Genomic DNA, 72,089 nt, shown 5'->3' with positions numbered 1-72,089 from the left:
CTGGAAAAAATAATAATTCATATAATTACAGTGCTTACTGTGGTTTAACCACTTAATGTCCATTTTCTCCAAATTCCCCACAATTTCCTAGATCAAAACAACAAAATAGCTCATCTACAAGCTCACAACGCATTGAAACATGATGCGTTGTGAGCTTGTAGATCGACTATTTTGGTTATTTTTCCCATTTCACAATAAATGTAAGGCCGTACCTTAGTGGTTAGAGAGAGAGATCTGTCCGGATGTCCTATTTGCAGCGTAATCCCAGTGAATGTGTTTTTACAGTGTTGTGTTGTTTTGCTAGCTCTTAATAAATGATGCAATAGTAAACATAAATAAAGATGCTTTATTGTGATTTATCTTTATTTAATTAAATCTATTAATCATCTCCCACTAACTAGATCATCTTCTTCCAAACAGATTTAAATACAACTACTGAATACTGGAACATCTATAATGATTACTATAATGATTATGTAAGAACATATATGTTTATAATGACTGTATAGGTTTATAATGAATAACATAAAGTGTTTATAATGATTACGGTAGGTTATATATTTAGATATAATTGTCTATAAGTCATCTTCTCCTGAATGGCTGCTTCACGTTGACACACACACACACACACACACACACACACACACACACACACACACACACACACACACACACACACACAGCTGTATCACAACTCCACCTGAGTACAGACATAAAGTTGAAGAAAAGTAAGCTTATACATTTCAACATGGCTCTTCTTTAAAAATCCTGAAAGTCGACCCAAAGTGTATTTTTAACCCATCAGACTGTTGAACAAGGCCTGAACACCACCTGTCACCAGGCTGGTCCAACACGCTGTGACACTTTGCCCTTTGACTGACGGTTGTTCCTATGAGGGATATGAGAACTACAATCTACCATGTGGATTGTTGCCTGTGAATCTTGTTCTTTTTATATACATGCTGTATACATATACATATACATATACAAATACATCTTCTTATGTGGACCTACTACCACTGTGAAAACAGACACAAAACAGTTGATTGGCTCAATGCACAACAGGTGTGTGTGGTAAAGCTCATCATCTTGACTTTTACTTCATAACACTACATGCTGCACTGATGCCACCTGCTGGCTGGAAGTGGAGCCACAGGCCCAGATAGACTGACAGCTGTTCCTGCCTACATTGATTGATTGATTGAAATTTTTATTAGGCAAAAGAATGTAAAACAACACAGTTACATTTATAATGCTTTTGTCTAAAAGGTCCGGCCAAAAAAGTCCTTGCGGACTTGTTTCCGTTGGGGTCCTTGAGTTAATTTCATAGTCATATATAGTAGCAACCAAACAGTTCAAAAATCAACATGAAAATACAGATAATACAGAAAAAATACCACTATGTACAAAAAAAGCATTTAAAAAATATATGTACAAAAAAAGGGGGGGGGGGAAGCATGGAAAAATAAAAATTATATACAAAAAAAGCATGAGGAAATACAAAATATGTACAAAAAGAGGAGGGGGGGGGGGTCGTCTGTCTACAGGGAAACTGGTACTAGCTCCTCTTTCGGCCTCCAGAAAGATGGGTTTTTAGGGCTGTTTTGAATGAGCCCAGGGAACTGCATTTTTTGAGGGATGGGGTTAGACTATTCCATTCCTTGGTGGCTGTGCTATAGAAGGAGAATTTGCCCATGTTTGTTTTATGGGAGGGTGGTACCAGATTGTTGTTTACGCTCCCTCTAGTTTCGTGGCTGTGGGTGTCACTAACTTTTTCGAGGTATTTATACAGATATGCGGGTATAGGGGGCATATCGGGCAAATCTGCATTTACAATTTTGAAGACCAGACCCATTTTTAGTTGTTTAACCCTGTCTTCCACCCTGAGCCAGCCTAGGCTGGCAAAGTGAGTGGGAGAGAGGTGGGTCATGGGCCCCAGTCCGAGAAGTAGTCGGATCAGTTTGTTTTGGGAGGTTTGAAGCTTAGTCTGCAGTGACACTGAGGTGTTGGAGTACCAAGAGGAGCTAGCATAGTCAAAAAGGGGCTGTATCAGGGCCCCTGAGAGGGTCCTGAGGGCCTGAGGGTTGACAAAAGAGGAAACTCTGCCCATAAATCTGGTTCTCTGGTTTACTCCTTTGACCACCTTTGTTGCCATGCTTTCACCTGTCAGGTATTTGTCAAGAATACATCCCAAATAGGTAATCTCTTCTTTGCTAGTGATGATTGTGTCATCGACTTTGACCTTGAAGTCATTTACCTTCATTTTACTGAGGGAATGTCTGGTCCCAAATAGGATGGATTCAGTTTTCCCAAGGTGTAGAGACAGTTTGTTATCGGTCAGCCAGGTACGGATTTTTGAGAGTTCAGAGCTGAGAGCTTCCTCAACTTGCAACTTGTCCTCACCCGAGATCAGGAGTGCCGAGTCATCAGCGAACAGGAACAGTTTGCAGTTACAGGCAGCATTCATGTCGTTAATGTATAGAAGGAACAGTAACGGCCCTAGAATGCTGCCTTGAGGAACCCCGCAGCTCACCGGGAGGGATGAGGACATGGTTCCGTTGATGTCAACCACTTGTTCTCTACCCTCCAGGTAAGATCTCATCCAATTTAGTGATGTGCAATCAAAACCAATCGCCCTCAGCTTATCAAGTAGAATTGCGTGGTTTACAGTGTCAAACGCCTTTTGGAGGTCCAGCATGACCATGCCACAGTATTTGCCCGAGTCTACCTCACGTTTGATGTAGTCGGTCAAATATAGTAGGCATGTGTCAGTGGAGTGGGATGTTCTGAAGCCTGATTGGAATTCAAACAACAGTTTACGCTCGCTGAGGTAGCTGTTGATTTGTTCTTGGATTGATCGCTCTATAACCTTTGAGATGGAACAAAGGATGGAAACAGGCCTATAGTTGCCAGGGTCTAGTTTGCTTCCTTTTTTAAATAGAGGGATTACTCTTGCCAACTTGAATTCTTGTGGGACGTGACACTGACTGATGGATACGTTTGTAATGTGGGCTACTATGGGAGCAATGGAGACCGCTGCGTCTCTGAGGAATCTGGTGGGGATGTTGTCAAGGCCGGTGGCCTTGTTTGGCTGTAGGGCGAGGAGTTTGTTTTGCACATCCTCAGTCAATACAGGTTTGAAAAAAAAGGAATCTTTTTTAGCCCCTAGTTTCTCATAGTGAGCTTGAATGTGGTCGGGGCCGTACAGACCTGAATGCTGAGGGAGTTTGCTTACCAACTGGGTTGCAACTGTGGTGAAGAAACTGTTAAAACAGTCCGCTACCAATTGCTTGTCGGTAGTGAGTGAGCCACTTGAAATAATGCAAATGTTTGTAGATTTAGTCTGAATTTTCCCGTTGCAGCCTAATTGTTTTAGTGCCTCCCACAGTTTTTGTGGGTGGCTTTTGTTTGCCTCTATGTTCTCATTTAAGAAATTCTTTTTGGCATTTCTGATCAATTTAGTAACTACATTTCGTAGATTTCTGCACTTTTCAAGTAGCTACTCACTTTTGTTTTTCCTGAGCTCAGAGTAGCTTTTGTTCCTGAGTTTGATGGCATTCAAAATGTCACCCTTCATCCAAGGTGAGTGTAGGCAGTTGGCACATGTGTGGGAAAGTCTTTCTACAAAAAATGTAATAAAATAGGATTTAATGAAATACAAATGGCCCGTCTTTCTCATCTGGAGAATTAAACACAAATAACAAGCAGTCAGGAATCCTTACAAATTCTACTGAGAAACAGCATGTCTGTCCAGGTTAATTTTAAAACACAATAAAAAAAATACAATAAAAAATATATATAAAATAAATGAAAAAAAGTAATAAAAAAAACACGGCCCCTCGCGTATTAGGAGGGCAGGGTGAGTCACCAGAACTAAGGACGGGTGAGAGAACAAACATGTGTACTATCACCTGTACTCTTAACAGCATATTGTAATGCTTCTCATAGTGGGGTCCGGACCGTCCGGGGACCCCCAGGGGTCCTTGAGGGGATTCCAGGGGGTCTCCAGCTAAATTAGTAAAAATAAAATATCCTCACAATGTATTCTACCACTTTAACCCTATATGCTTCGGCTATGGCATCATGACACATTGTGAGCTTGTAGATCTGCTATTTTCGACAAAATCTTGAAAAATGTGTCAGTTTAACAACATACATCTTGTATGGGGGTCCCTGGCACAACATATTTTCAGATGGGCTCTGTGGGAGTCTATTGGGAGTCCACATGAAAACGTTTGAGAATGTTTGAGAACCACTGAACTAATTAGTACAGGAAAGTACATCCACAAATGTTACACAATCAACACAGACCACAGTGAGATGGACACCTAGCCGCTAGCAACTTAGATGCTATAATTGCTATCTGCATCTAAGTTACAATACTCTCCATTGACAGACCATTCATGAGCCAGAAAAGTCCTTTTATATCTGATTGTATTAAATGATGATAAACTCATCAATATTGTAGCTGTACGGATAGCTTGGGGTTTCCTCTTCGTCTCTGTCAAGTCTTTGTTTCATAAAGATCCACTGTTGTTATGAGCAACTTTCTGTCATAATATAAATTGTGTCCAGTGATTAATTTCACAGTAAAAAAAGTGATATTTTTTTACTGATTTAAAAAAAATAGTATCTGTCTGTTGTGAGCTTGTAGATCTGCTACTTTCAATGACCCGACAGCGCACACATCAGGCTTTAACAGCCAGAGAAGTTTCATCAGACCGCATTCCAATTGAATACTGGAATAGCTCATTTATACAAGTCAATACAAAATGTATTAACTACAGCTGCTCATCCTTCATCCATTTTAACAGGACAAGTAGCAGAATAACTTCCTGACACACACTTCCTGAATCACAACTCGTAATGTCATGACATGTTGTGAGCTTGTAGATCTACTACTTTCTGTGCCCGCCGCTCGGCGACATGGACATGCACAACTTGCTGATGCATGAATGGCCAAAAAGATCAAATCTACAAACTAACAACCTTATAGATCTGTTCCCACATGTATGTCTTAAATGCATCTTTAATGATGCAAAATATGATGATCAAATATTCACCCTATTTAGATCATTGGCCTATTTTAATGGGGGCTTCTTGACCAGGGGGTTCATTTGGGTTCATGAAACAAAGCTCAGTTATTATGTATGATTTTATTGTGTGACTTTATAATCTTGTGATGTGATGTCACCTTAAATGAGTCACTAAACGCAATTGGATGAATTATATACATTAACTCAATTGTTTGTGTAGATTAGTGTTGCTGTTGACAGTCACTGTGTTTCCACACGCAGTTCTTTTGACACGTGATCATGTACTGTAGTGGAGTTAGTGATGGTCTTTGATTTGGAAGGAAACAGAAAGCTAGTTTGCCATCTGATTGCAGTCATTCAGTTTTATATATATATATATATATTCAGCACTTATCATGCTATAGTTATTTATAGCTATGTACAGTATTTGATTGTGCTTAAAACCTTGAAAGATCATGAGCTTTACCACACACACCTGTTGTGCATTGAGCCAATCAACTGTTTTGTGTCTGTTTTCACAGTGGTAATGGTAGGGCAAAGTGTCACAGCGTGTTGGACCAGCCTGGTGACAGGTGGTGTTCAGGCCTCGTTCAACAGTCTGATGGGTTAAAAATACACTTTGGGTCGACTTTCAGGATTTTTTAAGAGCCATGTTGAAATGTATAAGCTTACTTTTCTTCAACTTTATGTCTGTACTCAGTACAGGTGGAGTTGTGATACAGCTGAGTGTGTGTGTGTGTGTGTGTGTGTGTGTGCACACACGTGTGTGTGCATGCGTGCGTGTGATAGAAAGCGAGAAGTGACCTGACCTGACCTGAGTGGAGTTTGACCAGCAGGTGAGTCCAGTCAGAAATGAACTCAAAACCTCCACCGCTGATGTCTTGTTATAGGCTGCTAATCACTAGAATAATGCATTCAACTGAATAAGTCATTTAAATTAAATCATACTTCATTTGTAAAAAAAAGTTATTTAGCTACTAGCTTTATTACAAGTTATGCACATCAAACAATAATGCAAAAAAATATATATATTTTTTAAATACATTAAAATAAATTGATAAACAGAAACCTTTAGTTCAAAACACCTACTGTAGTTCAGATCAGTTGGCAATCTCTATCTCTGGTCCCTGTAGTAGTCTGACAGCAAGAGCAGAAAGACATGAATCTCATGTCATTTTCTATTCTGGCTACAACCTACCAGCAGGGGTGATGCAACTGTGACGATGTAGAGGACCACTATATGTACATTCACTCACTCCAGAGGAACACATTACATATACTGTCTGTTTAATGATGTAGAGGACCACTATATTTACACACTCACTACAGAGGAACACATTATATATACTGTCTGTTTAATGATGTAGAGGACCACTATATTTACACACTCACTCCAGAGGAACACATTATATATACTGTCTGTTTAATGATGTAGAGGACCACTATATGTACATTCACTCACTCCAGAGGAACACATTACATATACTGTCAGGCAGAAACCTCTTATCTCTGTATTTTAGCTTTTTTTTGTAAATTAATGCCGTACTTCGAAATTCTATATCACACAAAAGTAGCAAAAATAGAAGATCTACAAGCTCCAAACGCGTCACACAGCAACGCGTTTTCAGCTTGTAGATCGGCTACCTTTGCTATTTTTTTATTGGAATCCTGAAAAGTATTTTTTTTAATTTCATTTCAAATGCATTTAGTTATACTTATGTTAACTTTATGAACTTAAATATAAATACATTGGACATAAAAAAAGACAATAGAATGTTAATACTAGTCATTAAGCTACTAAAATAGACTGAAGTCATTAAAGTGGGTCATGTTTGCATGTTTGGAATCATAACAGCTGAAATCAATAATATATCAGTGTTCTGATATTAACCTGCTTATTCTTCCGGCTTGTCCTATAGATTCCTTTGTTGTGCTGGGGTAACTTTCTATCTCCAAATAATAAAAAAAAAAGCATGAACTTACACAAATAAATATTTTCTGTGGAAATCCAAGTGTAATTTTGAGAGCTTGAAGCACACGCCTCCTCTAATTACCTCTGATAATGAAAATGATCATGACAGGAAAAAAAAGGAAAAAATAATATTAGGAATCGGGAACCGGAATCGTTAAGAGGGAATCAGTAAGGAATCGGAACCGTTAACATCCTAACGAGTCCCAACCCTAATCAGGATGGAATATCCTGATTGGTCTTTGGCTGTCCGGCGTGCTCTCAAGCTCTTTTTGTTTAACAACTAATCATAATTTTGACCAATTAAGCATTTGCAGTTTAAATAGTATCTAAACATTAGACATTAGATATAACAAACATATTCATAGGAAGAATTACTACAGTATTACCTATAATCCCCTAAATATCATAGCTGATTACACTATAAACTGCAAGTCATTAAAATCAGCCACACCTTTACCAGCTGCAACATTAAAGTGAGGAACACATTACTAATTATCTGCATAATTACAGAGGACGAGGGGAAGACACCAATGAAACGATGCAGTAGCTATGAGATGCTTCCTCCTGACAGTAAGTGAAGCTGAACTGATGTTTCATCTGTAAAGATTTGACATTTTTGTAATCCTTAAAGAATTAGGGATTGAATTAGGCGTTAAACCTGTAGTGTTTTCATTTATTTCAGTGTCTGAGCTGAGGGTGGTTCTGTTGGGGAATAACCTGTCAGAGAGGAATGCAGTTGGGAACCTCCTACTGGGACGACCTGTGTTCAGTGGATATAAAGATCTTAATGGCTGTATGAGAGGGAGTAGTCAGGTGGGGAACTGTGTCATGATGGTCATCAACACTCCAGACCTGCTACATCCCAACATCTCACACACAGACCTGACAGAGAAGATCCAAAGCTGTGTGAGATATTCTGCTCCTGGACCTCATGTGTTTCTGCTGGTTCTTCAGCCTGAGGACTTCAATGAAGAACAAAAACTCAAGTTACAGAAGGGACTTGAAGAGTTCAGCGGTCGCTCATTGATCACTCACTTGTATTAGTGTCAGCACCCAGAAAGCAGAGTACAGGTCACTATATGCAGCTTCCTCCACTTAAGGAAATGATCAGAAAGTGTAAGGGCAGAAACTTACAGATGGACAGTGAACTGCCAGAGCTGTTGACACGACTGGGTCAGGTTGTTAAGGAGAACAATGGACAACATGCCGAACAACGCCAGATCTCGGAGAACAGAGAGTTCGACTTGGAGAGGGCCATAATAGAAGAAGAAAGACAGAGAGAGAAGGACAAGGAGAAGGACAGAGAGGAAGAAAGAGAGAAAGCAAGAAACCGAAAGTGCATCATTGCCCGACAGCATTATCATTATGCAAGCATTTAAAAAGCAGTTTGTGATTAACTGCACACATTACTGTACTGTTATTCTGCTGTCTGCGTTTGCATGGATTTTGTGGTAGATGCTTTGGTCAATACTGAAGTGAATAGCAGGGTTTCTACAAACAAACAGCCCTCAGATCACAACTCTGATCACAAACCAGGCCAGATAAATGACTTTTGAGACAAGAACACAAGATTGACCTGATTAATATTAAATGACCTTAACAATAATTATTAAGGGAATGGGTTGATAGCTTTTGAGCATATTGAGCATATTAACTGGTTAACTAATAAAGCTGTGTTTTTGTAAACACCAGGTAACCAATAAAGCTTTGTATTGATGGTGTTAAACATTAGGTAATTAAAGCTTTGTATTGATCCTGTTAAACCATGGGCGTACAAAGCATTAAAAAAAGGTGGAGAGGACAACCTAACCGGGGGTCTAGGCGGGGTTCCAGAAACCTTTTAACAGAATAAATGTAATTTATTGTATTTGGTGACTTTGATACTTTTACTAGTAAGGGAACATTGTGGGTACATTTTGTAATTTCAACCATTAAAGAGCTTAACATTAAAGAAATTGATTTGATGAAGTGCAATCTTTAATAATAACTGTTTATTTAAATGTGAATCTCTTTATGCTTGCATGCAATTGATCCCATAATGGAGTGCATGTATACTGTATGTGGGACATATATTCACAGTCACATAAAGTGATACCTGTGCCTGGATAGACAATAGACAATGTACAGTCACCACTATGGTGACTGTACATTGGTCATTGACTGAAATGATTCCTATTCCATTTTCACATAGATTTCCATAAAACTCTGATACGATCATCTGACTGCTTCTCAAATATATATATATATATATATATATATATATATATATATATATATATATATATACATATATACATATATATATACATATATACATATACATATATATATATATATATATATATAATAGTATTTAATCACTCACCTCAGTAATGGAACTCTCTCCGCTGTCCCTGCATTCCACCTCTCACTCACTATCAAGTTAGATTTGTCAAAAGAGATGGTGGAATGATCATTATCATTTATTGAGCAGTATTAGACTACTTAAAATATTAAGCCTACTTCATTGATTCAGCAACGATCCGACAATGAGTGAGACTGAGTAGCTATAGGCTTACTGTATGTTTAGACTGACTACAGGAACACAGGGCACAGTACAAAAGAGACAATATTCAGGGGAAAACATACTAAGGATAAATAATGGACTTTTATGACTATTGCAAGTTCAACTGAACAGTAAGGACAGGCGGAGGGTTTGTCCAGCAGGGGGCAACCTTAGGCACAGGGGAGGGTGATCACTGGCACACTGGCATGAGTGTGAGAGAGGATTTTATTCCCAACTAAATGAATGATTAATGAACTCAATTAAGTTCCTCTGTATGTAAATCACATCCTGCACATCAAACTGCATTTATTCACACTCTGAACTCTGTCTGGGGAGAGAGTCTGGGAGATATGAGTCAAAAGATCATCATTACATCCTGATTACATTACATTACATTTCATTACAGTAATTTAGCAGACGCTTTTATCCAAAGCGACTTACAATAAGTGCATTCAACATAGGTAGGGAACGAAAACTACTAATCACCAGAAGTATTAAGTGCATTTTATGCAAAAACAAGCAACCAAGAGTATACCTAGCGCTAAGGTAAAAGTGCAATATATCAGCTACCTATTTTCCTTAAACAGATGAGACAACAATAGCAAAATCAAAATATAGCTGCAAGCAGCAATAATACGGGGCCAGTGAATGCAGAAATAAAAAAGAAAGGAGCAATGATAAGTAATATGCACAATAAGCCATAGAAACATAGAAGACTGAACTTGAGAGAAAGAAAACCATGCAATTAACACAAGCATGTTAAACCCTCACTAACCCTAACCTCAGTAAAACTATGGCTACCCCTAACCTCAAGAAATACTATGCGTAAGCCTACGAATGCCACATCATGATCACCTCAACACATCGTCGGGGACAGGGATCGAACCAGTGACCTCAGGACTCATAGGCTGCCTTTCTTCTCATTGAGCTAGAGATATGATAGCCCTGGTAGTGTCTGTTGATATATATAAGTCTTTCCGTCCATTATGAACCAAACCTCTGTGTCCCGAACTACTCTAGATCACTGGTTCACAAACCATTTACCAATTACTAATAAAGACCTTTTTTGTCTCCTCGGAACGAAAACGAGTGAAAGTAGCCGATCTACAACGTCACAAAACGTTGCTATCTGAAAAGTTGTGAGATTGTAGATCGGCTATTTTCAGAATGAAGTATGTCACATTGAAAAAACATACTCTCAAATAAGCATTTCTGGTTATCTTTAACAATTGCATATGCATTAATTGACACAATCATGTTGTGTGCAATGCAACTTAAATGAAGTCTGCATCAAGTAACCGGCGACTTTGAGGTTGTAAGACGCGCTTAACACCTTTACCGCCGGGCCCGTAGTTCTACGGGCCGTTAAATCCAACGGTTAAGCGCCGAGCCCGTAGTCCTACGGGCTGCGGTCTTTTCGCGCATGCGCAGTCCGGGTGCACTTTCGGAATTTTTTTGATCCACTTCCGTTTCCGGTTTGATGACAGGAAATAGAATTATTTGGGATCCGGTTTCGACGATCACGCCCGCTCCCATTCTACAGACGAAACTGAAACTCAATTCTCTTCCTGTAGTTTTTTCTCCTCGCATTTCACTGTTTAACGTAATCCGCTCTAACTCAAACATGGATGCCCCGTTTGACACGCGATCTTCACTGGGAGATACAGGGAGATCTCGCGGATGTAAACAGACCGTTCACGGCTCAATCTTAAGGATTTTAACAAGATCTATGGCGACATGAAAAAAACAAAAAAACAACAAAAACACCTTGGCACTGGTGAGTACATTATGAGATTAACCTCTGGCGGTGGATTTAAGCGAGAAGCCATTGGACCAACAGACAGAAACTGTGAAAAAAGAGATCACACACATGATACAGTTTCACGCAAATAGCTGAAAAATCCTGTGTTTAAGTGTTTTTCAAACTGCTCAAGATTGCGGACAATCTAAGGGTGGTGCTTACTGGTCAACGTGATAGATGTGTTCCTCATGAGTCAAGGCACATGTGTAAGCAGGTCTAATGGCTGTCGGCCAAACGAGGCATGACTTTTGCCTGTTTAAAGTTTGCATTTAAAAAAAATTGCTATAGCGCACCCGTTTGACCAATTGGAGTAAGATTGGTTTCAGTGATATTTGGAATGACCCTCTACATTACTGCAAATTTTCAAACAAATGTGAGTCTGCATGTATGTGTTAGGGGCAGATGAATAATTGTCATAAAACTGCAATATTCATTGGCTCATTTAAGCTTATTTTTTTCACTTAGAAAAAATCCGCTCCCTACGTTTTGTCGGCATAGGTCCAAAGTTCATGTATAAAACGTTTCGTGCAGATTACTCAAAAATCCCAGGAGTCCATAGGTTTGAACTGTTTTTCATATAATTCAAAATGGTGGGAGATCTAAAGGTCAGAGGTCAAAAGTCAGAGTGTGAAAGTTGTTCAGCATGAGGAGACGCATATGTGTATTGAAGTTTCATGGCTGTAGGTCAAACAGGGCATGAGTTGTACCTGTTCAAAGTTGGCATTTTCAATTGAATGCTATAGCGCCACCTTTTGACGAAAGATTGTGAGATTTATTTCTTGATCGTTTTCCATGACCATCTATCATATGGCCGAGTTTCGTAAAAAGCGTATGCACGGTTCAGCCAGAACTGCGAAAAGTGGCAGAAGAAGAAACAGAATAATGCCAATATCAAAACGGAGCCATGCTGGCAGCCTGGCCCCGTAATGAGCAGGAGCAGGAGCCTGATGACATTCTGTTGGTAATATTACATGTTGATGTGGAGTCATAATTAAACTTAATGTTGATTATATCAACACTAAGTTTAATTATGACTCCACATCAACATGTAATATTATGTTATATGGCTATATATATGAAACTTAATGTTGATAAGGCACACTGACTATCAAGACAATAAAAACATGGCTCTTCATGGTGTAATGAACAGGCATTCACACACACACACACACACACACACACACACACACACACACACACACACACACACACACACACACACACACACACACACACACACACACACACACACACACACACACACACACACACACACACACACACACACACACACGAATGAACAGGCATTGTTTCACAGTAACACTTAAAGTGCAGTTTATTCAGGTTTGAGGAGATCAGTGATAAAAACATTTGGAACTGATCTAGTGGTTTAAAAAACACTTTCTTCACATTATTATTATTATGTTATTATAAACATGAAACCAGGACGCTAATGTAACCTTTAACCTGGAACAACAACCACAACTTAACCCTTAAAGGACTAGATCACCCAAAAAACATCAGTTACACCCCATGGAGCCTTGAATTCATGGAGATTTCTTTAGTTTTTGTGTCATTCCTGTGATGACCGGGTTAAAGATGCTAAAGTCTCCTACTGGACACTCTGCCGGTCATCACATTTTTGGGAGAATTACTCCTTTAACCCAGTGGTTTTCAACCTGTGGGTCGGGACCCCCCACAGGTTGAGAATCGCTGAATTAAACCTCGTTCAAAAGTCTGCTTAAAGCACGACCAATGAAAGGGTCTGTAGGGGGCGGGACTTCCTCTGTACTTCCCCCAATCACAACAAGGCTTTCATGCCCCGGGAAATGAAAACAGATCATGTACAGCGTCAACGTTAAAGAGCTTTATGTCACTTTAAAACACTTCTGTCATTAAAGAGCTTTATGTCACTTTAAAACACTTCTGTCATTAAAGAGCTTTATGTCACTTTAAAACACTTCTGTCAACGTTAAAGAGCTTTATGTCACTTTAAAACACTTCTGTCATTAAAGAGCTTTATGTCACTTTAAAACACTTCTGAGGTCGTTTTAACGTCTAGTCAGGCTTTGGAGTTTCACCACAGACAAGTTTTTAAGATGCTTGATTGAATTTTCAAAATTAAAACTAGAAATTAAAAAATGAACGGCGCTTCACGTTTTCACCGACCTCCAATGCTATCAATGCATTGAATGGGTCATTATCACGTTTTATCAGACCATTGAATGGGCGAGTAGGCGACATACTGACCTACCCGCCATTCATCAGACCATTCATTGGGTGTAATCAGGAGGTACTGACCTACCCAGAGGCAGAGCAGACCCCACAACATCATTTACCATTCTGTGTCTATCGGTTCAAGCGAACGTCGCAACGTTCGGCACGGCAACTCGCTCGCTTTAGCTCGCTCGGGGGTGCTTCACGTGGTTCCAGTTCGCTTGAGACTGTGCTCCTCCGTCATGGTCCAAAACTAGACGTTATATAAGTCATCTCTGTCGGTAGGTCAGTATGTCTTGATCACACCCAATGAATGGTCTGATAAATGACGGGTAGGTCAGTATGTCGTAAAATAGACCATTCAATGGTCTGATAAAACGTGATAATGACCCATTCAATGGTCTGATAAAACGTGATAATGACCCATTCAATGCATTGATAGCATCGTCGTTGTTGGTCTCCTACCACAGTGGACACCGTTAAATATTTAATTATCGGCTCAGGAATAAAAATACAATCTGTATGAAGTATTCCTTTAACATGTAGTTTGAAACTGAATGGGTTTATGCTCCGTGTCTCTGATTAATGAATGAAGCAGCTTAATAAACTTAATAAACTTAATAAACTGTCTGAGGTGAAACACAAAACCCTGAGTAGACGTCAAAATGAGAGAAATGTCCCTTTAATGTCTTTGGGCTGTACTTCCTGTATTTGCACTTAAGACACTCCCAGTAGTTCAGAGCCCACCAATCACATTGTCTGACATACATGACTGACAGCAGAGCCAACCAATCACATTGTCTGACGTACATGACTGACAGCAGAGCCAACCAATCACATTGTCCCGGCTCACGTTTAGCTTTCTTATACATCTGTTAAAAACAACTTATAGTCAAATGTTATTAAATCATAATAACATTAGTTATTTAATCTCTGTAGCTCCAGTATAGAGTCTGTACACAGCAGGAGCTTTTATTTTTATCCCAATGAATGAATGACGTTAATTTTAACGTCAACGATGAAGCGTCTAAATGATGGAAACTATGTTGTATTTTGTCCGTTAATAAAAGCATAAACCTGTGTGAATGAGACGTCACACAATTCATAGTTTAAGGTGAAATATTGTCACAAGCAGAGCTGGACGACATGACTTCACATCAATGTCAACGTTCATTCAAACTTTGACCTCGATTACCATTAATGAACGATTATTTAAAAAAAGTGTTTATAGTGAAATAAGCCGATCTATAAGCTCACTATGTGTTGTAGATCTATAAGCTCACTATGTGTTGTAGATCTATAAGCTCACTATGTGTTGTAGATCTATAAGCTCACTATGTGTTGTAGATCTATAAGCTCACTATGTGTTGTAGATCTATAAGCTCACTATGTGTTGTAGATCTATAAGCTCACTATGTGTTGTAGATCTATAAGCTCACTATGTGTTGTAGATCTATAAGCTCACTATGTGTTGTAGATCTATAAGCTCACTATGTGTTGTAGATCTATAAGCTCACTATGTGTTGTAGATCTATAAGCTCACAATGTGTTGTAGATCTATAAGCTCACAATGTGTTGTAGATCTATCTATTGGCTATCTATATTCTCATTATTTTGCACGCCACCATTATATATATGTTATAATACAGGGTCATGAGGTCAATCAGAATAATCAATTTAATCCATTATGATTGTTTTTAATTAGAATTGTTTCATATCGATTCAATGATATAATTCATATCATTTATTTATCATTTCAGAAAGTGTTTTTTCTTGATGAATGGATGAACCTACATGACTAAATGAAGCAGGTTATTGGCTCTAAATATGGGTTCTGATATATTTACGCTTAACGAAGCATTTTCGTATCGTTTATTATTGGTCTCACTCCCGGTGTGTACGGACTGGAACGTTTTCTTTGCGCCTCCTGCTGTTTGTTTGCGGTACAACAGCTCCATTAGGATGAATATTTTCAGATTGTATTTTCATTAATTAACTAATTAACATAAATTAATTAATTTAATTAATTAACATGCAACATAAATGAAACTTCACAGAAAAAGAAAAACAAATATGATCCGTCTCTAGCAAATAGCTGTAGAGTACCGTTTCCTTAAAATGTACAGTATTAAAAATTAATTGACTAATTCCATGTGTTGTACTTTATATTAAGGATATATTCTGAAGTCATGTAATATATTTATCTAAATGATTTCATTTCATAAGTAGGCATTTTATGGTCAATGATATTAGATATTCATACATAAATTTATCTTCATATGATAAAAACATGTTTCACACAATAGTAAAAAAAATAAAGAAACGAAGCGTAGTAAGTGAGCGCGGCAGGCAGGGGGCGATAGCGTCTATTCACTGTGAACTATTAGTTATTATTTGGCTTGTTTTACAGCAAAGTTAAAGAAAAAAACAGAACCTTATTTGGCATTAAAAAAAAAGAAAAAACTTAAGACCAAGTACCTGCATCAGTGTGAAGGGGCGGGGTTTAGAGTTAGGGGCGGGGTTCAGAGTGAAGGGGCGGGGCCTAGGGGCTGGGGTTTGCAGTTCATCAAAATGAATACTCTTAAACAGATGTGAACACATAGGCCTACATATATTTCATGTGAACACATAGGCCTACATATATTTAATGTGAACACATAGGCCTACATGTATTTCATGTGAACACATAGGCCTACATGTATTTCATGTGAACACATAGGCCTACATATATTTCATGTGAACACATAGGCCTACATGTATTTCATGTGAACACATAGGCCTACATATATTTCATGTGAACACATAGGCCTACATGTATTTCATGTGAACACATAGGCCTACATATATTTAATGTGAACACATAGGCCTACATGTATTTCATGTGAACACATAGGCCTACATGTATTTCATGTGAACACATAGGCCTACATATATTTCATGTGAACACATAGGCCTACATATATTTCATGTGGTTTCAGTTTGGGTTCAGATAAATGTCACTTTATAGATAAGTTGAATAACAAAGAAAAGATGATTAGATTCTGTGAGAATGTGTGTTGTGTGTTAAAACCAACTGAAAAGACAACATTTTTAGGAAGGAAATGTCAGTTAATTAATAAACCCCGCCCCAAGACTAAACCCCGCCCCCAGAAACGAGTTGACCTGAAAAGTGGAAATTCCTTGAGAAACTGCAGTGTGTGTGTGTGTGTGTGTGTGTGTGTGTGTGTGTGTGTGTGTGTGTGTGTGTGTGTGTGTGTGTGTGTGTGTGTGTGTGTGTGCATCTAGCTTGCTTCTATTTACACGATTAAGAGTGACTTGAAGGGGTTAAAGCAGCACTTATCGAGGTTAGCTAGCGGATCTTTTTTTTTTTGCCGATACGATTATTATAATAGTTTTAAATCTCTGCTACGTAGAAAGAGTTATAACATAAAAACAGTAAACAAACCGTTGAGAGTTGAGATACCTGAAAGTTCCTGGTTTTTTTTTAGCCTGAAAAGTTTTTCCATGGAGGTGTAAGTGTTACCAACTCTGCGTTCAGGTCGTAGAGAGAAACGCCCATAATTAAAAAACACAACTTCATTTAGCCGCTTGATCGCTAGCATTCATATGCTGGGGGTGGGGGGGGGGGTATTAGACAAAAAAAGCGGATCTAGATCAGAAAAAAGTGTTTCAAGCCGCTGCTCCTCTACTTGGAAAGGAGCCAGCTAAGGTTTTTCGGGCATCGATGTCTCCCGTGCGGTCCTTGGATTATATCTCCACCAGATGGATTATATCTCCTCTAGGAGGAGACCTCCTGGTAGACCAAGGACCAGATGGATTATATCTCCTCTAGGAGGAGACCTCCTGGTAGACCAAGGACCAGATGGATTATATCTCCACTAGGAGGAGACCTCCTGGTAGACCAAGGACCAGATGGATTATATCTCCACTAGGAGGAGACCCCCTGGTAGAACAAGGACCAGATGGATTATATCTCCTCTAGGAGGAGACCTCCTGGTAGACCAAGGACCAGATGGATTATATCTCCTCTAGGAGGAGACCCCCTGGTAGACCAAGGACCACATGGGGGGATTACATCTCCACACTGGCCTTGGAACGCCCTGGAAGTGGATACTGTTGCTCAGGAGAGGGACGTCTGGAGCTCTCTGCTGAAACTGTTGCCCCCGAGACCCGACTCTGGACAAGCGGTTGAAGATGGATGGATGGATTCCTGTTTCTCTACACTCCGTATCGTTGGTGAAAATAACAGATCCGGTGAATTATAATGAATTATAATTGACGCTAAAACCCCACCCCCACCTGCGCTAAAGCACTGGAACGCCCCGTTTCCGCGACGATACCCGTTTGACGTGAACGCAGAGTTTAATCTAAAGCCCAGCCCACTGAAGGCCTGTCGACCAATCAGCAGCTAGCTGGCTTAACTTTGCATATAGGACCGTTCATACACTGTAAAAAAAAAGAAAATCACAGCACTGTTAAAAAAGAAACAAATAAAACAACGTAACAGATAAACCATGTGCTACCCCAGCAATAAGTTCAACATTTTAGTTTGACATTGTAGTATTTATGTTCTTATACACAAAAGAAACCTCCTACTTGTTTAAATATGTATTTGTGATATACAGACGGGGACAGATTCAAGGAAAAGCCTGAAATAAATAGGTTGAGAAACATAAATACATCCTTCCTGTGGTGGACAGTAATGAAGTACATTTACTTGGGTACTGCAATTAAGTAATCTATAAGTATCTGTACTTTACTTGAGTATTTTGTAATTTTGGAAGCTTATGACTTTCACTGTACTACATTTCTAGTTAGGAATCCAACGAATGAACCACTTGAACCCTATTCTTTTTTCCCCTTTGATTATCGGTTTTAAGTATATTTAAAAGCATGCACTTTTGGATAATTCAGTATTTCTTTAAAGCAAGTACTCGAGTACTTTAACTCAAGTACAACGCTGACAGAGCAACTTTCACTCGTTGACCAGAAGTATCTATACTTTGACTCGAGTACTTTGTACCACCACTCCACTACTAAGACACTTTGTTGGTTTTTCCTTTAATTTGTCACCCGTCCATATATGGATATAGCTTTTTCATAGTTCAGTTTAAAAAAACAACAGAAAGACGTGTAAATTCATGTGGTTTTAAACAAACAGTCTCTTTAAGTGCTTGAAGTTATTTTGGCTGCTAAAGGTCGTTTAAAAGGTCAGACCGACCGACAACCTTCGACCTCGGCCACACCCCCTTCTTCTGTTCCTTTCGTTTTCCAGGAAGTGACGCCATGCGTCCATGTCTCTGACAGCAGAGGACACGCCCCCCTCCTGGTCCTAATTACCCACAATCCTCTCTGTCCTAGAGAGGGACGTCCTCTTCCTGTGTCAGTAGTCCAGCCTAAACCTTTCCTCCAATCAGATTCTGTCTCTCATGCGTCCGTCACACAAACACGGCGTCCAATAAGACACCAGGACACAGAGTGTCCAGAAAACACGATAAAAGTCACCTATAAAAATATCTAGATACGTTAAACGGAGACGTTACGTAAAGGTGAGAGAAACATCGTCACATAGTGGAGATTATCTGAGTGTTGCGCCGTCCAATCCTCAACGATCATTTCACAGAATGAACCACTTATGTACCCCATGGACTTCGGACCATGGTTATGATTACATTACTTTTTCTTTTTATTTAATTTTTTGTTGAACAAATGTATTTTCTTTTACTAGGGATGTAACAATTCTATATGATTAACGATACCAAAGGTTTCAATGTCTTTATCCAAAGCCGGGGTCAAGTTCCCGTTCACTTTGATGGAAAGTTCTTCTGCAGTCGCAGTAGGGAGATTAGCGCCGCCTGCGGTTGGTCCGGCAGCGTTTACGGAGAAACCGTGACGCTTGAACGTGACGCACCCGGAGATCAGAAACATAGCTAACAGCAGGAACACTGAAAACAAGGAGCACACCGCGCTGAACAAGCACACTCACAACTATAGATTAGACGACCTCTGCTGTTTAAAAAAAAGAGTTATCACGATTCATCGGGTTGTATCGATAATGAACTTTCTGGCGATGCATTGTTACATCCCTAGTTTTTTTTTTAAATGGGCTAAGTGGCACTTAAACCTCAGCGATTCTGGGGGAAACTTTCGCAGAAAATAGCCGATCTACAAGCTTACAACACGTCGCGAGTACGCTTGTAGATCGGCTATTTTCAGCGAAGATATTTAATGTAGAGCAAAAACTAGCATAGAGCCCTGAGGGACTATGACCTATTTTCGTGTAAAGTAATTTTTTCCCACCATTGTCGAGCCTGATTAGCCACCCTTGATTTGTCACCCAGGTGTGAAGTGACACCATTTCACATATGGCAAGGCTTTGGACCCTCCCCCCCCCCTGAAGTTGACCAATAGCAGACCTGTATGGGGGGTGTTTCATAAGTGGCTGAACGAGCGATGTGATTGGACGGCGTGCTGCTCCGTGTCAGCGCTGTATTGCGTAGTGATATATTTGTGTAGAAGAGGTATAAACTGTCTTGAGTGTGTAGTGATATTTGTGTAGAGGTATAACTGTCTTGTGTGTGTAGCTTATCTGAGGTTACATTGTGTCAAGTGTTTGTAGTTGTTCCTGTGTGTCTGCATCGTTATCCTGAATAAAAAACTAAACTAAAACATCACGGCCAAAAAGATTTTCTCCAAATAATTTACACGTCAAAAGTTTAGTTCTTTGTTGGTCTCTGCGTCCAGATTCAACGTGTCTGGTTGGGTTTCTGTGACAACTTGTCTTTTTCCTTTTTATTAACCCCTTAAGAAGCCGTTGACGTGGCACTTTAAACCAACAGACTCAGAAGATGGCTGTTGATTGGCTGTTTGATTGTTTACAGATTGTCTCGAGGCAAAAATAACAATAAGATTGATTTTATATACAACTCCTGTTTGTGTTTAACTGAGGGGGCGGGGGGGGGGGGGGTGATCCCATGTATCCACCATCGTTAGGAACCGGAACCATTTTCACTCCAAATGTTATTGATTTTTTCATTGATCTTTTTTGTTTCAAATAAAAGAGAGAACCGAATAAAGAATGCATCTTTTAGCTACTGTATCAATGGTCTGATATTGAAGCATATTTATAGCTGATATATAGAGAATAATGTCTGAAGGACTTATCTATGCAAAGATAATGTGATGACACTGTTATTTTATCCACATTATACAATCATATAAGTACGGCCTGGTTCCACTAGGCTCTGTGTGATGTCTTTGGTTTAGAGCCTGTAAGCATTCACTTCATCTGTTTCAAAGTGTCAATAATAACATGTCATGTATAGAGAGCATTTCCACGGTCCTCCAGTTGCACTTTACATTAAGTAAAAAGTATCGTTACGATTACTCCCTAACATAAATAAATGCATTTCCTTAAGTTGAAAGCTTGAGGGAATATTGCGTACGTCGGCTACCGTTAAACGGAATGACGGACATCACACAGAGACCATTCTAAATCACAATACATAAGACCATTCTAAATCACAATACTAACCCTAACCCTAATGACGGACATCACACAGAGACCATTCTAAATCACAATACTAACCCTAACCCTAATGACGGACATCACACAGAGACCATTCTAAATCACAATACAGACTCCTTTCATACATGGGGAAAAAAATCTCCCGGTTGGAATGAAGTCTTTTCCCCCCCGACTGTAGTTCGGCGAGTCAGGAAGAGTTCTGTTGTTGGAAGGAGAGCGTACTGCGTTTCAGAAGACCACAACAGATACTGTTGTAGCAGAGACTAAACATTGTCTCCTTTTGTTTTGTTATTGGTGTTTGCCGATCCTGAGGAAACAGTGGTCATGGGAGCCCCCCCCCCCCCCCCCGCCCCAAAACAGGGAGCGGTTTGGCAACGTGTTCTACCATTAACAGACACAGCGGGATTCTGCTACATTGTGAACCTGTTTTAACCGGTTTATAGAAAAGTAGAAAAACTGAAAACATCAGAAATGATAACGATAATAACAAAACAATAATAGTAATAATAATGATGATAATGATGTGAGGTTTTTGTCGGAGTGTTGTGTGGTTTTTTTCATTCTTCATCCAAAACATTCTCATTCCCAACTCGTCACGCTCGTTTAACTTAGTTTTTCACCTTTCAGAGGAGTCTGCACCGCGTGAAACATGAACGTGGACCGTGTATAGACTCACATGTTGAAAATACCATTAAATACGTTTTTTTTTTAAAAGTTGAAAGTTACAACGAGGCGAACGGCGTCGGAAGAGGACTTGAGCGAGACGTCTGACGACTCACACAGCGATAGAGAATAGTAAATATGAGCCATCTGGTCAACGTGGGAGGACCAATGGGCTTCTGTTTAGCTTCTGTGTCAGACGCCCCAAGTGTCAACATATGACTCGTCGGGAGTGAGAATGCAAACGTATTTTTAATGACTTGTATAATATTATAATATTGGATAAAGTTTTCATGAGTTTCGTCAGTTTTAAGAGTTTAAACGTTTGTCGTGTAGTTTTATTTTTTTGTGGTGGTTTTGAAGGTAAGTTGGTTTTTAAATCACTGTTTTGCATTGATTCTGTAGCTTTGATGTAAGGATTCACCTCCTCTACTCTGGAAGGAGACCTTAACACCTCCATTCCTCCTTCTTCTCACCCTAACTGCACCTCCCTCTGACAAACCCTCCACCCACCTCTCCTCCTCTCCTCTCTCCTCCTCTCCTCTCCTCTAGGAGTAGGAAGGAGTAGGAAGGAGGTGTTGGGAGGCGTTCAGTCGGGTCCAGTCGTGGAGACGGAGGCTTGGGGCGTGTCACCGGTCGTTCCTCCTCCTCCTGGCTCTGCCTCCTCCTGGCTGGGTGACACCTCCTCGTTCTGGGCTCCTCCCCCTGCCCCTCCCCCTCTGGAGGAGCAGACGTTGAGCGAGGCGGCGGAGGAGGAGGAGGTGGTGGTGGTCTCTGGGGAGGCGGCGCTGTGAGGAGCCTGCGTCTCCTGCTGAGGAGGAGCGGTGCATCCTGGGTGATTCTTCCTGAAGTGCTGGTTGAGGATGGCCTGCAACGAGGAGGAGGAGCCACGCAAGATGTTCTGTTAGCTCATTGGTCAATAGTTTGGTTCATGATGTTCTGTTAGCTCATTGGTCAATAGTTTGGTTCAAGATGTTCTGTTATCTCATTGGTCAATAGTTTGGTTCATGTTGTTCTGTTATCTCATTGGTCAATAGTTTGGTTCAAGATGTTCTGTTAGCTCATTGGTCAATAGTTTGGTTCATGATGTTCTGTTATCTCATTGGTCAATAGTTTGGTTCAAGATGTTCTGTTATCTCATTGGTCAATAGTTTGGTTCATGTTGTTCTGTTATCTCATTGGTCAATAGTTTGGTTCAAGATGTTCTGTTAGCTCATTGGTCAATAGTTTGGTTCAAGATGTTCTGTTAGCTCATTGGTCAATAGTTTGGTTCATGTTGTTCTGTTATCTCATTGGTCAATAGTTTGGTTCAAGATGTTCTGTTAGCTCATTGGTCAATAGTTTGGTTCAAGATGTTCTGTTAGCTCATTGGTCAATAGTTTGGTTCAAGATGTTCTGTTAGCTCATTGGTCAATAGTTTGGTTCGTGATGTTCTGTTAGCTCATTGGTCAATAGTTTGGTTCGTGATGTTCTGTTAGCTCATTGGTCAATAGTTTGGTTCATGATGTTCTGTTATCTCATTGGTCAATAGTTTGGTTCGTGATGTTCTGTTAGCTCATTGGTCAATAGTTTGGTTCGTGATGTTCTGTTAGCTCATTGGTCAATAGTTTGGTTCGTGATGTTCTGTTAGCTCATTGGTCAATAGTTTGGTTCACATCATCCATCGATCATCCATTAATAAGATAGATAGATGAGTATTGTCATAGAGATAGATAGATGATTATTGTCATTGCATTAAAAACACTTTTCTTTTATGGTGGTTTTAAATGAAGGTAGGGAGTCTGGTGGTGGTAGGTGTTCCACATTGTGGTGGTAGTAGAATGCATTCATCTCCATGTTTGTGCCCACTTTGGGGGGAATCAGTGTAGCTCCCTCTGGTGGTGTGCCCGTGGGCGTTTGTCACTCTAGTTAAGGAGTAGTTCACCCCAAAAATGACTTATTTTTTAACAATAACACACCCCATGAAGCATTGAAAACTGTTTTGGTCACATTTCTGAGCCAATATTGGATGATAATAATAAAGATGCTAATGTATCCGGTAGGAGACACAAAGGACACTTTTTGTGTCTCCTACCGGAATGACCGCCGGTCATCAAATGATTGGCTTAGGAATGCGATAAAAACTAATAAAATCTCCATGAATTCAAAGCTTCATGGGGTGAGCCATTGATAGAAATAAAGTGATTCTTTGGGTGAACTACTCCTTTAAGTAGCTTGACAGGTACATGTTCCCTTTGAGCGTCTTAAAGACCAGTACAAGCCCATTAAGACCAGTACAGACCCATTACTCTGTCTCCTGTCTGGTAGAGACCAGTACAGACCCATTACTCTGTCTCCTGTCTGGTAGAGACCAGTACAGACCCATTACTCTGTCTCTCTGTCTGGTAGAGACCAGTACAGACCCATTACTCTGTCTCTCTGTCTGATAGAGACCAGTACAGACCCATTACTCTGTCTCTCTGTCTGATAGAGACCAGTACAGACCCATTACTCTGTCTCCTGTCTGGTAGAGACCAGTACAGACCCATTACTCTGTCTCCTGTCTGATAGAGACCAGTACAGACCCATTACTCTGTCTCTCTGTCTGATAGAGACCAGTACAGACCCATTACTCTGTCTCTCTGTCTGGTAGAGACCAGTACAGACCCATTACTCTGTCTCCTGTCTGATAGAGACCAGTACAGACCCATTACTCTGTCTCTCTGTCTGATAGAGACCAGTACAGACCCATTACTCTGTCTCTCTGTCTGATAGAGACCAGTACAGACCCATTACTCTGTCTCTCTGTCTGGTAGAGACCAGTACAGACCCATTACTCTGTCTCTCTGTCTGATAGAGACCAGTACAGACCCATTACTCTGTCTCCTGTCTGATAGAGACCAGTACAGACCCATTACTCTGTCTCTCTGTCTGGTAGAGACCAGTACAGACCCATTACTCTGTCTCCTGTCTGATAGAGACCAGTACAGACCCATTACTCTGTCTCTCTGTCTGATAGAGACCAGTACAGACCCATTACTCTGTCTCTCTGTCTGATAGAGACCAGTACAGACCCATTACTCTGTCTCTCTGTCTGGTAGAGACCAGTACAGACCCATTACTCTGTCTCTCTGTCTGATAGAGACCAGTACAGACCCATTACTCTGTCTCCTGTCTGATAGAGACCAGTACAGACCCATTACTCTGTCTCTCTGTCTGGTAGAGACCAGTACAGACCCATTACTCTGTCTCTCTGTCTGGTAGAGACCAGTACAGACCCATTACTCTGTCTCTCTGTCTGGTAGAGACCAGTACAGACCCATTACTCTGTCTCTCTGTCTAATAGAGACCAGTACAGACCCATTACTCTGTCTCTCTGTCTGGTAGAGACCAGTACAGACCCATTACTCTGTCTCTCTGTCTGATAGAGACCAGTACAGACCCATTACTCTGTCTCTCTTTCTGATAGAGACCAGTACAGACCCATTACTCTGTCTCTCTGTCTGGTAGAGACCAGTACAGACCCATTAAGACCAGTACAGGCCCATTAAGACCAGTACAGACCCATTACTCTGTCTGGTAGAGACCAGTACAGACCCATTAAGACCAGTACAGGCCCATTAAGACCAGTACAGACCCATTACTCTGTCTCTCTGTCTGGTAGAGACCAGTACAGACCCATTACTCTGTCTCTCTGTCTGGTAGAGACCAGTACAGACCCATTACTCTGTCTCTCTGTCTGATAGAGACCAGTACAGACCCATTACTCTGTCTCTCTGTCTGGTAAAGTGAGCAGGGGTTAGTTAGGTGAGTCCTGAGGGTGAGGTCTAGTAGTAGTCTAATTAGTTTGTTTAGAGAGGTCTGTAGTTTTCATTTGAGTGACATTGAGGTGCTAGAGTACCATGAGGTGTATGTATAGTCTAAAAGATATTGGATGAGGGCTCCAGCTAGTGTCCTCGGTGCAGTCTGATTCATAAACTCTTTCCACACATGTGGCAGTGGAAGGGTTTGTTTACCTGAAAAGGGAAGCTCTTTCCACACATGTGACAGTGGAAGGGGTTGTTTAACTGAAAAGGGAAGCTCTTTCCACACATGTGACAGTGGAAGGGTTTGTTTACCTGAAAAGGGAAGCTCTTTCCACACATGTGACAGTGGAAGGGTTTGTTTACCTGAAAAGGGAAGCTCTTTCCACACATGTGACAGTGGAAGGGCTTGTTTCCGGTGTGTTTGCGGATGTGGTATTCCAGCTGGTCTTTGCGGGTGTACTTCTTGCCACAGATCCTGCAGACAGAGATGCAACGATAGCAAACACTCACTATACCATAAGATCACGATAACAAGATATTTATCACAATATTGTTTGGGGAAAAAAGAAAAGGACAACATTTCCCATTCACTTTAGGCCTGTTTGACTAAAGCCCAATTTATCGTGTCTCGCACAGCCTAAGCTAAATGGCTAGGCTACGTTGTTCAGCCAAACATGATGCCCATATAAGGACATTATGGCTCCATGGCTACCTGCAGACGAAGGGTGTGATGCCCATATAAGGACATTAGGGGTGTGAGAAAAAATACGAATCACGATTCTCATGTTGGACGATTCAGAATCGATTCTCATTTTCCATTTTTGTTTGTTTTGTTTCTTTGTATGATGACATTTTTGAGAAGTGGAAGTTCTGGGCTGAATTGGGAAAAAAACGATTAGAATCGGAAAAAAACATTTAATCAAGAATCGTTTGTTTTGAATAAAATCTGAATGGTGACCCCAAGAATCGGAATTGAATCGAATCGTGAGATAGACGATTCACAGCCCTAGACATTATGGCTCCATGGCTACCTGCAGACGAAGGGAGTGATGCCCATGTGCAGACGCATGTGTCGGTCCAGGCTGCCCTTCTGGTTGAAGGACTTGCAGCAGTAGATGCAGGTCAGGCGAGGGTTGTACCTGAACCACCGGCTGTCCCCGCCCACCTGCTCCCTCAGGTACTCCTCATACCCGCCCACTTCCAACGGCATAGGCTCCTCCCCCTGACCGCCAGCAAACAGGAAGCAAACAGAAGACGCCATTTAGTTTAGCATAGAGATTAGCAACAGTGTATCATTTATGTATAAATGTTTGAAAACAATTCAACAGTATTTTACAACACAATTTACAGTATGTTTACCTGTGAGCTGGGCTGGTATAATGATATATTTAATGTATAATAATAATAAACTATATCATATTTACCTGTGAGCTGGGCTGGTATAATGATATATTTAATGTATAATAATAATAAACTATATCATATTTACCTGTGAGCTGGTCTGGTATAATGATATATTTAATGTATAATAATAATAAACTATATCATATTTACCTGTGAGCTGGGCTGACGGTGTTCGTCCAATCTGCCCGGAGACTCACTCTTAGCTCTCTGTCTGTCTGTCAACACTACTACACTACCTGTAGGACTACACACACACACACACACACACACACACACACACACACACACACACACACACACACACACACACACACACACACACACACACACACACACACACACACACACACACACACACACACACACACACACACACACACACACACACACACACACACACACACACACACACACACACACACACACACACACACACATTTGAGAACTCAAACACTCACATTTCTGTCTCTGCTGCTCCATCCCCCAGCATGATGGTGTTACGGTGAAATTGGTGACCTAAATATGTGACCAACCTTGAGGACTTCACAGTAACGCGCAGTAGAGTCCACAAGATGGTCACATATGCTGGCGGGTCACCAATTTCACCATAACACCACCATGCTGGAGGACGGAGCAGAGGAGTCAGTGTGTAAACTTGTTTCCATCGTGTTTGGACAACAGGAAGTGACATCGTGTTTGTACAACAGGAAGTGACATCATGTTTGTACAACAGGAAGTGACATCATGTTTAGACAACAGGAAGTGACAAACAGATCCAACACAACAATGGAACCGGTTGTTTTTTGGTTAATAAACAGATATTTCTAATTATCTTTTATTATGTTTTAAATATCCTCACAATATGCATCCATATTTTGTGTGACTAAAACTCTATTTTGACCAGACTATTGGTAGAATATGTTATTCCATTATAACTGTTCATCCCCAGGACAAAGAAATAAACCTGGGGTGTCTGTCTGTCTGTCTGTCTGTCTGTCTGTCTGTCTGTCTGTCTGTCTGTCTGTCTGTCTGTCTGTCTGTCTGTCTGTCTGTCTGTCTGTCTGTGAGGAGTTCTGTCTGTCTGTCTGTCTGTCTGTCTGTCTGTCTGTCTGTCTGCCTTTCTGTCTGTCTGTCTGTCTGTCTGTCTGTCTGTCTGTCTGTCTGTGAGGAGTTCTGTCTGTCTGTCTGTCTGTCTGTCTGTCTGTCTGTCTGTCTGTCTGTCTGTGAGGAGTTCTGTCTGTCTGTCTGTCTGTCTGTCTGTCTGTCTGTGAGGAGTACTGTACAAATACTGTCTGTCTGTCTGTCTGTCTGTCTGTCCTACTTGTCTGTCCTACCTGTCTGTCCTACTTGTCTGTCTGTCTGTCTGTCTGTGAGAAGTGCTGTACAAATACTGACTGTCTGTCTGTCTGTCTGTCTGTCTGTCTGTCTGTCTGTCCTACTTGTCTGTCTGTCTGTCTGTCTGTCCTACTTGTCTGTCTGTCCTACCTGTCTGTCTGTCTGTCTGTCTGTCCTACTTGTCTGTCTGTCCTACCTGTCTGTCTGTCTGTCTGTCTGTCTGTCTGTCTGTCTGTCTGTCTGTCTGTCTGTCTGTCTGTCTGTCTGTCTGTCTGTCTGTCCTACTTGTCTGTCTGTCCTACCTGTCTGTCTGTCTGTCCTACCTGTCTGTCTGTCTGTCTGTCTGTCTGTCTGTCCTACCTGTCTGTCTGTCTGTCTGTCTGTCTGTCTGTCTGTCCTACCTGTCTGTCTGTCCTACTTGTCTGTCTGTCTGTCCTACTTGTCTGTCTGTCCTACTTGTCTGTCTGTCTGTCCTACCTGTCTGTCTCAGGGAAGCTGCTGGTTGGTTGAGGTGCTTTGGGTCCCACAGAGCTCCGACCAGACGTGTCAATCAAGACTGGCCCCTCCTCCTCTTCCTCCTCCTCAGCCACGCCCCCTCCTCCTCTTCCTCTCTCAGCTTCCTCCTGAGTGTCTGCTCTTCCTCCTGGATGATGATGATGATGATTATTAATTATATAATTATTATTATTATTATCATCATCTTCCTCCTGATTAGGAGGAATAACTAATTCATAATTAAAAAATCACACCCAGTGTGAAGTGGGCGGTGTGGTCATCACAGTGGTCATCACAGTGATGGAAGCTCACTTCCAAAAAAAAATTATTTTTGGAAGTGCATAATCCTATTTATAGGTTATTAATGTCATCATGTGTCTCGCTAGCCAATCACAGTGCTGAATAGAGTCAGCCAATAGAGTCAGCCAATCACAGTACAGCTAGGGGTCTACTAATGGGCCAATCACAGTGCAGGAAACTAATACTAATGAGGTGTCCCAACCCCACTTATAGGGGCGGCTACACCGCCCAAAAAATAAGAAGTGCTCCTGGGAGCACAGGTCTCCTCTAGGTCAAGTAGGATATATTGTGGTTCAACAACGTTGATGGAATATGAAAGATGGGACAGATCTGTCTTGATCACATGACTATAGAGATACTGTGTACTGATTTGTTATTAATTATAATCACCATACAGATGTTATTAATTATAATCACCATACAGATGTTGTTATTAATTATAATCACCATACAGATGTTGTTATTAATTATAATCACCATACAGATGTTGTTTGGACACAATCTGTAACTGCAAGCCCCCAGAACCCAGTGGTTGCATTGAAGCGCATTGGACATGCTGGCCATTCATAGGTACTGCAGCTGGGGCCACTGTACATGAACGAGCGAAAATGGTTTCGAGCTTGCGCACGGGGCTGCGCACCTCTATGACGCAAAATGCGTCACAGAAGTGACGCGCAGAAGCCCCAAATAGGCCTCACCCACCACATTTCCAACCCTGAAGAAGGGGTGAATTGGCCTCATGCACTGGGTGAGCAACTCAATGCAAGTGGATGGAGGGGATATCTGGTGCCCTCTCTATTATTATATGATATATATATATATATATATATATATTATGAGGGGATATCTGGTGCCCTCTCTATTATTTATAAAGGACAACTTTGGTTTTTTAGAACCAAGGTTTATATTTTAGCTTGTAATTAAAGTAAATAAAAGGTGTGGTCTTTTATGGCCAGATGTGAGTTATTGGGGGCTAGAAGAGCTACTGTAAATAATAACGCCGGGTTATTGTGTAAAAAAATACATATTTAGCCACCGGACAGAATGCCCACTGTAAAAAAGATCGAGAGAATTGCTAAAACTATAGAAAGCAGTACATTTAAAAATGTTTAACACTCATATTTTATTTACTTTAATTACAATCTAAAACATAAACCTTGGTTGTAAAAAAACAAAGTTATCCTTTAACTCTATGAGTAACTGTCCCAGAAGGAGAGACAGTTTGAGTGACTGATCTGACATCACACCGATGATGTCACACTGGTGACATCACAGCAATGATGTCACACTGGTGACATCACAGCAATGATGTCACACTGGTGACTGGTAAGTAGTGTAGGATACTCGCTGTAGTTTAGTAATAATGACCCAGCATGGGGTTCAGAGGATAGGATCCAGACAGCACTGGCCTGGTCACTCTGCACACACGTCATGCGAAGTCCGGCCCTTCTGGCCTCTCCTCTCCTCTCCTCTCCTCTCCTCTCCTCCCTCCCCGCTTTGCTTTGCGGCCCTAACCTCTACTCCCAACCTCCCAACCTCGGTCATGCGATAAAGAGGTCAGACTTCCGGTATCTGGTTGCTATGGCAACCTGCCAGATCAGGCTGAGGGTCTGGTAGGCAAACTCAGAGAATCAATCAAGCCGAGAGTCTGATCACAGATGGAGGTGGGGTAAGATGTCTAAAACATAGAGTCTGATCACTGATGGAGGTGAGGTAAGATGTCTAAAACATAGAGTCTGATCACTGATGGAGGTGGGGTAAGATGTCTAAAACATAGAGTCTGATCACTGATGGAGGTGGGGTAAGATGTCTAAAACATAGAGTCTGATCACTGATGGAGGTGGGGTAAGATGTCTAAAACATAGAGTCTGATCACTGATGGAGGTGGGGTAAGATGTCTAAAACATAGCCATAGCTCTGATCAACAGTCTGTGTGTGGCGGGTCTTGGAGGCATGTGGAGTGATCCTGTGCTTGTGAATCCCGGACGAACTTTCTGAGCTTTTGTCAATTATAGTAGTTAGTAATAATAGTAATAATAGTAATAATAGTAACTAGAAAGTACTGTTCCTGAAGAAACAGTGTGGGATCGCTAAGGATGAATGTTGATAGTATCACACTAGAAAGTACTGTTCCTGATTAATACTCTTACCTATTTATATGACATATTGTGATGTCACGTGAAGCTTGACCAATCCAAAAACGGGCGGAATAATAATAATAACAATAACTAATGAAGATACCATTAGTGTGATCGCTAAAGTGATCCCACAATAATATAAGATAAGATACTGACCCAGCCATTCGTCTTCAGTCTTGATTTTAGTAGTAATAGTAATAATAGTAATAGTAGTAATAGTAATAGTAGTAATAGTAATAGTAATAGTAGTAGTAATAGTAGTAGTAATAGTAATAATAGTAATAGTAATAACAGTAATACTGACCCAGCCATTCGTCTTCAGTCTTGATGTGAACAGTGTCCATGGCTCCTGTCTCCACGTACCACTGCCCCGCCCGGTTGATCCTCAGGATGGGCCCGGCCCCGCCCCCTCCTCCTGCTGACCCCACCTCCTCCTCCCCCTCCTCCTCTGGACTCCGCCCAGCATCCTCCATGACCCCGCCTCCTCTGGGACGCTGCAAACAGTTACAGTTAAATCAGTTACATTTATTTAAGAAGGTTAAGTCATTGGTTCTCAAAGTGGGGTCCGAGGACCCCCAGGGGTCCTTGGGGGGGTACCAGGGGGTCCCCAGCAAAATGTGTTAATATAGCATCACAATCATTTTAACTTTTTATACATTGGCTATTTTTGAAAAATCGTGAAAATATGTGCAAACCTTTAAGCCAAAAAATATTTTTTTACAAAAGAAAAATCAAAAAATATTTTAGATTTTTGGGGTTTTTCCGTTTTTCCGTTCGTCACAAAGAACCAGGAGAAAACATTTTCCAAAACGTTGCAGCTCCATTCACTTCAATGTTAAGAAATAAACGGACAAAAACAAATAAAAAATTCTAAGTACTAGCTTAGAAAAGGCAGAGGCTACAGACGGTTCTAGAGAAACTCTGACCGTGTCTAATATTTTTAATGCGAACATTTTTAACTCAAATCTTTGCTTCTGGGGGTCCCTGGAACAACATATTTGAGATGGGGGTCCCTGGAACAACATATTTGAGATGGGGGTCCCTGGAACAACATATTTGAGATGGGGGTCCGCGGCCAAATACATATCATTTTGGGGGTCCCGATCCCGATGACCTTTTCCCTGTGTCACCCCGCGTGATTTTGAATCCCACCAACGTGATAGGATATAGACCCGCCTTACCGTCTGATTGGCTCCCTGACAGGCCTTACCCGTCTGATTGGCTCCCTGACAGGCCTTACCCGTCTGATTGGCTCCCTGACAGGCCTTACCGTCTGATTGGCTCCCTGACAGGCCCTACCCGTCTGATTGGCTCCCTGACAGGCCTTACCCGTCTGATTGGCTCCCTGACAGGCCCTACCCGTCTGATTGGCTCCCTGACAGGCCTTACCCGTCTGATTGGCTCCCTGACAGGCCTTACCCGTCTGATTGGCTCCCTGACAGGCCTTACCCGTCTGATTGGCTCCCTGACAGGCATCGTTTTACTGAGGTTAGGTTTAGGCATAGTTGCAAAAACGAGAACTGTCAATCACTGCGACTACTGGCCAATCACAGCGGGTTTAAAAAAAGTAAAAAAAGTTAAAGCTCTATATTGTGATAGTAATCATTGCTATAGAGTGTTTGTTCAGTAACAGTTTGTTTGTTCACTGAACAAACACTCTATAGTAATGATTACTATAAGGATATAGAGATATTTAACACTTATTTTCACACCCTGCCTCGTGCATCACCAATGAGAACATATTTTGTTGACTCCGCCCACCTCTGAACGCAGTGGACTGACACATCTGGCCCCGCCTCCTCTGACCACGGTGCTCCGCCTCCCCGCCGGAGCCGTGGCAACGGTATCATCCATGTCATCATCCAGATCTGATAGGCTGATCTTCAGGTGGATTCCTGAACACAAGTTTTTCACACTTTTAGAGCATAGCGTTGGATACGAGTTCACCCACTTCCTTAGGTTGGAACGACCTGTGTGGGTGAAGCTTCAAGGCAATCCGACAAAGCGGAAGTAGGAAGGGAAAACCTGAAGTTGTCATTTTTTATTAAATTGGAAGTCTGTGGGACCACTCAGCAAGTTTGCAGCCTGTAGCATGCTGGGAACTGGAGTTATGGCTGTTTAAAACCCAGTCAATAGGAAGACAGAGGGGGCGGGGCTTAAGCAATTACAGCCCGTTCCTATTGGCCGTCTACGAGCACCCCAAGTTTGGGGCCTTTAGCATGCTGGGAACTGGAGTTATGGCTGTTTAACCCCCAGCCAATAGGAGCACAGAGCCCGTGGCACCCAGGGGCCAGACAGCTGCCGTGCTCTGAGTGCTTGATCCCATAGCCCGAGGGGACGGGACCGTCTGATTGGTTGAGAAACACCACACCTACTTTTCTGAGCTAACCATAGCAAAAAGGTTAGTATTAAAGCCATTTTATGACGTGTTTAAAACGTGATCATTATAATATTAATGTATTAATATTATAATCAGGCTCTTCAGTTGTATACTATACGTACCTTCCAGGATTTGTGTACAGCGGTCTATGATGTGTTATATTATGATGAATAATGTATTAATTATTATGTACCTTCCAGGATCTGTGTACAGCGGTCTATGATGTGCTGCATCTGCAGGAAGCTGGCTGCCGTCAGGTAGCTGATGATGTCACACAGCTGGAGGCGGAGCCTAGAGGGAGGGAGGGGCTATCGTTAGTTCGTTATCGTTATTTTGGTTCCATAGTGTAAAAAAAACCATAATGTAAACAAACCATAATGTAAACAAAACCATTTAGGTTCAGTTATGTAAACAAACTAAACAAAAAACGTATGTGTATGTATTCATTCTGTTAGGCGTTAACTGAAGTAAATAATTCACTAGAACCTGAGATTCAATGGTAACCTACAGTAGGACAGTGTTTCTATGGTAACCTACAGTAGGACAGTGTTTCTATGGTAACCTACAGTAGGACAGTGTTTCTATGGTAACCTACAGTAGGACAGTGTTTCTATGGTAACCTACAGTACAGTAGGACAGTGTTACTATGGTAACCTACAGTAGGACAGTGTTACTATGGTAACCTACAGTAGGACAGTGTTTCTAGGGTAACCTACAGTAGGACAGTGTTTCTATGGTAACCTACAGTAGGACAGTGTTTCTATGGTAACCTACAGTAGGACAGTGTTTCTATGGTAACCTACAGTAGGACAGTGTTACTATGGTAACCTACAGTAGGACAGTGTTTCTATGGTAACCTACAGTAGGACAGTGTTTCTATGGTAACCTACAGTAGGACAGTGTTTCTATGGTAACCTACAGTAGGACAGTGTTAATATGGTAACCTACAGTAGGACAGTGTTTCTATGGTAACCTACAGTAGGACAGTGTTACTATGGTAACCTACAGTAGGACAGTGTTACTATGGTAACCTACAGTAGGACAGTGTTTCTATGGTAACCTACAGTAGGACAGTGTTTCTATGGTAACCTACAGTAGGACAGTGTTACTATGGTAACCTACAGTAGGACAGTGTTTCTATGGTAACCTACAGTAGGACAGTGTTTCTATGGTAACCTACAGTAGGACAGTGTTTCTATGGTAACCTACAGTAGGACAGTGTTTCTATCTATGGTAACCTACAGTAGGACAGTGTTTCTATGGTAACCTACAGTAGGACAGTGTTACTATGGTAACCTGCAGTAGGACAGTGTTTCTATGGTAACCTACAGTAGGACAGTGTTTCTATGGTAACCTACAGTAGGACAGTGTTTCTATGGTAACCTGCAGTAGGACAGTGTTTCTATGGTAACCTACAGTAGGACAGTGTTTCTATGGTAACCTACAGTAGGACAGTGTTTCTATGGTAACCTACAGTAGGACAGTGTTTCTATGGTAACCTACAGTAGGACAGTGTTTCTATGGTAACCTACAGTAGGACAGTGTTTCTATGGTAACCTACAGTAGGACAGTGTTTCTATGGTAACCTACAGTAGGACAGTGTTTCTATGGTAACCTACAGTAGGACAGTGTTTCTATGGTAACCTACAGTAGGACAGTGTTTCTATGGTAACCTACAGTAGGACAGTGTTTCTATGGTAACCTACAGTAGGACAGTGTTTCTATGGTAACCTACAGTAGGACAGTGTTTCTAGGGTAACCTACAGTAGGACAGTGTTTCTAGGGTAACCTACAGTAGGACAGTGTTACTATGGTAACCTACAGTAGGACAGTGTTTCTATGGTAACCTACAGTAGGACAGTGTTTCTATGGTAACCTACAGTAGGACAGTGTTTCTATGGTAACCTACAGTAGGACAGTGTTTCTATGGTAACCTACAGTAGGACAGTGTTACTATGGTAACCTACAGTAGGACAGTGTTTCTATGGTAACCTACAGTAGGACAGTGTTTCTATGGTAACCTACAGTAGGACAGTGTTACTATGGTAACCTACAGTAGGACAGTGTTTCTATGGTAACCTACAGTAGGACAGTGTTACTATGGTAACCTACAGTAGGACAGTGTTACTATGGTAACCTACAGTAGGACAGTGTTTCTATGGTAACCTACAGTAGGACAGTGTTACTATGGTAACCTACAGTAGGACAGTGTTACTATGGTAACCTACAGTAGGACAGGGTTACTATGGTAACCTACAGTAGGACAGTGTTACTATGGTAACCTACAGTAGGACAGTGTAGGATAGATAGGACAGTGTTTCTATGGTAACCTACAGTAGGACAGTGTTTCTATGGTAACCTACAGTAGGACAGTGTTTCTATGGTAACCTACAGTAGGACAGTGTTACTATGGTAACCTACAGTAGGACAGTGTAGGATAGATAGGACAGTGTTTCTATGGTAACCTACAGTAGGACAGTGTTTCTATGGTAACCTACAGTAGGACAGTGTTACTATGGTAACCTACAGTAGGACAGTGTTTCTATGGTAACCTACAGTAGGACAGTGTTACTATGGTAACAGTGTAGGATAGATAGGACAGTAGGTTAATAGATAGGACAGTAGGTTAATAGATAGGACAGCAGGCTAATAGGTAGGATACAGTAGGTTAGATTCTATCCTACCTGCCGGTGTAGCAGAAGGACAGCAGCTGTTCAAAGACGCTGGGGTTCCGTATGACGGACAGAGACACTGTGGACATCTGAGACAGAGACATGTGATCCCTGAAGTATGGAGAGGAGGCAGCTAGGACCACCTGTATGTACATATAGTTATGATTATTATTATTATAGAGACACTATGGACATCTGAGACAGACAGAGGAGGCAGCTAGGACCACCTGTATATAATATTATTATTAGTAATTATTCATTCATTATACATTATAATGATACATTATTAGTCATTTAAATGTTACCTTGTGAGCCCTGAAGCTGTGACCTTCGACCTGCACGATGATGTCACAGAGCCGACCCTGGACCCTCAGAGAGTTCAGATGAGTCAGAACTGAGTTACGAAAGTCTGGGATGTCCAGCTGGATGCTGCCTACCCCATCCATCCTACATCCAACATAACATAATATAACATTACCCCATCCATCCTACATCCAACATAACATAACATAATATAACATATATACCCCATCCATCCTACATCCAACATAACACAACATAATATAACATATATACCCCATCCATCCTACATCCAACATAACATAACATAATATAACATATATACCCCATCCATCCTACATCCAACATAACACAACATAATATAACATATATACCCCATCCATCCTACATCCAACATAACACAACATAATATAACATTACACTTTATATTATAATACAATATAAAGTCTGGGATGTCCAACTGGATGCTGCCTACCCCATCCATCCTACATCCAACATAACACAACATAACATATATACCCCATCCATCCTGTAATATATTATATAATATAACATATTATACTATATAAAAACTTGTCAGATACAAAGAGGATAATTCAACCTTTCTGTACAGCTGTAATGTTGGTGATGTTAACGTTGTTGTTTAATACAATCAGACCAGACTTTTCTGTTTGGATGTTTGGGCTGTTAAGGGTTGGTATTACAACTCTAGATGCCAGATAGCATTATAGCATCTGAGGCCAGGTTGACACGCTAACCATCAGAACAGAAAACGCAAAGTGCCGTTGTGTTTTTATTCTGCGTTTACACTGAGACACAACAGTGAGTGAGTTGGGGCCACGAGTGGGCGGGGGGGCGGGGGAACGGGAACTGTACGATAAAAAAGAGGGGAGCACATGGCGTCTGTTTACACCGATGTATTAGCATAATATGCCATGTGAGCCGACGTGAGCCATGACGACACATGTTGCCGTTTCTATGCGTTCCCCCCGTATTGCATGTTTACATGGAGACGTATTGCATGTTTACATGGAGACGTATTGCATGTTTACATGGAGACGTATTGCATGTTTACATGGAGACGTATTGCATGTTTACATGGAGACGTATTGCATGTTTACATGGAGACGTATTGCATGTTTACATGGAGACATATTGCATGTTTACATGGGGACGCGAGGCGGAGCGTTTTCAAACATTTCCACTGGAAAATGGGTTTTCACTTTGTTTTCAACCCACGACAATGCCGTTTACGTCTAAACGGACGGCACATCTGATATTTTATATCAGATGTAATTTCCTCAGTGATCCTGGGCGCTACACCAGCCCTACACCAGCCCTACACCAGCGCTACACCAGCCCTACACCAGCCCTACACCAGCGCTGCACCAGCCCTACACCAGCCCTACACCAGCACTACACCAGCCCTACACCAGCCCTACACCAGCCCTACACCAGCACTACACCAGCCCTACACCAGCCCTACACCAGCGCTACACCAGCGCTACACCAGCCCTACACCAGTCCCCCACAGCCTAGGGAGGCCAGGGCCGAGCACATGCTTCCTTCAACTTGTTTTAACTTAACATGAACAGTAGCAAACACGCCACAATATAACACAACACAAACACAATATAATATGATATAATATAATATGATGTAATATAGGCAATGTAACACAATACAATATAACTAAACTAGGAGTGCTGTGATTAAAGGTAGTCGACACAAATTGATGACAGAATTAGTTGCCAAAGAATTAAATTGTTTTCTCATAATTCAACACAAACTGATCACATGACACTAAATAATAATTCATCTACAGTCAAATATGAATGTGAGACAAACCACACTGTCTGTCTGTCTGTCTGTCTGTCTGTCTGTCTGTATAAGACAGACAGACAGACAGACAGACAGTGTCTGTCTTATAGAGACAAACACTGTCTAGATATTGTCTCCACTTACAACAACAGTAGATGGAATATTAATAATAATATTGTTTATAACATTGTATATCAATCTAAACTCTGACATGTGACCTTAAAATACCTAAGTAACAAAGTAGTTTGAGTTGTTTGTGACAAAGTAGTTTGAGTTGTTTGTGTTGAAACATCGTTTGTATTTAATATTATAACAAAAACAATAAAGTTGTGTTAATACGTGACATGACAATAAGATACAAATATAATAGTTATGTTTATATTTGACATAATAACAAAAACACAATAAAGTAATGTTTATATTTGACATAATAATAATAAAAACATAATAAAGTAATGTTTATATTTAACATAATAATAATTAAAAAAAAACATAATGTTAAGGTGTTTATATGTAAACATAGATAAAGTTAAAGGTGTTTTATGTAAACATAGATAAAGTTAAAGGTGTTTCTATGTAAACATAGATAAAGTTAAAGGTGTTTATATGTAAACATAGATAAAGTTAAAGGTGTTTATATGTAAACATAGATAAAGTTAAAGGTGTTTATATGTAAACATACATAAAGTTAAAGGTGTTTATATGTAAACATAGATAAAGTTAAGGGTGTTTATATGTAAACATAGATAAAGTTAAAGGTGTTTATATGTAAACATAGATAAAGTTAAAGGTGTTTATATGTAAACATAGATAAAGTTAAAGGTAAGTGAATAAGTTTACCTGTCTCTGCTCAGCCCTGCAGTTCAGATGAGTTCAGAGAGGCTTCAGATTTCACAGATCTATAGAACATCAGCCTGGCTGCTAGCTGCTAGCTGCTAGCATGCTGTCTGTGAGCTGCCTGTCAGAGTGAGGCATGCTGAGCATTATGAACAGAATAACTAATAAACTAATAAACACTTTATAATGTGTTATAACTAACACACACAGAGACAGAGAGGTGGTCCGCAGAGAGGGAGGAGGTGGTGGTCCGCAGAGAGGGAGGAGTCAGCCTTTAAAACATGAATATTAAATCAATTAAAGCAAAGACATCAAAGCCAAGCGGCTCCCTTTGATGTGGGCGGCAGGTCTGAGCCCCGCGGGGGTGAAGAGCGGACCGGACAGAGACGCGTTTTAGTGTTAGAATCCATTTAGAAAACGTTGTGAACGTCTCTGTTTAGTGTTTGAGGAGCTTCTGTAGATCTATAGATCTATCTGCATACAGGAAGGAAGTGGAGAGAGGGTGGCCAGGTTCTGCTCTGTTCTGAGAGAGAAACAAGCGTCCCGGGTCTGTGAAAAAAAACAAGGGACTCCTTCTTTCTTTGGTGTTTCGACCAGGTGGGCGTGGTTTGGAGGTTAGGTTTATAAAGTGGTGGTTCGGGACCCATTTAAGGGTCGCGGACCCTCTTTTCTTTTTTTAAACAAAACTCTTGGGGGGAAAAAGGGAAACATTTGGAATATGGGGGGGGGGATTTTCAGGTGGGGGTCTGCAGACAAATACATATTAAACTAGAAAAAAGTGCTCCTCGATAGGAGCACAGCCAGGTCTCCGCCAGGTCAGGTAGGTTATTGTGGGCCAGCAATGTTCGGAATTCAGCCAATCAGGATGGAATATGAAACATCAAACAGATCCGTCTTGATCACATGACTATAGAGATGTGTAGCGATTTGCGTGAAATTTAGATAAAATCTGAAGGAGTAATATAAAAAGAAATGTTTTACATAAGTCGGCCTCCTGGTGGCGCCATAAAAGGCAGATGTGAAGAATGCAGGGCAAAGGTTTTTCCTTGACCTCTAGGCGAATACCAAGTTTTACACAGATCAGTGCAGTTATAGGTAAAAACACGAATCGACCTGTTATAGCGCCACCATGAGGCTGATTTTAACATTTTCAAGTGGCATTTCTTCCTTGGCCTAGTCCCCTAGTGGGAATATGCGTGCAACATTTCACCGAATTTGCACGCTGTGTTCATGATTTGAGGCATTTTGTTCAAAACGGAGCATGTTAGCCAATCAGGATGGAATATAAAAAATCTGAAAGAACGTTTTGGTTTAATGACTATAGATACTGTGTACCGATTTGCGTGATGTTTGGACAAAATTTGTAGGATTAATGTAAAGATTTTTTGTGTGCAAAAAATGGCCTCCTGGTGATGCAATAACAGGCCCATGTGAAACATTTGGGGCAGAGGTTCTGCTCTGACATCCAGGGAGTGTGTGTGCACAGTTTCACTGCGATCAAGCCAATGGTGCCGGAGATTAGCTGTGCTTCTTGAGGACACGCTACATAGTGACTGTACCTGTTTCATGTAACACTGTTTATTTGCATCTGATTTTAAATCTCTGTGTTGTTATCCATGTCCTCACTGTATTGTCTGATTCACCGCCTTTTGCGATAATTTTAATGTGGTTTTAAGCTTCTGCTTTTCTTTTTTGCTTTATTGTCAAAGTTGTGACATTGTAATGTGATTCAAATGTTTGTTATCAGGAAGTCCTTGAAAAAGAGAGCATGCTCTCAATGGGTTTCCCTGAATAAATAAAGGAAAAAGAAAGAAAGAAAGAAAGAAAGACACAGACAGACACACGGACATGGACCTAGTACAGACGAACAGACGGACGGACGGACAGGGCGCAAATTAAACATAGTCTCGGCCATGCCTTTCGGCCTGGCGGAGACAATAGTAGTTCACCCAAAAAATGACTTGTTGTTTAGTTTTTGTCGCATTCCCGAGACAATAATTGAATGACCGGGTCATCTCTTTGAGTGACTCTTTGTCTCTGACGGTCATTAATTGGCTTTAATAGGAATGCGAGATAAACAAAAATAATCTCCATGAATTCAAGGCTTCATGGGGTGTGTAATTGATAGAAAATAAGTTATGTTTTGGGTGAACTACTCCTTTAATTCGGGCATCTGTCCTTTTATTTTAAAATACAAAATGAGTATTATTGTTGGTCATGAGTGGTTTGACTTTAAAGGGGTAGTTCACCCCCAAAATAACTTTTTTTCTATTGATTCCTCACCACCTGGAGCCTTGAATTCATGGATATTTTTTTGTTTTTGTCGCATTCCTTCCTTTATTATTTGATTATAATAAATTTGTCCCCATTGATTCCGGTAGGAGACACAAATGCATTTGTGTCTCCTACCGGAATCAATGGGGACAAATTTATTATAATCAAATTATTGGCTTAGGAATGTGACAAAAACAAAAAAATATCTATGAATTCAAGGCTCCAGGTGGTGAGGAATCAATAGAAAAAAAGTTATTTTGGGGGTGAACTACCCCTTTAAAGGATTAATTTGGGGTCCTTGACTTCTTGGCATGAAAATATTTGACAACCACTAGATTTAAACATTAGGAAGGAAGTCCAGGAAGGAAGTACTAAAGAAGTACTAAAGAAACTTCACTTTAGTACCAAGACCAGTAAACAAGACTACAATATTTACAAGTGATTTTAGAAGAAAGTCAAGCATAAAGTCGCTTATAATAGCAGACATGGCAACACTGGTCCGAAGGAAGGAGCAATGTTGCCAGGTTTTGCGAGAGAAACAAGCGGCCGGGTCTGTGAAAACGAGCCCCAAATTTACAATTTACATTTTATCAGAGGCTCTTTATCCAAAGTGACTTCCAGTAAACAAGGTAAACACATACATATAATACAGAGAGACAGTGTAGTGTCTCAGTAAACTAGGATCACAGGTAAACTAGGAACCTATAGAACAATATAATGTATATTTAAAAAGAAATATCTGTACATTGAAACTATAGAAATTATAGGACACCAGGTAAACAAATAAACCCAGCATCTGTCTAAATATCATGCTAACATTACATTGTAACCTTTGCAAAAGAGACTGGTCATCAATACTAGGTCAGTGCTACGGGCAATGACAGGTCAGTCAAACTTTTATTGTCTAATGTTGTTTTAAACCAGTGGTTCTCAATGTCATGTGGAGGACCCCTATCCCTACATTAATATGTATTTGTCCACAGACGTGGAACAAAATATTATCAGATGGGGCCTTTGTTCCAAGGCCCGTCACCATTCGATTTTTGATGAATTGAATACAGGGGACCTCAATGGAAACAAGCCAAGCTTTCTTGGACTTAATCCTTAGCAGACCGAACTGTACTTTCTGTGTTTTCTTTTTAAAACTACTTATATGTATTCAATCAATCAATCAATCAAACCATACAAGATTTGTCTGATAAAAATGTTTCAAAAACATTCCAGATGTCTAATTTTTCTTTCATTATTTGTGGAGAAAATAGCAGATCTACAAGCTCACAATGTGTCACAATTGCGACGCATTATACTGGTTAAAGTGGTTAAAGTGACTTTACAGGAAAACAAGCTCAAAGTCGCTTATAATAAGCAGACATGGCAACACTGATAGAAGGGCCGGGTCTGGGAAGAAGGAGTCGCGGGGCATTGTGGGACATGCAGTTTTTAGGAGTCTGCGGGAGGACGGGCGTGATGACGCCGGAGAACTACTTTTCCCAGAGCGCCCTGCGGCCCCAATGCCGTTTCTATTGGTTGGACGGAGTAGTTCCCAGGGAGTGGAGGCGAAAATTAAAGCACATATTTTAATGTATTATATTTAAACTGTTATGTAGTTACACAACTATTTTATATTAAACATGAACTATTAAACATAATTGATTTGAACATCCGGGTTGGATCCCAGCTCTGCTACGCAGCGCTACAATATTATATTAAACAAGTTACTTTAAAACGATTACACATTTTATAGTGAATATCTACTAACTAAATGCATTATATTTATAACATAACTATGTTCAATTCAAAGGCCCTTAATTGGCATGAGAAAACATACATTTAAATTGCCAAAGCAAATGTCAAGAACATAAAACAATTGAATAAAGAAATGGGTAAAATATAAGGGGGTTCGTATTGTGTTAAACAGAGATGTAACCGCCATAATGGGTGGTAATTTGTTACATTTTTCATTTCTATACGTAATATAATTTATTTGTCCTAAACTTGGATTTACCAGGTATTTGTTGCACCGGAAGATCTAATTGTCTTGATCAAGCCGGAACTCTTTATAAAGTGTAGTTTCATGCAGATTCACAAGCGTACACTGATACACTTCCGCTCACTAAGGAGCGTATTATTGTTTGAGCGTGTTGCGGGACGGAATAAGGTACTTGTCTTTGCTTTATAAATGTGTACATTTACGTTCCTATCATGTGTCTTTATGTTGATTTGATGTATTTTGTTCTAGTTGTGCGTTGCTGTTGTCGACCATGGATTCACTCTCATTCCCTTTGGTTTATGTGCAGTCTTGCTCAGGGTGGGACTGTCGGGTCTCTTCTCTACATGTAAAGTGTCTTGAGACAACATGTTGTGATTTGACACTTTAATAAAATTGAATTGAATTGAATTGAATTGAGGTGTGTTTGTGTTTCAGTCATGTTTTCATTACATTCATGTTGTTTATACTTTAATGTTCCATTATTTATGTGCGTGTATTGTTTATGCTTTGTTTTGTACAGTTTTACATTGTTGGATTGTTTGCCAGTAAGAGTGCAATAAATCTACCAGTATGAAGAACAACATGAGTCGTTTATGGGACCAAAGGCAGTGATAAGAGATATGTCACATTGCAACTTGAAAAAACTTACAAAACCACTAATGTTCATTTCCTGTTAGAAAGTTATATTATACATGTTGGCAAGACTGGCTTGATATCAAAGTTTTTTTTAAACAGATCTTTCAGGATTTTGAAGTCACTTTAGCAGCATTTTCCCCAAAACTATTTGAATTAGTAGGATAATATACAAAAAGCCTCAGATTTCAAATGTGTTAAAGTAACAATGAAGCGTATCTATACTTTGACTCCAGCACTGAGGTTGACTGCTTTAGTTTCTCCACTACTGCCATTGACCACTGCAGTGAGTGGGTTTTGAGCAGATGCTCAAAAGCAGTTCAACAGTTGTTTTGTATTAATTATCTCCATCCACATTGTTACAGTTGGTTTAGGGATTTGAACCAGCAGCCTAATGGATGATGAATTGAATTCACTTGGCTCACCTCAGGGATGCTGCTGCCACCTAGTGGACAGATGTGTCATATATTTGTGGAATGATGTTTTCCTTGATTTTCTTTCTTTGATCACTTCAATCACTTGTCTTTCTTTTCTATATTGGTTCCATTAGTACACTCTCAGAGTTACAGTCCTGTAAGGGTCCATTTGGTTCCATTAGTACACTCTCAGAGTTACAGTCCTGTAAGGGTCCATTTGGTTCCATTTGTACACTCTCAGAGTTACAGACCTGTAAGGGTCCATTTGGTTCCATGTGTACACTCTCAGAGTTACAGACCTGTAAGGGTCCATTTGGTTCCATGTGTACACTCTCAGAGTTACAGACCCGTAAGGGTCCATTTGGTTCCATGTGTACACTCTCAGAGTTACAGACCTGTAAGGGTCCATTTGGTTCCATGTGTACACTCTCAGAGTCACAGACCTGTAAGGGTCCATTTGGTTCCATGGATAGATATAGGACGACCTTAACCTGACTCCACCAGATGGGGGCGGTATTGAGGTCACAGGTTCACAATACAGCCTCCATCTGGGATCGCTCAGAGATTGGAGCCGCACCGCGGCGGGTGCGAACCAATCAGTGGCTGCTAGGGGCGGGATCTTGGCGAGACCGGATGTGACGCCATGGAGAAGCGCTTATTGTGTTGTAGTTCTTTACGATTCATCATGGTTGAATGGCATGCAAAAGAACTACTGCTGGCGCAGCTACTAGACGTCATGTAGACACGACAATATGATTGGTTGGAGTTAGCGCGCCCAGACGGTGATAGACAGACAGTCCCATCCAATCACCTGCCAAGTAGCTTGAAAAAAACGGCCGCCGTCTTGCAGCGGTTTGGCCACGGGGTCCCAGATGTGTAGCTGTGAAACAAATGTGTGAAGCAAGCTTCTTCCATCTGGCGGAGTCAGGTTAGGACGACCTAGTAGTGAAAATACCTTTGGTCTTCTTCTGTCATTGGCTATGTTGTACTAACTGCTCCTCTCTTTCCTGCCCCCCCCCCTCTGTCTCTCTCTTTCTTCGTCTTCCTTTCCCTCCTTTTAAGCCAATAATAAACCCTCAACACACGTGTTGCCAAGCCAACCACATAAACATCTTCACGTTAGGCCTCTTCCCTCTTTCGTCTCCTTCACGTTCGTCACGTGAAGTCCAGCCTATCACTGCCTGGAATCTCTGTTATCTCCGTAATGTCTGTCATTTCTTTCATATCTGTCATCTCTATAACCTCTGTCATCCCTGTCATCTCTGTCATCTCTATAACCTCTGTCATCCCTGTTATCTCTGTCATCTCTATAACCTCTGTCATCCCTGTTTCTATCATCTCTGCAGTGTCTGTAATCTCCGTAATCTCTATCACCCCTGTCATCCCTGTAATATCTGTCAACTCTATAACCTCTGTAACGTCTGTCGTGTCTGTCACGTCTGTAGTCTCGTCCTCTGGCATGTCTTCCTCCTAACACCCAGCCCTCAACGATGGGCGGGGCGTCGGCTGGTCGGTTCACATACTGTTGATAGTCACTGTCTGTTGATGAGAATCTAGAGGCAAACATGGTGTTGTAGTCAGACTTTTTGTCTGTGGTGTCAGACTTTGAGTCTGTGGTGTCAGACGTTGTGTCTGTGGTGTCAGACGTTGTGTCTGTGGTGTCAGACTTTGTGTCTGTGGTGTCAGACGTTGTGTCTGTGTTGTCAATCATTCTGAAGAACCAATTTGTTTCAGGAGGAAATATATTAACTTCCAGCAACGACGAAGTTGATGAACTAAAGACCGTCAGAGCTCAGCGTTATCACCTATATGTGGTACAGCAGTTGAAGCTCGGCCAATCCGCAAAGTCAATGGGTTCCGTTGGCCAATCAGGGAAGCCGATGCCCACTGAGCGCCCTAATATGGCGAATCGATCGCCGTAGCAACCCCAGCCCAAACAAGACGCTGGAAATGGCGGCCGACAGGCCGTCTGGGAAGCGACCATGTGTTTCCCACCGGGTCTCAGTATGTACGGATAGCCCCGCCCACACCGGGCGAGCGCAGTCAGCACACAGAAGTCACGGCGCAGACGGCTGTGTTGTTGAAGGACAACGGACGTGTGCTCGGCACTACCTGGGGGGGGGGCTTAATTTACGATTCTGTCCCTATCGGTACATAACTCCAACGGCGCTGAGTCGGCTCTAGCAACGTTCGGCACGGCGACTTTCTCGCCTAATGGCTCGGCGGCGGTGCCTCTCGTTGCTCAAGTCCGCCAGAGACTACTGAACAGACTACTGCTGCGGTCTGTTCTCACTGCCTCACTGGGGGCAACAAAAACTATGCCTAAACCTAACCTTAATCCTAATAAAGTAATTTGCGACACATTTTGGATTAGATAAATAAGCAGCGTTGGGGCGCTAGGGTTGGAAGCCTTATGCTTAACGTTGAGCCACGTAGATACCTGGTGATGAAGCCTTATGCTTAACGTTGAGCCACGTAGATACCTGGTGATGAAGCCTTATGCTTAACGTTGAGCCACGTAGATACCTGGTGATGAAGCCTTATGCTTAACGTTGAGTCATGTAGATACCTGGTGGGAGTTATTTAAGGCGGTCCGCTCATGTGAGAGGCAGTTCCACGTGTGTCACAGAAGGGGGCGTCGCCAAGTTACTGAGATGCGGTAGGAAACACCCGTGTGCAGCTAGGAGACAAGAAGATCCCCGGTTCACCTCCCAGCCCCTCGGTCTATGTGTCCCTGAGCAAGGCACGTAACCCCTCCCCCCGAGCGCTCATCATGAGCAGCCATCATCTGGGTGACGCTGAAACTAGGATTGAAACAGTCCATTCACAAAAAACTGACCACTAACATTTACGTTTTTCACTCCAATCAGACATTTTTATTGGTTTGAACACTTTCAAAGACAGTGTGTGTATCTGTGTTACTGGCGGTGAAGTAACTAAGTACATTTACTGAAGTACTTTTTTTAACATAGTTTTGCCATACTTGAGTATTTCAATTGTCTTGAAACTTTGTACTTCTACTCCACTACATCTCAGAGAGAAATTAACGTTTTACTGCACTACACATATTTAACAGTTTTAGTTACTGTCTTAAAATCTGAAATCATTGTAATTATACCCCCATAACATTATATGATTCTGAAATGGCCATGCTGCAAAATGACAACTTTTAGGCCTACTAAATATCATGATGCTAATAATACTTCTGCACTTTGACTGCAGGAATTTGTACTTGTAACAAAGTATTTTTACACTTTAGTATTGCTGAAGTCTTGAGTACTTCTTCCACCACTGGTTAGCGGTTAGCGGTGGTGCTAAAGGTTAGCGGTTAGCGCTACAGGTTAGCAGGTGTCAGCTGGTAAACGGTTGGCACTACATGCTAGCAGGGGTCAGCTGGTGGTGCTACAGGTTAGTGGTTAGCGGTGGTGCGACAGGTTAGTGGTTAGCGGTGGTGCTAGGCTACATGCTAGCAGGGTTAGTGGTACTGACTGGTTAGCGGTTAGCGGTGGTGCTACAGGTTAGTGGTGGGTGGTTAGCGGTGGTGCTACAGGTTAGCGGGTTAGCGGCTAACAGGGGTCAGCCACACGTCCAGTGAACAGCAGACTGTTGATGATAGACTCTCTGATCAGCAGCAGGAAGGGCCGGTTGGCCACAAACAGCTCTCTGTCCAGATTGATGGAGCGACCGACCGCGACCACCGCCGTGGCTGCTGCTGCCTCACTGCCTTCCTCGTTCACCTGCAAACACCATTTATAATGTATTCATTTACCAGACGCTCTTTATGCAGAGTGACTTACAATAAATAAGGTAAACACACACATAGAACGTAGAGAGACAGTAGCCTGGCATCCAGACTGCTTCGCAACGTTCGGCGGATTTATTTTTCTCACTCGCTATACAGTCTGGAACGCCTCCTATCTCTGTGCACAGCACGGGTGAAAACGACTCGCGGCTTCTGATTGGTCTTTAGGGGGGGGGGGGGCGGGACCAGTGTTGTCCAATGTAAAACTCGAGTCACTTCCTGACTTGCCTACGTAATTGAAATAGGAGTCAAATAGGAGGCTGTTCAGACTGATGAGTAAATCAGCCAAACGTAGTGAATCAGGCTGGATCCAGGCTAGAGACAGTGTAGTGTCTCAGTAAACTATAGGATCATAGAATACAGAGACAGTGTAGTGTCTCAGTAAACTATAGGATCATAGAATACAGAGACAGTGTAGTGTCTCTATAAACTAAGATCACAGGTAAACCATGAACCTAGCAGTGGCGGAACAACTCAAAGCTGCGCGCGTGCGCGTGCACAGGCCGTGCACGTGCGCTGAGCGCACGGACAGATTGTGTAACTTTTTTTACAAAGCAATTACAACATTACATACATTTTTGGTGGAGTCTGAAGAAGTGAGTCTTCACGCACGTACGCACACACACACACACACACACACACCACACCACACCACACCACACCACACCACACCACATACATACATACATACATACATACATACATACATACATACATACATACATACATACATACATACATACATACATACATACATACATACATACATACATACATACATACATACATACATACATACATACATACATACATACACATACACACACACACAGTGCTCATACCTCTAGGAAAGCTTTATGATAAGCTTCTGAGATGTGAAGTTCATTCCCATCGTCCTCCAACATCCCTGAAACACACAGGTCAGAGGTCAACACAGGTCACACAGGTCAGTCAGTCAGTCAGTCTAGAGCGTGGATTCTGTGGAACTGTAGATATTTGCGCGACTGACGAAAACAGAAGTGAGCCAGACAAGTTACTTAGTTATCAGTTATAGTTAGTTATAGTTGAGGGTTAAAAAGGTCAGTCAGTTACCTGGTAAACTGACAGTTTGAGGGTCAAACAGGTCATTTAGTTACCTGGTAGGCTGGCTGTAAGAGGGTCAAACAGGTCATTTAGTTACCTGGTAGGCTGGCTGTAAGAGGGTCAAACAGGTCATTTAGTTACCTGGTAGGCTGGCTGTAAGAGGGTCAAACAGGTCATTTAGTTACCTGGTAGGCTGGCTGTAAGAGGGTCAAACAGGTCGGTCAGACCCATGGCCTGTAGTTTGTCCTTCAGACTGAAGTTGTCTTCGATGCGGAAGCGAGGAATCTGGACCGACACCGTGACCTCTGGCCTCATCCCATCCAACCAACCAGACAGCTTCTGCAGGTCCAGACCCGCCTCTATCTGAAGATATGAATATTAATATTACATCTATCTATTAACATTAACTGACATTAACATTAAAACATTACATTATGTTATAGGTCCAGACACGCCTCTATCTGAAGATATGAATATTAATATTACATCTATCTATTAACATTAACTGACATTAACATTACATTATATTATAGGTCCAGACACGCCTCTATCTGGAGGTATTAAACATTAAAGTACATTTATAAAGTCTGATTGATTGATTGATTGAGCAGTTTATTGAAAATGAATTCAAAAGGCTAAATACACAAGAAAGCCATGGTGATGTTCTCTGTAGAGAGGGTGTGGTTAACTGTGTGAGGGGCGTGTCTTTAGCGGGTGGGTGTGGTTACCTGTGTGAGGGGCGTGTCTTTAGCAGGTGGGTGTGGTTACCTGTGTGAGGGGCGTGTCTTTAGCAGGTGGCCGTGGTTACCTGTGCGAGGGGTGTGTCTTTAGCAGGTGGGCGTGTTTACCTGTGCGAGGGGTGTGTCTTTAGCAGGTGGGCGTGGTTACCTGTGCGAGGGGCGTGTCTTTAGCAGGCAGGATGATCACCATAGTGATGTCCTCTCCGCGGTAGGGCAGCTCTAGCAGCTGGACCTTGTCGTCATGGTAATGCGCGTAGCGGAACTTAGCTTCCTGGTACATCATGTGAACCGGACAGTCTCCGCCCCCTCCCAGGTAGAACTCTGACTTAAACACATTGTCCTTATCAAACTTACTCTTCCACTGACCCTGGAGAGAGAGAGAGAGAGACAGACAGACAGACAGACAGACAGACAGGCAGACAGACAGACAGACAGAGTTAACCATAGTGTCTACTACCTTAACCCATTAAGACCGGGGAAGAATCTGTGTCATTTTTAGATTTCTTTGTGCCGCGATATCAGCTTGTAGATCTGCTATTTTTGAAAAATCTTGAAAATGTGTGCAAATCTTGGAATATCATTATTATTATACATATATACAATTATAATACAATTATAGCGCCCCCTACTGTACCTTAAAGTAGATGGTGTTCACTAGGACCAGCACGGTGTTGGGGTCTAGCGCCCCCTCTGGCAGGGTGTTCTGGATGCGGCTCTCCGTCTTGTTGGAGATCCACTCGTTGATGGTGAGCCGGGCCTGCTCTGGATCCCCCTGGTGGCACAACCGCATCATGACATGGTGTTAACTTCCATTCTCTGTGTTTGTCTATATGGAAGAACCGCTCAAACATGAATGCTGCAGAATCCTAGCGCTCCAGTTTATTTAAAAACGCAACAAAACGTTGTCAGAAAGGGTTATTTATCAACTGTAAAATACATAAATGAATACATTTCTGGTGCCTACGTCCTTTTGCCGTGAGTGTCGGGGGCAGACACTCACGAATACTAAAAAAGGTAGAAAAAAAAAGGTAGAAAAATATACCAGGGAAATATTATATAATTTGTTTTACAGCTTTTATAATAATACTACATAATTATTGTTTAATAGTAAATAATAACTTTTATAATACTAAATAACTGACATCATGAACAACTGTCTGACCTTGAAGTCGAGCGGCAGCAGCTTGGCTCCGTAGACGGTCTGGCTGATGTTCTGGTACGTCTGGTTGAAGGTCAGACTCTTGTCTCCAAACAGCCGGTTGGCAGAAACCAGCTCCGTCGTCTCGTCCTTCTTACGATAAAGACGGCAGTTCAGCTTCGCGAAGAAGAAATGCACCTGATCCGACGTCTTCTCTTTGATGGTGTCGAACTCAAACACCTGCCAGAACACAATGCAATGTTAACACACAACTATGAAACACAATAGGGCATAGCAGTGGCGGCCATTTTCTGGTTCCACTTCAAAATAGTCAATGCATTTTTCCCATTGACATTTCCAAAAATATTTATATCAATTATTTTAAGCCTAGAATCAAGCCATCCAGGGTCCTGGTGAATCATGACCATTAAACATTCGATTCTGTGAAAAAAACTTTTTGAAAACGGCAAAACAAAGGGTATTTATTAAATATAGTATATCATATAATTAAATATAAAATAAATAAAAAATCACAGAAAAAAATGTTTTTTTTTCTGTGATTTGTTTTACTTTAACTCTGATAGTGTTAGGGACCAAAAGGACCCTTACTAATAATGACTTTGATCATCTGCTCCAGAGTGTTGTCACAGGCTCATAGAGTAATGTAATATTGTAATAAAGTATTAATACTTTCATAATCTGCTCCAGAGTGTTGTCACAGGCTCCTAGCTTGGTCATGGCGAAGGCTGTGGATACGCTGAGTGGAGACATGAAGATGTTGCTGTGGCTCCCCCTGGTGGAGGCCAGCTGTCGGTACAGGGCCAGAGCGAAGCGGCTGTTGGCTTTAGAGAGCTGCCACACCCTGGGGTTAGTGGAGGCTGGGATCTGCTCTGCTGCCCCCTACAGGACATAAAGAGTAATACATGAATAATGTGTAGAGGCTGGGATCTGCTCTGCTGCCCCCTAGAGGACATAAATAATAATATCATCATCATCATCATCATCATCATCCAATAATGAAACAAAGCTCTGTGCGTCTGTGTGCTGCTGTCTGTTGTCTGTGTGCTGTTGTCTGTTGTCTGTGTGCTGCTGTCTGTTGTCTGTGTGCTGCTGTCTGTTGTCTGTGTGCTGTTGTCTGTTGTCTGTGTGCTGCTGTCTGTTGTCTGTGTGCTGTTGTCTGTTGTCTGTGTGCTGCTGTCTGTTGTCTGTGTGCTGTTGTCTGTTGTCTGTGTGCTGCTGTCTGTTGTCTGTGTGCTGCTGTCTGTTGTCTGTGTGCTGCTGTCTGTTGTCTGTGTGCTGCTGTCTGTTGTCTGTGTGCTGCTGTCTGTTGTCTGTGTGCTGCTGTCTGTTGTCTGTGTGCTGCTGTCTGTTGTCTGTGTGCTGCTGTCTGTTGTCTGTGTGCTGCTGTCTGTTGTCTGTGTGCTGCTATCTGTTGTCTGTGTGCTGCTGTCTGTTGTCTGTGTGCTGCTGTCTGTTGTCTGTGTGCTGCTGTCTGTTGTCTGTGTGCTGCTGTCTGTTGTCTGTGTGCTGCTGTCTGTTGTCTGTGTGCTGCTGTCTGTTGTCTGTGTGCTGCTGTCTGTTGTCTGTGTGCTGCTGTCTGTTGTCTGTGTGCTGCTGTCTGTTGTCTGTGTGCTGCTGTCTGTTGTCTGTGTGCTGCTGTCTGTTGTCTGTGTGCTGCTATCTGTTGTCTGTGTGCTGCTGTCTGTTGTCTGTGTGCTGCTGTCTGTTGTCTGTGTGCTGCTGTCTGTTGTCTGTGTGCTGCTGTCTGTTGTCTGTGTGCTGTTGTCTGTTGTCTGTGTGCTGCTGTCTGTTGTCTGTGTGCTGCTGTCTGTTGTCTGTGCTGCTGTCTGTTGTCTGTGTGCTGCTGTCTGTTGTCTGTGTGCTGCTGTCTGTTGTCTGTGTGCTGCTGTCTGTTGTCTGTGTGCTGCTGTCTGTTGTCTGTGCTGCTGTCTGTTGTCTGTGTGCTGCTGTCTGTTGTCTGTGTGCTGCTGTCTGTTGTCTGTGTGCTGCTGTCTGTTGTCTGTGTGCTGCTGTCTGTTGTCTGTGTGCTGTTGTCTGTTGTCTGTGTGCTGCTGTCTGTTGTCTGTGTGCTGCTGTCTGTTGTCTGTGTGCTGCTGTCTGTTGTCTGTGCTGCTGTCTGTTGTCTGTGTGCTGCTGTCTGTTGTCTGTGTGCTGCTGTCTGTTGTCTGTGTGCTGCTGTCTGTTGTCTGTGTGCTGCTGTCTGTTGTCTGTGTGCTGTTGTCTGTTGTCTGTGTGCTGCTGTCTGTTGTCTGTGTGCTGCTGTCTGTTGTCTGTGTGCTGCTGTCTGTTGTCTGTGTGCTGCTGTCTGTTGTCTGTGTGCTGTTGTCTGTTGTCTGTGTGCTGCTGTCTGTTGTCTGTGTGCTGCTGTCTGTTGTCTGTGTGCTGCTGTCTGTTGTCTGTGTGCTGCTGTCTGTTGTCTGTGTGCTGTTGTCTGTTGTCTGTGTGGTGTGCTGCTGTCTGTTGTCTGTGTGCTGCTGTCTGTTGTCTGTGCTGCTGTCTGTTGTCTGTGTGCTGCTGTCTGTTGTCTGTGTGCTGCTGTCTGTTGTCTGTGTGCTGCTGTCTGTTGTCTGTGTGCTGCTGTCTGTTGTCTGTGTGCTGCTGTCTGTTGTCTGTGTGCTGTTGTCTGTTGTCTGTGTGCTGCTGTCTGTTGTCTGTGTGCTGCTGTCTGTTGTCTGTGTGCTGCTGTCTGTTGTCTGTGCTGCTGTCTGTTGTCTGTGTGCTGCTGTCTGTTGTCTGTGTGCTGCTGTCTGTTGTCTGTGTGCTGCTGTCTGTTGTCTGTGTGCTGCTGTCTGTTGTCTGTGTGCTGCTGTCTGTTGTCTGTGTGCTGCTGTCTGTTGTCTGTGTGCTGCTGTCTGTTGTCTGTGTGCTGCTGTCTGTTGCACGGAACACACAGACGCCCGTTTTTCACTTCCCCCAAAGCCAAAGGTCAAAGGACAAAAAAGGAAAGTTTATTAGCGTTTTTATGTAAAATAATGTCCCCCGAGCTATGGGTCTGTGCACAGAGCATAACCCAACCTGCACACACTGTGGGTGCTCATATCTCCAGACTGTGGGTGCTCATATCTCCAGACTGTGGGTGCTCATATCTCCACACTGTGGGTGCTCATATCTCCACACTGTGGGTGCTCATATCCCCACACTGTGGGTGCTCATATCTCCAGACTGTGGGTGCTCATATCTCCACACTGTGGGTGCTCATATCTCCAGACTGTGGGTGCTCACTGTGGGTGCTCATATCTCCAGACTGTGGGTGCTCATATCTCCAGACTGTGGGTGCTCATATCTCCAGACTGTGGGTGCTCATATCTCCAGACTGTGGGTGCTCATATCTCCACACTGTGGGTGCTCATATCTCCAGACTGTGGGTGCTCATGTCTCCAGACTGTGGGTGCTCATATCTCCAGACTGTGGGTGCTCATGTCTCCAGACTGTGGGTGCTCATATCTCCAGACTGTGGGTGCTCATGTCTCCAGACTGTGGGTGCTCATATCTCCAGACTGTGGGTGCTCATATCTCCAGACTGTGGGTGCTCATGTCTCCAGACTGTGGGTGCTCATATCTCCAGACTGTGGGTGCTCATATCTCATTGATAGAACTGCGTGAACTATAGACGTTGTCTGAACCTGTTTGTTTAATCCTAGACCTGTGGAGCAGCATTGTCTGACCGTCTGACAGGCATCTGGACACGATGTATCCACTCCAACATGTATATCTAATCATTTTTATCCCTCGATTTTTGTAAACCTTTTTCTTTCCCCCGGTGCCAATTTGCTAAGTGATCCTGGGCAGCCAGCCTAGGGAGGCCAGGGCCGAGCTCATGCCTCCTTCAATGCATGAGAGCCAACTGACCTTCTTGTCACCTGACAGGGGAGAGTTTCCCTGGTTGGACGTAGCGTGTGGAAGGAACACGTTATTCCAACCAGTTCCTTTCCCCTCCATCAGGCGCCCCGGCTGACCAGGGGGAGGCAGTATAGTGACCAGGATTACTGTAAACTCCTCACAGAGTAGGCCCTTTCACCAACCCCACCTAGGGTATGGGCGCTGATGACGCGGAGGAGAAGACACGCCCCCAGCGCCCACAGCGTCCCCGGCGGGAATCGAACCCAGGACCTTCTAGCTGTGAGGCGACAGCGCTACCGACTGCGCCACCGTGAGGTCTCCAAAACCTATATAGCCTACAGTAGTGTGTCCTATGGAGTTACCAGGGTTACAGTAGCGTGTCCTATGGAGTTACCAGGGTTACAGTAGCGTGTCCTATGGAGTTACCAGGGTTACAGTAGCGTGTCCTATGGAGTTACCAGGGTTACAGTAGCGTGTCCTATGGAGTTACCAGGGTTACAGTAGCGTGTCCTATGGAGTTACCAGGGTTACAGTAGCGTGTCCTATGGAGTTACCAGGGTTACAGTAGCGTGTCCTATGGACTTACCTGGGTTACAGTAGCGTGTCCTATGGAGTTACCAGGGTTACAGTAGCGTGTCCTATGGAGTTACCAGGGTTACAGTAGCGTGTCCTATGGAGTTACCAGGGTTACAGTAGCGTGTCCTATGGAGTTACCAGGGTTACAGTAGCGTGTCCTATGGAGTTACCAGGGTTACAGTAGCGTGTCCTATGGAGTTACCAGGGTTACAGTAGCGTGTCCTATGGAGTTACCAGGGTTACAGTAGCGTGTCCTATGGACTTACCTGGGTTACAGTAGCGTGTCCTATGGAGTTACCAGGGTTACAGTAGCGTGTCCTATGGAGTTACCAGGGTTACAGTAGCGTGTCCTATGGAGTTACCAGGGTTACAGTAGCGTGTCCTATGGAGTTACCAGGGTTACAGTAGCGTGTCCTATGGAGTTACCAGGGTTACAGTAGCGTGTCCTATGGAGTTACCAGGGTTACAGTAGCGTGTCCTATGGAGTTACCAGGGTTACAGTAGCGTGTCCTATGGACTTACCTGGGTTACAGTAGCGTGTCCTATGGAGTTACCTGGGTTACAGTAGCGTGTCCTATGGAGTTACCAGGGTTACAGTAGCGTGTCCTATGGAGTTACCAGGGTTACAGTAGCGTGTCCTATGGAGTTACCAGGGTTACAGTAGCGTGTCCTATGGAGTTACCAGGGTTACAGTAGCGTGTCCTATGGAGTTACCAGGGTTACAGTAGCGTGTCCTATGGACTTACCTGGGTTACAGTAGCGTGTCCTATGGAGTTACCAGGGTTACAGTAGCGTGTCCTATGGAGTTACCAGGGTTACAGTAGCGTGTCCTATGGAGTTACCAGGGTTACAGTAGCGTGTCCTATGGAGTTACCAGGGTTACAGTAGCGTGTCCTATGGAGTTACCAGGGTTACAGTAGCGTGTCCTATGGAGTTACCAGGGTTACAGTAGCGTGTCCTATGGAGTTACCAGGGTTACAGTAGCGTGTCCTATGGAGTTACCAGGGTTACAGTAGCGTGTCCTATGGACTTACCTGGGTTACAGTAGCGTGTCCTATGGAGTTACCAGGGTTACAGTAGCGTGTCCTATGGAGTTACCAGGGTTACAGTAGCGTGTCCTATGGAGTTACCAGGGTTACAGTAGCGTGTCCTATGGAGTTACCAGGGTTACAGTAGCGTGTCCTATGGAGTTACCAGGGTTACAGTAGCGTGTCCTATGGAGTTACCAGGGTTACAGTAGCGTGTCCTATGGACTTACCTGGGTTACAGTAGCGTGTCCTATGGAGTTACCAGGGTTACAGTAGCGTGTCCTATGGAGTTACCAGGGTTACAGTAGCGTGTCCTATGGAGTTACCAGGGTTACAGTAGCGTGTCCTATGGAGTTACCAGGGTTACAGTAGCGTGTCCTATGGAGTTACCAGGGTTACAGTAGCGTGTCCTATGGACTTACCTGGGTTACAGTAGCGTGTCCTATGGAGTTACCTGGGTTACAGTAGCGTGTCCTATGGAGTTACCAGGGTTACAGTAGCGTGTCCTATGGAGTTACCAGGGTTACAGTAGCGTGTCCTATGGAGTTACCTGGGTTACAGTAGCGTGTCCTATGGAGTTACCAGGGTTACAGTAGCGTGTCCTATGGAGTTACCAGGGTTACAGTAGCGTGTCCTATGGAGTTACCAGGGTTACAGTAGCGTGTCCTATGGAGTTACCAGGGTTACAGTAGCGTGTCCTATGGAGTTACCAGGGTTACAGTAGCGTGTCCTATGGAGTTACCAGGGTTACAGTAGCGTGTCCTATGGAGTTACCAGGGTTACAGTAGCGTGTCCTATGGAGTTACCAGGGTTACAGTAGCGTGTCCTATGGAGTTACCTGGGTTACAGTAGCGTGTCCTATGGAGTTACCAGGGTTACAGTAGCGTGTCCTATGGACTTACCTGGGTTACAGTAGCGTGTCCTATGGAGTTACCAGGGTTACAGTAGCGTGTCCTATGGAGTTACCAGGGTTACAGTAGCGTGTCCTATGGAGTTACCAGGGTTACAGTAGCGTGTCCTATGGAGTTACCAGGGTTACAGTAGCGTGTCCTATGGAGTTACCAGGGTTACAGTAGCGTGTCCTATGGACTTACCTGGGTTACAGTAGCGTGTCCTATGGAGTTACCTGGGTTACAGTAGCGTGTCCTATGGAGTTACCAGGGTTACAGTAGCGTGTCCTATGGAGTTACCAGGGTTACAGTAGCGTGTCCTATGGAGTTACCAGGGTTACAGTAGCGTGTCCTATGGAGTTACCAGGGTTACAGTAGCGTGTCCTATGGACTTACCTGGGTTACAGTAGCGTGTCCTATGGAGTTACCTGGGTTACAGTAGCGTGTCCTATGGAGTTACCAGGGTTACAGTAGCGTGTCCTATGGAGTTACCAGGGTTACAGTAGCGTGTCCTATGGAGTTACCTGGGTTACAGTAGCGTGTCCTATGGAGTTACCAGGGTTACAGTAGCGTGTCCTATGGACTTACCAGGGCTACATGACTGCTTAATTTTAGTGTAACTCCAACGCTCACTGCTCGGAATGGGTTAAATAAATTAATATACAAACGCATTCCATTCATGGAGATGTGATTGGTTTCATAATCTGTCAGTCATGTAAAGCTACAAGCCTACGTGACAAAGATTGTACCGTTACGGAATACATGAAAGACAGTTCGGCTTGCAGGTAGTCGCTGTAGGTGATTGTGTGTGTGCGTGTGTGTGTGTGTGTGTGTGTGTGTGTGTGTGTGTGTGTGTGTGTGTGTGTGTGTGTGCGTGCGTGTGTCTTGACAGGCAGCGAGGCGAGCGGGGGAAACTCGTTCTTATTGTCTTAATGCTTTGTTTGGTCGTATTCTGGTTCTTCATGTCATAAAATCGGGCGTTTTGAGGATATTTATTTAAGGGCGTGTTATTTAAATGACGCTCGGTTTCAGCCGTCAGATTTATCAAAGCTCTGACCAAATGTAGGCTAGGATTGGCTGTGTAGGATCGCTTGATAAATGTCACTTGGACTTTGGTGTAAGGCGAAATATAGGCAAAAATATAAGCCGGTTTGTACACTCCATTGATAAATGAGGGCCTAGTCACCTCAGTAGGCCCCTCCTCCTCGTCACTCACCTCAGTAGGCCCCTCCTCCTCATCAGGACTACGGTAGATGCATCTTGGTTCTAACGCCAGATCTTTAGGTTTAGCAACACAGATGTCCTCTAGAGCCTGGAGAGACGGAACACATATATTACACATTATATATATACTACATATATATACACTAATACACCTATATATACCTCTACAGCCTGGAGAGACGGAACACATATATTACACCTTATATATACTACATATATATACTTTATATACATATATATACACCATATATATACTATACATATATATATACACTTATATGTCTACCTCTACAGCCTGGAGAGATGGACAGAACACATATTTATTTACCATATATATACTAAACGAGGGGTGATGCAACTTTGATGATTCCACACTCACTCCAGAGGAACACATTGTATAAACCGTACTTCAACTTTTTTCGCCATTCTGTCACACAAAAGTAGCAAAAATAGCCGATCTACAGGCTATTTTTGCCATTTTTGAATTGGAATCCAGATTTATTTTTGTGCTATTTTTGTAAGTAATTTTTTTTTTTCAAATGCATTTAGTTATACTTTATGAACTTAAATACAAATACATTGGATATAAAAAAGACAATATAATGTTAATACTAGTCATTAAGCTACTAATATAGACTGAAGTAATTAAAGCGGGTCATGTTTACATGTTAGGAATCATAACAGCTGAAATCAATAATATATCACTATTCTGATATTAACCTGTGCCAGTTGCCCATGTATGATATACAGATACTATATACATATATATACATATCCTATATACATATATATACATATACTATACATATACTATATACATATAAATACATATACTATATACATATATATACATATTGTCACAGTCTCAGACTGTGCCCTAGTGTCTAGGTGTTGTATTTCTATGTTGTGTTCTAGTCGTTCTGGTTCTATGTTGTCTTCTCCAGCTGTATCTCATGTGTAATCAGCCCTCATGTGTATATTAGTCTTGTTCCCCAGTCAGTGCTTGTCGGATCATTGTTTGTGTCACATCCTCTGTCTGTATGTTAGTCTGTAATAAAATCCCAATCTTGGGTTTGAACACTACTCTGCCTGGCTGTCTGCATTTGGGTCCTCACCACACCACCAGATCGTGACACATATATATACATATACTATATACATATATATTCATATATATACATATACTATATACATATACTATATACATATATATACACTTCTATATCTACCTCTACACCCTGGAGGGACGGACAGACGGACAGAACACCCAGCAGCAACACACCAAGGATCATCCTGCAGAGACAGACAGACAGACAGACAGACAGACAGACAGACAGGATACCATGAATACTGTATATATCAGAGGTTTTAAACAGGGGACCCTTAGTGGGTCCTCAGAGTTACTATTAATTAACCACTTCAACCCCAGCATCCCTATTCTGAGAACCTTTTAAATAGCAGATCTACAAGCTCACACAACGCCTCGGAGGCTGTTTTCAGTAAAGAGGTTTGGTGTAGAGGGGAAAAAGAGCAGATTAAGTACAGAGTGAAAGGTCAAGTTTACTAAGTATTGATGGTTTACGTGGTTAAATGTCTGAAAATACACATTAATAATAATAATAATATGAATAATATGAATAGTAGTAATATTATTAATAATAATAATAATAATAATACTAGTAATATTAATAATATTAATATTAATAATAATAATAATAATTATAATATTTATAATAATAATAATAAAAATAATAATAATAAAAATAATAATAATAATATTTATAATAATAATAATATTTATAATAATAATAATAATAATAATAATAATAATATTAGCCCAAAGTGCTTTACATCAACAAAAGAAAAATAACACAATATTAAACAAGATTAAAAACAATAAGATCAAAAACATGATCAAGAACAAATTGAAAGGAGAAAAGATCCAAATTAAAACAATACAAGAACAAAACATGACTTTAGAAGGTTTTCAGACTCTAGAACAGGGTGATGTAACTGTGATGATACAGAGGACCACTATATTTACACACTCACTACAGAGACACATTACATATACTGTCTGTTTAATGATGTAGAGGACCTCTATATTTACACACTCACTCCAGAGGAACACATTACATATACTGTCTGTTTAATGATGTAGAGGACCACTATATTTACACACTCACTACAGAGGAACACATTACATATACTGTCTGTTTAATGATGTAGAGGACCACTATATTCACACACTCACTACAGAGACACATTACATATACTGTCTGTTTAATGATGTAGAGGACCACTATATTTACACACTCACTACAGAGACACATTACATATACTGTCTGTTTAATGATGTAGAGGACCTCTATATTAACACACTCACTACAGAGGAACACATTACATATACTGTCTGTTTAATGATGTAGAGGACCTCTATATTAACACACTCACTACAGAGACACATTACATATACTGTCTGTTTAATGATGTAGAGGACCACTATATTTACACACTCACTACAGAGACACATTACATATACTGTCTGTTTAATGATGTAGAGGACCACTATATTTACACACTCACTACAGAGACACATTACATATACTGTCTGTTTAATGATGTAGAGGACCTCTATATTAACACACTCACTACAGAGACACATTACATATACTGTCTGTTTAATGATGTAGAGGACCACTATATTTACACACTCACTACAGAGACACATTACATATACTGTCTGTTTAATGATGTAGAGGACCACTATATTTACACACTCACTACAGAGACACATTACATATACTGTCTGTTTAATGATGTAGAGGACCACTATATTTACACACTCACTACAGAGGAACACATTACAGATACTGTACAGACACTTCTTATCACAGTATTTGAACTCTTTTCGTAAATTAGTGCCATACTTCTATGTTCCATTCTATGTCACACAGAAATAGCAAAAGTAGACGATCTACAAGCTCAAAACGCATCACAGTGCGACGCGTTTTGAGCTTGTAGATCTGCTATATTTTGCCATTTTGTTATTGGAATCCTGATTTTCTTTTTGCTATTTTTTCATTGGACTACTGAAAAGTGAATGTTTTATTTAACTTCAAATGCATTTAGTTATACATATGTAAACTTTATGAACATAATTACAAATACATTGGACATAAAAAAGACAATAGAATGTTAATACTAGTCATTAAGCTACTAATATAGACTGAAGTAATTAAAGTGGGTCATGTTTGCATGTTAGGAATCATAACAGCTGAAATCAATACTATATCACTATTCTGATATTAACCTGTGGGCCACATTAAGTGAAGGTGGAGGCCGCATGTGGCCCCCAGTTGCCCATGTATGATATAGAACTATTCAAACATGTATTAAGCCTATCTTTGTCTCCACCAGAATTGATTGAATATTTTATTAGGCAAAAAATGTAAAACAGCACAGTTACATTTAAAATACTTTGTCTAACAGGTCCGTTCATAAAAGTCCTTGCGGACTTGTTTCCAATGAGGGCCTTGGTATTCAATTCATAGGCATATATAGTGGCACCACAGTTCGAATATCATTACAAAAAAAAACAGCAAAAAAGATATCACTATGTACAACAAAAAAATAAAAAAGAGGGGGAAAATGATATGTACAAGAACAGGGGGGGGGCTCAGCTAAGGGGTCCCTGCTTCATCTTTCTCAGCTAAGGGGTCCCTGCTTCATCTCTCTCTCAGCTAAGGGGGTCCCTGCTTCATCTCTCTCTCAGCTAAGGGGTCCCTGCTTCATCGGTCTCTCAGCTAAGGGGTCCCTGCTTCATCTCTCTCTCAGCTAAGGGGGTCCCTGCTTCATCTCTCTCTCAGCTAAGGGGTCCCTGCTTCATCGGTCTCTCAGCTAAGGGGTCCCTGCTTCATCTCTCTCTCAGCTAAGGGGTCCCTGCTTCATCGGTCTCTCAGCTAAGGGGTCCCTGCTTCATCTTTCTCAGCTAGGGGGTCCCTGCTTCATCTGTCTCTCAGCTAAGGGGTCCCTGCTTCATCTGTCTCTCAGCTAAGGGGTCCCTGTTTCATCTCTCTCTCAGCTAAGGGGTCCCTGCTTCATCTCTCTCTCAGCTAAGGGGTCCCTGCTTCATCTCTCTATCAGCTAAGGGGTCCCTGCTTCATCTCTCTCAGCTAAGGGGTCCCTGCTTCATCTGTCTCTAAGGGGTCCCTGCTTCATCTGTCTCTCAGCTAAGGTGTCCCTGCTTCATCTCTCTCTCAACTAAGGGGTCCCTGCTTCATCTCTCTCTCAGCTAAGGGGTCCCTGCTTCATCTGTCTCTAAGGGGTCCCTGCTTCATCTGTCTCTAAGGGGTCCCTGCTTCATCTGTCTCTCAACTAAGGGGTCCCTGCTTCATCTCTCTGTCAGCTAAGGGGTCCCTGCTTCATCTCTCTCTCTCTAAGGGGTCCCTGCTTCATCTCTCTCAGCTAAGGGGTCCCTGCTTCATCTCTCTCTCTCTAAGGGGTCCCTGCTTCATCTCTCTCAGCTAAGGGGTCCTTGGTCTGAAAATCATTAAATTTTTTCACCATGTTTCTTTTTTGCTTTTATGGGACAAGACAGGACACAGACAAGACTGGGAGTTGACAAAGGGCAACAAGAGACTAACCAAAACAAAAACAGCAAAACAAAACAAAACAAAACAAAACAAAACAAAACAAAACAAAACAAAACAAAACAAAACAAAACAAAACAGGACAGGGGTTTACTCAAACAAGACAGAAGTAGATAGGCATTTGCGTATGCATATACGTAAGCACGTATGAAAACGTATACATACAAACCTACATATATCTACAACCGGGATACAATGAGGCGGGGTTGGCGTAGTGTCAGAGGTGCTCACCTCAGAGAAGGAGTATTTCTTTTCTTTAGGATCAGTCTGGGTCAAGGGACGTGAGGGTGTTAATGAATGAAATAAGTGGTTGCCATCTATCATAAAAAGTGGCAGTTGAGCCTCTTAGAGAGTATTTGACCTTTTCTGATGATAGAAATGACATTAAGTCCTTGAGCCAGGAAGTGGTGGATGGTGGGTTTGGGCCTTTCCAATGCAGGAGAATACGCCTACGGGCAATGAGTGAGGCAAAGGCTAGGACATCACGTTCCTTCCTGGAGAGACCAGCTAGTGTGTGGGGCACCCCAAAAATGGCTACCAAGGGGCATGGGTCAAGGTTGATATTTAGCACTTTGCCTAGCGTGTCGAAGAAATTGGACCAGAAATCGGCCAGCTTGGGACAGGAGAAGAACATGTGGGTGTGGTTGGCAGGTGACAGGCCGCACCTGTCACAGGCATCGCTCGTTCCTGGGAAAAGGTTACTAAGTTTGGCTTTTGTGAAATGAACCCTGTGCAGAATTTTGAACTGGATTAGGCTTAGGCGGGCACAAGATGATGTGTTATTGACCCTGAAGACTGCCTCTTCCCACTGTGCATCTGCCAGGTCAGACTCAAGCTCCGTTTCCCATTTACCTCTGACCCCCGCGAGCGATAACACTTTCAATGATGATATGATGTCGTATAGGGACGAGATCCCGCCTTGAGCTTTAGGAAGAGAAAGTATTTTACTAACCGTTGAGCCTATTGGGGACTGGGGAAAGGGTGTGAAGTGGGTGCAAATGAAAATCATTAAAGACCCCTGGTCTACAACGTCTATTTCTCAAAGTCTACAATACTTGTGGGAACATTTGGCCTCTTAAGTATAGTAATAGTAAGCGCACGCACACACACACACACACACACACACACACACACACACACACACACACACACACACACACACACACACACACACACACACAATTTATTTATGTCCACATAATAAGTACAGGATGTACAAAGGACATAAACACTGCCAGTGCAGTCAGATGAAGGGAAAACAGTTAGTTACAAAGCGTATGTAAAGCAGAGCATTGTTACATACAAAACAAAAGATGGCATACTTGTCGAACACAGCGGACAACAATCATGGGTAAAGGAAACAGCGTCTCCTCCAAATAGAGCGTCTTCCTATAATAGCTGATATAGAGCAGTACCTTGCTAATTGTTTAGCCCTCCTTTTGGAGAGGCCGGCCATTTGAAGGCCCCTCACAACCAACTTGTGCCCTATAGACTACCAAAGATAAAAACCAAAAGTTTACATCTGTAGCCTAGCTGAGAGATGGTCTGCTCTAGCTGATGGTATTTTAGCACTTTGGTTAGGAAGGCTTCCTCTAAGCTGTAATCAAAAGTACAGCCGACCTCGAGAATGAACACCTCCCTATGGTTTTCATTAACAACAATGACATCAGGGGTGTTAGCTGAAATGTTAGAGAACACAGAATCATCGTTACACAGGTTAAACATGCTCGGCTTCACAGTAGAATGCTTATACAGCATGATGGAGGACCTGAAAATAGAAGTGATATCTTTTGATATTAAATCCACTATTCTGTCATGCCTACTTATGTAGAGTCCCCTGTATACATGGCACCCATTTAAGATGTGGGACATGGTTTCAGCTATTTGTTCATGACCATGATGTATACAGTGAGGAGCATGGTTGCCTGGAAACCAGATGGAGAGGTTAAGTTTAGATGGTAAAACCTGCAACCTCGCTTTCAGAGTAAAGATAATAATGCATTCGTCTAAAGCAACATTTTTTAGCACAGAGTGCGAGACAGAATGGTCCGCAGCGGGGAGACATGCAGTCTTCAGAAAGACAGACAGAATGGTCCGCAGCAGGGAGACATGCAGTTTTCCCTTGCAGTCTTAGCTCGGTCCAGTGTTGCCGCTGCCTTTGCTGTTGTGCCCATAAGAGGCGACCTCAGGCATTAGTCAGTGGGAGTTGGTGTTCTGCTCCACACACAGTCATAGATGCTCTGACAGAGATACTGGGGTCAGATATAAAGTCCTCCGAGACAGCCATCGCCTCTGAGTTAGACCCTACCCACTTCAAGGTAACATCAGCCCAACAGCACAGATCGTTTAAGTCCGGCCAGTCTGACCACACACCCCACACACACACACACACACACACACACACACACACACACACACACACACACACACACACACACACACACACCTCTAAACAAACAATGACACACACACAACAGTCAGTGTTGTTTCTGCTTATTATTTACAAGCAACAATCAAATGTTTCTTTCTGTAATAAATCAGCAAAAATCTTCCAAAGGCTGATTGGTTTATCATTTAAAATAAATCATTTCAAAGAGTTTGATGTTTTAAACAAAGCCAAGAGACACTGAAACATTTATGAAAGAACGTAGTTTTCAGAAGTATAACGTGGCTCAATAAAATACTTTATTAATAAATATATCATATTTTAACTGAGTTAAAAAGCTTTACGTTGCGACTAAACTTTGTGGCTGAGTAAGAGTTACTTATTTAAATTGAACATTTATTTCTCTAAATATCCTTACGGATTATGCAACAATGTAGCTTCACTACTGATACTGAGTATCAATACTGCTGATACTGAGTATCAATACTGCTGATACTGAGTATTAATACTGCTGATACTGAGTATCAATACTAGTGATACTGAGTATCAATACTGTACTTGTTCAATATAAACTAAATCAAATCAATAGTGGACTCGACAGACATTCAGCATTAGAGATTAATCACTTAAGCCCTATTTTATGATTCTATTCAGATATGTCACATTATGACACATTGTAGATCTACTGTCTTATTCAGATATGTCACATTATGACACATTGTAGATCTATACTGTCTTATTCATATATGTCACATTATGACACATTGTAGATCTATACTGTCTTATTCAGATATGTCACATTATGACACATTGTAGATCTATACTGTCTATTTTGGGAACAAAAATGTGAACATCTTTTAAACGGCTTCGCCAAAAGTAGGCGATCTATGCGCTTTGAGCTTGTAGATCTGCTATTCTTGCCGAATGTTCATGTGGTTAATGAATAACTCCATCTGGAGCCAGTCTGTTCAGGTGAAACGTTGTGTCAGTGAGGCTTTATTTCTACAACCTGAAACACTGATGAATAATCTTCTTTTCTTTTTTCCACCATCATGTGTCATTCATCCACTTCAACTTCAATCATTCAAGACTTTCCTCATAATACCTGAACAATTAAAAACAAAACTAATAATAATAATAATACATTTTATTTATAACACACTTTACATTCTCATGAATCTCAGAGCTACAGATTAAAGGCATAAACACATCATAGACAACAAAACAATTACAAGAGACCCAACTAGGCTAAACTATAGGGACACAATTAGACATTAAAACTCAGTACAAACTAAGTAGAAATTAAACTTAAACTAGTCATTTCCTAAAACTAGCTGATTGATATCCTATAGTTTCTGAGAGCAACACAGTCCATTGACACTTTTAAAATGGGCCTAAAAACCTTTCTTTTTAACAAGGCATTTGCCTAGATAGAGATGTAGTTGTTTTATCTTTTTAAACTTCTACTGTTTTGATGACTTGATTTGAAGTTTATTAATTTCACTGTTTTATTATTATTGTTGTTGTTTTCTTCTTTATTTGTTGTTTTTTAACCTGTAGCACTTTGAGATTTGTTTCAAATATAAAGTGCGTTACAAATAAAATGTAGTATTTATTATTATTCTTTGAGGCATTTATCTGACTCTTATTAACCTTGTTGTTTATTGACTAGAGTTCATGTTTACTCTGACCTCATGCTTCGTCTGCTAAATGCCTCCATCCTAAAACAATGTAATGTTAATGCACTATTAGTACAACAATGTAATGTATGCACTATTAGTAAAACTAGTAAAACGAACTAGTGAAAAACTAAGTATTTATGCTCTATTAGTAAAACTAACTAGTGAAATCCATCAGCAGAATGGAAAACTAAGTCTAAACTAACAGTAATATGTCTATGTTATGTTATGTCTAACTATGTATAGTATAACAGCTGAGGAACAGACAGGTTGATTTAAGATCAGAACAGTTTAGGATAAATATTTAGTATTAATATAATAAAAGTGTTCCAGAGCTGACAATACATATATAATAATACATGATAAAGTAATAAATATAACAGAGCCAGTGGTGGAAAGTAACATTTACTCAAGTACTGTACTTAAGTACAATTTTGAGGAATTTTTACTTAACTGGAGTATTTCCAATTTCCAGTACTTTTACTTCTACTACATCTCAGAGGCAAATATTATACTTTTACTACAATTATTGACAACTTTAGTTACTAGTTACTTTGTACATTTTGATTATTATTACAAAACATACATTAACCACTTCAGCCCTACATACATTTAAAAAATCATTTGAAAATAGCAGATCTACAAGCTCACAATGTGTCGTGATGCAACACATTGTGAGCTTGTAGATCTGCTATTTTCAAATGATTTTTTATAAATCATCATGTTTTACATTTGAAATCTTGTGAAACGGGACATTCTGCATAATGAGTACTTTCTACTTTTGGTACTTTAAGTATATTTTGAGGCCAATACTTTTGAACTTTTGCTCAAGTAAGTTTTGATTACCGGACTTTTACTTGTAGTATTGATACTTTTACTTAAGTAAAATAATCTGAGTACTTTTTCCACCACTGAACAGTGCTACAGACCTGACAGTAGGTAGATTGAAGTGGAGTCATATTAATACATATATAATAATAATAAAGTAATAAATGAGCTACAGACCTGACAGTAAGTAGATTGAAGTGGAGTCACATTAATACATATATAATAATAATAAAGTAATAAATGAGCTACAGACCTGGCAGTAGGTAGATTGAAGTGGAGTCACATTAACACATATATAATAATAATAAAGTAATAAATGAGCTACAGACCTGACAGTAGGTAGATTGAAGTGGAGTCACATTAACACATATATAATAATAAAGTAATAAGTAATAAATGAGCTACAGACCTGACAGTAGGTTGATTTAAGTGGAGTCATATTAATACATATATAATAATAATAAAGTAATAAATGAGCTACAGACCTGGCAGTAGGTAGATTGAAGTGGAGTCATATTAATACATATATAATAATAATAAAGTAATAAATGAGCTACAGACCTGGCAGTATGTAGGTCAGCAGTAGGTTGAAGTGGAGCGCGTCACATGAGCAGCAGCCAGCCAGCAGCAGGATGATGTTGGAACAAACAGGTCAGTGAGGTCAGTGTTCTGTAAATCTCACAACAACCTTTGAAACCATTGATCCTACAAACTAAACAGTCCTGTGTCTCTGCTACGTCTACAGCATTGGTTCTCAAAGTGGGGTCTGGGGACCCCCAGGGGTCCTTGAGGGAGTTCCAGGGGGTCCCCAGCTAAATGATGGATCGTTAGGAACCAAATGGACCCTTATGGATCTGTAACTCAGAGTGTACAAATGGAACCAAATGGACCCTTATGGATCTGTAACTAGGGTCCATTTGGTTCCATTTGTACACTCTGAGTTACATTAACATTGTTTTTACAATTATAAATTAGGGTTCCAGAGATAGAAATGCCATTAAATGGGGGTCCGTAGCCTAAATGCATGTCAAACTGGGGGTCCTGGTTTGACATGCAAATGATTGAGAATCACTGGTAGAGCCGTAAAAATCTTCTCTTATGGGGGTCCCTGGCTTATCTTTTCAAATGGGGGTCCGCGGGCTAATAAGGGTCAATTTGGGGGTCCTTGACATGAAAAAGTTTGAGAACCACTGGTCTACAGGACTCCTCAGTCTGATATGCGTCAGGCCACACACATTTTTACATTTCTTTGGCTATTCAAAAATAGCAGATCTACAAGCTCATAGCGTGGCACCGAGTGCCACGCTATGAGCTTGTATATCTGCTATTTTCTAATCGTGAAAATGTGTGCAAATCTTTGAATATATATATTTTTAAAGCGAACATTTGTGACTCAAATCTTTGATTCTGGGGGTCCCTGGAACAACATATTTTGAGATGGGGGTCCACGGACAAAATCCTTCTGGTGGTCCTTGACATGAAAACTGTTTGGGAAACACTGATATTATAACAACAATAAACTGTTAGGATTTAGAAGACATTTGTAGAATCAGATTGAGTTAAAATATATATTTTCAAAGATTTGCACAAATTTGCACGATTTTTCAAAAGAAAATAGCAGATCTACAAGCTCATAGCACGGCACCGAGTACAAGCTCATAGCACGGCACCGAGTGCCACGCTATGAGCTTGTAGATCTGCTATTTTTGAATAGTCAAAGAAACATTAAAATGACACAGATGTGTTCCAGGTCTTAACAGATTAAGGATCCTTTTGGTTCCATGTTTTACACTCTTTAAGTTACAGACCCGTAAGGGTCCATGTGGAGAACCACAGGGTTTACATCTAGAACCACAGGGTTACATCTAGAACCACAGGGTTACATCTAGAACCACAGGGTTACATCTAGAACCACAGGGTTACATCTAGAACCACAGGGTTACATCTAGAACCACAGGGTTTACATCTAGAACCACAGGGTTACATCTAGAACCACAGGGTTACATCTAGAACCACAGGGTTACATCTAGAACCACCACCCATGACAGGGAGCTGTGTGTTTGGTGTAGGTCTGTTAGATCTAAAGCACGACCCATGACAGGGAGCTGTGTGTTTGGTGTAGGTCTGTTAGATCTAAAGCACGAACCATGACAGTTTTGGGTCCAAAGCTGATCCTGATGTTGAAAGAGTCCAGACCACAGATTGTTCTGACCAATATTAATGAAAAAAAGTGTAAAATCTTGAATTCATTTAGAAAAACTTGAGAAGTTTCAATTTGAGAAAAGTTAACAAATAAATACAAAAAACACAAATAACCTGTTATTGATAGATTAAAAACATGCTAATTAAGTTGCATAATATAAAACTTCGACATATGAAAATATGTAACTTAAATTATTAAGTAAACAAATATAAAATATACAAACTAAACTTCATTTTATTTAAGCATTTAAGCCCCATTTAAAAAGAAACAGATTTGCAAGCTCACAAAGCATCACATTGTGAGCTTGTAGATCTGTAATTATGGGAAAATAACTGAAGATTGTAATGAACCAAACAGTGAGGCCAGGGTCAGGTGGTTAAACATTAGGACACAAAAACAAACGTATGGCTGGGGTTGTGATTAGAATGATGTTGGTCTACATTATAATTATTATTGACTTCATCTCATAGTGGAAGCTCTTCTATTAACATAATAAAAACACTTTATCAATCTTTGTATTTATTTGAAAAATCATAAATAAAACCAAACTGTGCAAAACAATCACTTGACATAAACATGGAACATAAAACAAATAGTTTAATACTAAAAGTGTCTGATAGACTGACTGTTGAGTAGCTACTGTAAACAGCTGTATGTTAATATATGATGATAATAAATAAACTGATAGAATCACTTTACATTAAACATGGAATATGAAACAGAACTTGTATAATAATGTTATGTATTGTAGCAAGCAGACTAGACAACAACAGTCCAACCTCTGTGTGTGCGCGCGCGTGTGCGTGCGTGTGTGCGCGTGTGTGTGCGCGTGTGCGTGTGTGTGTGTGTGTGCGTGCCAACTCAAACAACAACAGGGGTTATGAACCAGGAGGTCAGACACACAACAAATCTTTAGAATTAACCTGAAGTTTCCTCTGATTCACATTAGATGAATAATAATAATAATAATATCATGATTCACATGAGAACATCACAGGTTCAAATCCCCAAACAGCCAATATGTCCTTGAGTAAACAACACACTTGAACCGCTCACCCAAAACGACCCAAACGCTCAAACATCAAACCTAAGTTATGCTCCACAGTGCGCCGAAAATAGCAGATCTACAAGCTTCACAATGTGGGCTTATAGATCTCTATGCTATGAAGTATGTCTGGGGCTCAAAACGTCAATCACACTAAACACGTTAGTGGATGGATCCACTTCATTTTCAAGAGACTTTAGAATTAATTTAGCAGAAAAGTCCTGTAATTCACATTAAATTATTATTATTATAACAATGATAATAATAATAATATTCATATTAAAATGTCACAGGTTAAAATCTCCAAAACAGACAATTTGTCCATTTGAGCAAAATCACAAAAAACTAAAACTTCTCTCAAAACGTCCAAACATCCAAACATCAGGCCTACAGCATTTATGAAAAGATCTGACCT

General features: G+C 41.4%; 3 protein-coding genes across 3 annotated transcripts in view; all 3 read right to left on the bottom strand.

The window, feature by feature from the left end:
- Nucleotides 1–16,360: 16,360 nt before the first annotated feature.
- On the bottom strand, nt 16,361–39,649 carry zbtb37 (zinc finger and BTB domain containing 37). Its single transcript, XM_080429908.1, has 12 exons — nt 39,230–39,649; nt 36,574–36,715; nt 36,281–36,411; nt 33,790–33,887; nt 32,978–33,111; nt 31,671–31,710; nt 31,521–31,631; nt 28,761–28,926; nt 27,099–27,192; nt 26,576–26,766; nt 25,908–26,019; nt 16,361–22,627 (listed from the first exon to the last, which is right to left on the bottom strand). The coding sequence occupies exons 2-12, from the start codon at nt 36,712–36,714 to the stop codon at nt 22,349–22,351; spliced, it is 1,497 nt and encodes a 498-aa protein (XP_080286034.1). The 5' UTR covers nt 36,715; nt 39,230–39,649; the 3' UTR covers nt 16,361–22,348.
- Nucleotides 39,650–47,653: 8,004 nt separating this feature from the next.
- Nucleotides 47,654–64,167, bottom strand: serpinc1 (serpin peptidase inhibitor, clade C (antithrombin), member 1; the record flags this gene model as incomplete). Its single annotated transcript, XM_080429907.1, has 10 exons — nt 47,654–48,276; nt 49,184–49,248; nt 49,610–49,787; nt 50,313–50,531; nt 50,799–50,936; nt 51,327–51,542; nt 51,993–52,193; nt 58,844–58,969; nt 63,765–63,800; nt 64,072–64,167. 10 exons carry the CDS (start codon nt 64,165–64,167, stop codon nt 48,106–48,108), a joined length of 1,446 nt encoding a protein of 481 aa, XP_080286033.1. The 3' UTR covers nt 47,654–48,105.
- Nucleotides 64,168–71,189: 7,022 nt separating this feature from the next.
- The window catches only part of stil (STIL centriolar assembly protein), a gene marked incomplete at its 5' end in the record, with an annotated part of 60,230 nt that continues 59,330 nt past the window's right edge, over nt 71,190–72,089 (bottom strand). Inside the window, one exon of the mRNA XM_080429906.1 lies at nt 71,190–72,089. This exon is cut by the window's right edge and continues 703 nt beyond it.

The sequence above is a fragment of the Gymnoscopelus braueri genome (genome assembly GCF_963280865.1).
Source record: "Gymnoscopelus braueri genome assembly, chromosome: 6".
Taxonomy (NCBI): domain Eukaryota; kingdom Metazoa; phylum Chordata; class Actinopteri; order Myctophiformes; family Myctophidae; genus Gymnoscopelus; species Gymnoscopelus braueri.
This window is presented reverse-complemented; position numbering and strand designations above follow the sequence as displayed.

Bases quoted from the DNA above. Each gene is read 5' to 3' on its own strand.
- zbtb37 (XM_080429908.1), bottom strand. From the start codon at position 36,714: ATGGATGGGGTAGGCAGCATCCAGCTGGACATCCCAGACTTTCGTAAC. The intron at 33,112-33,789 runs GTACATAATAAT...ACTTGTGTTCAG, and splicing joins CTGTACACAGATCCTGGAAG to GAATCCACCTGAAGATCAGC. The intron at 27,193-28,760 runs GTAGGACAGACA...GTGTGTGTGTAG, and splicing joins AGCTTCCCTGAGACAGACAG to TCCTACAGGTAGTGTAGTAG.